Source organism: Aquarana catesbeiana, linkage group LG04 (genome assembly GCF_042186555.1).
Source record: "Aquarana catesbeiana isolate 2022-GZ linkage group LG04, ASM4218655v1, whole genome shotgun sequence".
Taxonomy (NCBI): domain Eukaryota; kingdom Metazoa; phylum Chordata; class Amphibia; order Anura; family Ranidae; genus Aquarana; species Aquarana catesbeiana.
Genome location: NC_133327.1, coordinates 555248266 through 555320354, shown reverse-complemented (window position 1 = coordinate 555320354; position 72089 = coordinate 555248266). Strand labels below are relative to the sequence as shown.

General features: G+C 43.9%; 2 protein-coding genes across 2 annotated transcripts in view; both read right to left on the bottom strand.

The window, feature by feature from the left end:
- The window catches only part of MAP1LC3C (microtubule associated protein 1 light chain 3 gamma), a 12940-nt gene extending 11101 nt beyond the window's left edge, over nucleotides 1–1839 (bottom strand). The window contains exons 1-3 of the mRNA XM_073629161.1: nucleotides 1680–1839; nucleotides 1535–1590; nucleotides 1205–1311 (exon numbers count right to left, since the gene is read on the bottom strand). Of these exons, the coding sequence (XP_073485262.1) occupies nucleotides 1205–1311; nucleotides 1535–1590; nucleotides 1680–1737 (221 nt within the window). The 5' untranslated portion in view covers nucleotides 1738–1839. The remainder of the gene's footprint in view (nucleotides 1–1204; nucleotides 1312–1534; nucleotides 1591–1679) is intronic.
- Nucleotides 1840–37182: 35343 nt separating this feature from the next.
- SPRTN (SprT-like N-terminal domain) lies at nucleotides 37183–66488 on the bottom strand. Its single transcript, XM_073627977.1, has 5 exons — nucleotides 66130–66488; nucleotides 52918–53017; nucleotides 48917–49045; nucleotides 46560–46824; nucleotides 37183–40049 (listed from the first exon to the last, which is right to left on the bottom strand). The coding sequence occupies exons 1-5, from the start codon at nucleotides 66381–66383 to the stop codon at nucleotides 39376–39378; spliced, it is 1422 nt and encodes a 473-aa protein (XP_073484078.1). The 5' UTR covers nucleotides 66384–66488; the 3' UTR covers nucleotides 37183–39375.
- Nucleotides 66489–72089: the final 5601 nt, after the last annotated feature.

The window sequence follows — 72089 nt, the reverse complement described above, 5'->3', positions numbered from 1 at the left end:
ATATGGTGTTTTTTTTTTCTTTTTTTTTTTTTTTTAACAGTGTGTATTATCGACTTTAGTGTGTATAACGACTGCCATTTCATTCCCCAAGGCCTCTGCTAAAATTAATATATATATATATATATATATATATGTGTATGAAGTGTCAGAATTGGTACAGTAAGGAAAAAACATCACAATACAAAGACATTATTCACTACTGATGCAATGTGTGCCTTGTACTGTTGGCACCTATTTTAGTTCTTCCAGTGTGGCAGAAGTAAATAGAGCCAAGGGGCCCGTCCTGTGCACTCCTCAACCGTGCCATCTATGCATTCCTTTTCCACTCCCCTTCGCCTTCCAAAAACAAATCTTTGAATGGAGGAAGCAGTCCTTTCATTCATCTGCCTGTCCTCTAAGAGATCATATTCCATTCATAGACGCTATAGTACAGTTTATATAAACCTAGGAGAGGGGCAGAAAGGGCAGGCATGGTCCCTTGGCAGCAAGCAGCACAACTGGTAAAAGCACAAGGGCCAGTACTTATTTTTTTATTTTTAACTATAAAAAAAAAAAAAAAAAAAAAAAAAAAAAAAAAAAAAAAAAAAAAAAAAACTTAGGCTTTATTGCAGTTTTGTTTTTGTTTTTTTGATGCTGGTGACCTCACCTCTGGTTTTATCAGAATGCACTGGGTATAAGACCACTTGGTGAAGAAGATGGAGTCAACAGGTCTTTTTGCAAGAATTTTAAAGTGAAGGTAAAGTTTAGGTGCATTTAAACCATTCCTTGCTATATCAAAATGCAATGAAATATTTTGCAATAAATATATTTTAAATTGGCACAGAGCTATGGGGGGGAGGGAGAGTAGAAACCCATTAGACATAGAGCCTTATAAAATCTGGTGATTTCTCTGCCACCAACCAGTACCAGACCTACCCCAGGGCTGGAGTTACACTGATGTGCTTGCATCACATTTTTTATTTTTTTTTCCATGAGATACAATTCCTATCAAAAAAAAAAAAAAAAAAAAAAAGACAGCCCGATTTATAATTTATGCGTGCCAATTACATCACCAATTAGCCTAATAAATCTCCCTCCGGATTGTTTCAAACCCACCTGCATGCATAAAACAAAGGAATTCCGCCAGAGATTGGGGATTCTTAATGTACATTCATTGCACACTTTTCTATGATAAAAAACACGTACACAGAATTCAGACACATACCTGAGAATGTTTACAAAGTGAGACATGGGGACGTCCCTTGAAACCAGAAATTTAGTTTTGTCTAGGAAGGGCAGATATTTTTCTTTAGCGTACCTCTCCACAATGACCTGAAAAAGGTTATGATGATTTTAATACTGCATGGAAGGCTTTTTTAGCAACAAAAAAAAAAAAAAAAAAAAAAACCCACACACCCTTTCAAAAATAGACTGGTCAAGAAGAAATATTACCGACTATAGAACAGTTAAGAAAACAAAAGTAATTACACCATACATAAATATAGCATATACAAAACACACACAGCAAGGACACATGAAATTAAATACATTTTACCGGGATTTTAGTTGGAAACTTGGCCCTTATTCCAAGGACTTCTGATTTTCGGATTTCTGTTAAAAAAAAAAAAAAAAAAAGTTAGAAAAATCAAAAAAAGTATGTAAAAAACTATAATTTCTTTACTAAATAATTCACCATTTACCAAAGGACTTTCTCTGTTTAAATGGTTTTGGTGGACGAACATTTCGAGCACACTGCATTTTTTAGTCTGCTAGAAATCCTAGGTATAGTTTAACCTTCTTTTTTTTTTCTTTTTAATTGCTATATATATATTTTTTTTTTTTCAACTTGTCACATCCAAAGAGATCAGTTCTACTGCTCAGTGAATCCTCTTATACCTGAGGAACCACCTGATTCACAATTTATGGGGGAGGGGAAGAGCTTGATGTTGATAAAAAAAAAGATAAATCACTTGTAAATAAGTTACATACGGACAATAAACACGGTAAATAATATACATGTACTACACAGTGACCCCCTAAATCATGCAACTAATTTTATATAATTATTTCTACCCAAATCAATAAGGTGTGGATGTCTACAAAGCAAGACATCCTTGACAGGTTCTTTAACCCATTTATGTCTGGAGTCAGTGAAAACTTTTCCGTTCAGTTCAGTGTTTTAAAAATGTAAAGCTACATGTTTTATTTCAACATACTTTGAACTTTACATAGAAAAAAAAAAAAAAAATATATATATATATATATATATTTTTTACCAGTTTTACATTGCTTTGCTAGTTGTGCAGTTGAGTACATAAGCTGCAAAATATATTCAGTCATTAGCTCTGTGTAAGGATGAGCTCCGGCGTGTTCGCACAACCCACGTGCAGAGCCCACCAGGAAGTCGGCACTCCAGCATATTCACACAGCCCATGTGCAGAGCCCACCAGGAAGTCGGCACTCCGGCGTATTCACACAGCCCACGTGCAGAGCCCGCCAGGAAGTCGGCACTCCGGCGTATTCACACAGACCACGTGCAGAGCCCGCCAGGAAGTCGGCACTCCGGCGTATTCACACAGCCCATGTGCAGAGCCCGCCAGGAAGTCAGCACTCCGGCGTATTCACATAGCCCATGTGCAGAGCCCGCCAAGAAGTCGGCACTCCGGCGTATTCACACAGCCCACATGCAGAGCCCGCCAGGAAGTCGGCACTCCGGCGTGTTCGCACAACCCACGTGCAGAGCCCACCAGGAAGTCGGCACTCCGGCGTATTCACACAGCCCACATGCAGAGCCCGCCAGGAAGTCGGCACTCCGGCGTGTTTGCACAGCCCACGTGCAGAGCCTGCCAGGAAGTCAGCACTCCGGCGTATTCACACAGCCCATGTGCAGAGCCCGCCAAGAAGTCGGCACTCAGGCGTATTCACACAGCCCACATGCAGAGCCCGCCAGGAAGTCGGCACTCCGGCGTGTTCGCACAACCCACGTGCAGAGCCCACCAGGAAGTCGGCACTCCGGCGTATTCACACAGCCCACATGCAGAGCCCGCCAGGAAGTCGGCACTCCGGCGTGTTTGCACAGCCCACGTGCAGAGCCTGCCAGGAAGTCAGCAATGCGCTGCGCTAATCCCAGGACATTTCCTGATCTCTGGGACAATGTCTCACTGCCTGTGATTAGCGAAGCACAGTGCTGACTTCCTGGTGGGCTCTGCACGTGGGCTGTGCGTGCTCATCCTTAGCTCTGTGTAGAAAGACACCTTACTAGAGCTTACTCCTAGCTAGTTGTCTGTGGCCATTGATCCAATGAGGATTGATAATACCACTTTTTAGGTTATGGAACATAATTTCCACCCCCTACGATATATTAGGAAGTAATATAACAAGGGGGTTGGATGGATGCTACATACAAGTTTTGCATTTATCACATCAACGGACCTACAAGTGGTAAAGACAAACTGGATAATTTGGGCTGAGCTGCCATGAAAATGCTTATTTGCTAGCCTAACACCCCCCCCCAGATAAAAAAACGCTCATCTAGGCTTCATACACGCATGGCATACATGCCTGTACACCCATATGAGGGTCGTGTTTGCCCACATGGAGATGCATAGGTGTTCCCGTGCATCCCTGTGCAGGCATTCACATTCACTGTCAATTGGGACACAGCTGCTGCTCCCAATGCGACATTCATGCGGGTGTGGGTCCTGGATGCATTCAGGGCCGTGCTGCACCTGCATGGATGTCACATTGGGAGCTGTGTCCGTGCAGCCGCTGTGTCCATATTGACAGCAACGTGACTGCCTGCACAGGGATGCACAGAACACGGTCAAAACACTGGTCATGTACGCCCTGTGTGACAGAGGCCTTAGGCCTGAATCACACCTATGCAGTTTGTGGTTGATGCGTTTTCCAGTTGCCTTTTTTTACACACGTTTTTGACGCATTTTTAGGCCTGGTTCACGCTTATGCACTTTGCTTTTGATGTGTTTCTGCAGTGCTTTTAGTCTGGGTTCACACTTATGCGAATTGGATGCGGATTTCCCCACATCCAATTCGCATGACAGGAGAGTGTGACTGGCTCTCAATGGAGTCAGTTCACACATCTTCAGGGCGCACAGCAGAAGAGTCCTGCACGTCTTTGGCTCCGTTTGAGGTCCGAATTCAGCCAAAAATTCTGACCTAATTCGGACCTGAAACAATAAACCGGGACGCACTGGACCCCTGCTGCAAGCCGTGCCGCAAACAGTGTGAACCCAGCCTCAGTGGTGCGTTTTGTGTTTTTTCACACACATTTTTAAGACGGTTCACACCTATGTAGTTTGCTTTTGAACTGTTTCTACAGTGCTTTGTGCGGGGTGCTTTGCATTTTTGCACATGCTTTTTTTTATCTGCTTTAAGCTTTTTTTAATGAAATTTGCATTTTTTTATGCTTTTTTTTGGCCAATTTGTTGTTAGGTAGTTCAAAAAACGCAAAACGTGTCAAAAACGCAACAAAAATGTGTCAAAAATGCACTACATGCTTTTCTGCAACATCTCCAATGGAATCTACTGAACCAAAAATACACCGTGTTGCATTTAGAAAAGTCCCTGACCCTTTCCAAAAATGCAGTGGCTGAAAAAAGCATAGATTTGAAAATGTCCCATAGAAAACCATGTTAAATGGACTGTAGTGCGTTTCTGCAAAAAGCTCAATAAAACGCATAGGTGTGAAATAAGACTTAATGCGTTTTTTATACATTTTGTGTTTTTGGGAGGTGTCTATTGTCTTGCAGGAGAAACCAGCAAAAACGCATCTAAACAACAAGCACTGCGTTTTTTATGCGTTTCTGCTGCATTTCCATTGAAGTCTATGGAACCAGAAACTCTACCTGCTCTGGGAAAAAAAGTCCCCAACCCTTTCCAAAAAATGCACTGGCAGAAAACACTGTGAACGTGTAAGAAACCATGTTAGATGGACTGTAGTGCGTTTCTGCAAAACTGAAAACACCTTACTGTGAACCACACCTTACACCAGATGCAGTCAGGTGCATTTTTAAATGCAGTATCATGGCTGTACAAATGCATATGCAAGAAAAATCTATGTATTTCAATGAGCTTAATGTATACCATTGCAGTCCTTTCATGTGCATGTAAAAAAATGTTCAGCATGCTGCATTTTTTCTCACCAGAACGCATTGCAAATGCACCTGAACACACCTCAAAACATGTAATTGCATGGCAATTGTGAATGCAATTTGCTAAAAAAAATTTAAAAAGATGCCAAAAAAAGAAGCGCAAATGCATGTAAAAACACTAAAAATACATTGCAATGCATGTAAACACACTGAATGTAGGAATTGTGGTGTAAATGCCCTAAAACAACCCAAAAAATGCAGAAGTTCATATTTTCCTGGAATTTGAGAGCAACGCCACCCTTACCTACATCAGAAAAGTGATGTTTGAAGTATTTCATTTCCTGACAGACTCCATGGCAGCCTAAGTGTGGGTTAACCCCGCCTCCTTTCCAATGCTATAGGACCCCACTCCCATAAATTTGAGCTTACCGCTAGAAACTGTTTTCCTTTCTTGTCCTCCTCATTTGGACCTACAATCAGTGCACTTACGTTTATGGAAGTCCAATCGATCGAGTTTGATGCCCGGCATACTTTTAACAGTGTCAAGATAGCCCAGGGCCCAGCCGTGGGCAGGTGCGTGGCTTCAGGCCTCTGTGTCCGGTGGTGGAGTCAGCCTCTCTATGCCCAGTCACAGATCGGCTGGCAGATCTGAAGATTTCTTTCTCCATGGCAGCTAGTTTGTGTTTGTACATTTTTTCCTGTGTGCCTTCCCTCCCTTCCCCTCTCTATCCTCTTTGGTGCCTGGAACGAATGAGGCTCACTCCTCCAGGTCGCGGCTCCAGTGTGCTTCTGCGCATGCGCAATCCTTGGATGAAACCGAGGCTTGGTTTCGTGCATGCGCAGTGAGGCCGGGGTCTCGGCGATCACGCAGGTGCGCTAGACATTGCAGTGACATCATTACGGCAGGATATTTAAATCCCTGTGTGTTCCTGTCACACTGGGGATCACTGTGGGCACCTTGTGACAGCTCCTCTATGCACCAGGGTTCCCAGGTTAAGGTAAGCCGGCCTGGGGGTTTATGGTGCAAGGTGAGGGGGGGGGCAAAGATGGCTCTTAAATTGCAAGCTACATGCTATTTGCTCTCCCCCCAAGACGTTTGTGTGTTCCTACAAATTGCAGGAACATCACCTATCGTCCGCCAGGGTGCCATGGACAAGTCACCGCCTCCGTGCGGCCAGCCCTCACGCTCTAGGTACGCGGAGTGTGTGAGGGGAGGGGCCAGGTTCACGTTGGATAGTTGTATCCCTTAACATGATGTGTTTTCTGCCCTTCTCCTTTTTAGCCCTTCCAGGTCAGATCACCTTGTCAGGCTGCAACGTCAACCTTCCTCATCTAGGTCCAGATGTGACTCTCCATCTAGAACTCATCAGCAGAGGAGATGTTCCCATTCCTCCTCCAGACACCACACCCACCGCCATGACAGCCACTCTGATCGCAGAGCCTGCTGGGGATTGAAGAGAATCCAAACGGTATTTCCGTATACCTGACAAGACCAGCTAGATATAATCACAGCAATTACCACACTCACAAGACCCTCTCAGTACTGAGGAGATAGCTTCTTGGTGAACACAAAAAAAGATGATGCAGAGGTTTTGTTCAAAGCTATCTGATTTAATTCTGGGCGGGTATACAACTTATATATGTTATCATTAACCAATCATTATATGGGAGATTAATACAGTTAATACAGAGGTGTACATTTCACAGCATTACATATCATTACATATCATTAATCATGCCATTTGCTTTCATGACTCATAGTCATGGGTCCTGCTTCCCTGTTTCAGCTCCCATTACACAGGAAAGGGGTCCAGACATATTGAGCCACAATCCTTTATTTAGACGGTCCAGAATAAAACTGCTTACGCAAGCTATATTTTCTTATATGTATGCATAGAAAACCTGTTATAAAGCTGAAAAACAGAACTAGTTGACTTTAACTAGAGTCTGAATATACAAGTTAAGATATATGAATCCATATGACTCTATGGCCGCACAAAATAGAGTCACCTCAGTTCAGCCATATTACTACAGGGATGTGGGACACGAGTCCCGGAGGGCAAGTCACTCTGTGATCCGTGTTATGCCCGGGCGGTTGGGAGAGAAGAGATGGAGAACCAACAGATGGAGTCTCTTGTTAAGCATGTGGTGCAGCAATCTCTAAAGGAATGGAGTACAACCCGCACGCAGAGCCAGTCCACCACTCTATCTGGCTCCGTGGCTGACGAGGCCCAGGAGTATCTGGGCCCATTCTAACCTTATAATGCCTCCCCCGGCTCTTCAGACAGCGAACTGGAGGGAGATTAATTTGTCAGTGTCTTCGACTTCACCCTGGTTTCTCCACTAATTAAAGAGGCCCTCAACTGGGAAGATCCTTCCACTCTTCCGGCTATGCAGAGGAAGTTCTTTAATGATCTGGGAAAAGAACGTTCCAAGGATATTATTGTGAACAATATATGCAGCGCTGGCGACTATCCTAATGCCCCGTACACACGGTCGGATTCTCCGACGGAAAATGTGCGATCGGAGCGTGTTGTCAGGAAATCCGACCATGTGTGGGCTCCATCACACATTTTCCATCGGAATTTCCGACACACAAAGTTTGAGAGCCTGCTATAAAATTTTCCGACAACAAAATCCGTTGTCGGAAATTCCGATCGTGTGTACACAAATCCGACGCACAAAGTGCCACGCATGCTCAGAATAAATTAAGAGGTGAATATGAAATCCTGCACCTTGAAGCACTTATCCCATTGACTATGATCCAGAGTTATCTCCTTTGCCTTCATTGAACCACAGCATATCAGCATATCAGGTGACTGATTGTTATCATACGCTGAAGGGTTGATATTATCACTGACCAGTTGGACTGCTTTTGTGAATTTGCACAGTATTTTAGTTCATGTTACACATGTGTGTTTTTTACTTTCATTCATTTCGTATCATTTTTATGTCACTTATATATGCCTAGCACTTATACAATAGGTATTATCTATTTATGATCAAAGTGTCATTTCACAGTGTTTGTTTCACTCATTTATATCAACTCCGGTAGTGTTGGTCACATTGCCAGCGCTGTATTTATTTGTTTTATATATGAAGGATATTATTGATGAGGAGTGAAGCAAGGTAGATAAGAAGACTTCTATGTCAAGCAAAACTTCAAGATTATACCCCTTCAAGGCAGAGGAAGTGAAACATCTGGAAAATGCTCCCCTCGTAGACGCAGCACTGATGCGACTGGCTAAACACGTCACTCTTCCCTTAGAAGATGCTGTATCTTTCAAGGACGGGCTTGAGAGGAGAATAGACCAAGATCTCAAAAGAATTTATGGGTTAGCTGGACTGGCTTGCAAACCCGCCTTGGGCCTCACAGCCATGTCCAAGGCTATGGAAGCCTGGACAGGGAATGCGGACTTTGTACTCAGAGGTGTCTCAGAAGAACTGGCCAGGGGCTCAGCAGTTCAAGAATTAAAGCTGGCTACGGCCTTCCTAGGGGAAGCTTCAATCGACCTTATCCGCCTGTTGGCCCAGACTATGCAACTTCGGTCACGGCTAAGCGGGCCTTATGGTTGTGCCCTTGGCTTTCTGATCCAGCATCTAAGCAGGCCTGGTGTAAGAATCCCTTTAAAGGGCCCTCGTTGATTGGTAACAGGCTGGATAGCACTATAGCTGTGACACGGGTGGAAAGTTGGGCATCCAACCCCAGGATAGGCATCTGTTTGGTCAGAAGAAGCCCCAGCGCAGAAGACGCAGTACTGAGCTTTCAAGGGAAGCACGCTCCAAAGGCCTGGCCAGGATTTTAGAAGGAATTGGAGCAGAGGTCAGACTTCCTTCCAAAAATCTGCTAAGAGCCAGTGGACGAGAGCCAACTAAGTCATTTTGAGGTTGGGCCCGCCCAGGGTGGGGGTACGTCTGCTTCTCTTCCAGCACGTCTGGGTGGCCTCAATCTCAGATTATTGGACCATGAAGACGGTCTCCACAGGCCACACATGGTCCTTTGTCAGTACTCCTCCCCCCAGATTTGTTTCCACCCTGCTACCACGGTCAAAAGAAAATAAGCAGGTGTTACTGTCCTACATGGATTCACTGCTAGTACAGGGAGTCACAGTGCCTGTTTCAAAAGACGAAGAGTTTCAGGAGGTATACTCCCCTCTCTTTCTTGTGCAGAAGAAAATTGGTTCATGGCGCTAGGTAATAGACTTAACTTACCTAAACAAGTTTATAATATACGAAAGATTCAAAATGGAAACTTTGTCTACCATCCAACAAGCAGTGCAGCCAGGCGATTGGCTAATCTCAATCGATTTGAAAGATGTCTATTTTCATGTGCCTGTGGTGAAAGAATTCCACAAATATCTCCGATTCAGAGTCGGGCAAGAACATCTACAGTTCACCTGCCTCCCTTTCGGGCTGACAACCTCACCCGAGTCTTTTCAAAACTTCTTCTGGCCATGGTGGCCCTCATCAGAACAAAAGGGATACGCTTGTACCACTATCTCGACGATCTCCTGTTACTGTCCCAGGACAAGGAGCGTCTGTTGATACACAAGGAGCAAGTTATCTCCACTCTGTCCAAATTTGGGTGGCTCCTTAAAAAAGCCATCTGGAACCAGCTCAACTCCTGGTATACTTAGGGGCCCAGTTCAACACCGGTGGAAAACACCATCTCTCTCCCGCTGGACAAGATCCCAATCATCCGAGGGAGAATCTCACAGGCTCTGATCTCCTCACGCATAAAGGCCTCACAGTGCCTAGGAATCATCGGCACGATGGTCTCTACGACCCCCATGGTCAAATGGTCTCTGTGGAGGTTAAGCCCTTTTCAAACAGGGTTCCTTCAACAATGGAATTCAGGGGACGTCAATCAGTTCACATATCCTCGGTGATGAGGAACAGTCTCTTCTGCTCACCTGTCACTCCATTGCTCCTGTCCCATGGGTCACGCTCATGACTGATGCCAGCGGTGCCAGGTGGGGAGCCCTTTGCAGGTCAGAGCTTGCTCAAGGCAAGTGGGATGCCCGTCTTCACAACACTGGCTCAAACGTCCTGGAACTACAGGCAGCCTGGTGTGCCCTCCAAGCTTTTGCTCATCTCCTCAAAGGGGAGTCGGTTTTACTGAAAATGGACAACACCACAGCGGTCTCCTATGTGAAGAGGCAAGGAGGCACCCGGAGTGCCACCCTGCTCCAGGAAGTTGAGCCCATCATGTCCTGGGCGCCGAAAAACCTGGCCAACATTTCAGCAGTTTTCGTCCCCAGAGTTCAGAACGTCCAAGCGGACTTCCTGTCTCGCATACAGTTGGACAACAATGAGTGGTCTCTTCATGTGCAGACGTTCAAATGGATTCTGTCTTTGGGAATCAAACTATTTGCATCCCCCTGCAACTGCAAGATCAAGAAGTATTACACTGGGGACCGTTGCAGCCAGGTCTTCGGAGTGGATGCTCTGTCGGATCAGTGGAACTTCAACAGGGCATACGCCTTTCCCCACTCCCGATCATCTTCAAGTTTCTTTGGAGACTCCAAACGGAAACGGTCAAAGTGGTGGTGATGGCACCTTACTGGCCGAACAGGCCATGGTTTCCCCTCCTGATCCAGCTCAGCTCCCGTGAACCACTGCCTCTCCCTCTCAGGCCGGACCTTCTCTCTCAGGGGGCAGTCCTGCACCCTTGTCTGGCGATATTAAGACTGATGGTCTGGTTCTTGAGAGGGAGAGGCTGGAATCTCTCAGGTGCGCTTCAAGAGTGATCTCCACCCTCATGAGCTTGAGAAAGGCAAGCACCAATAAGGTTTATGGGAGAATATGGGCCAAGTTCGTAGGATTCTCATCCTCTCTGGGTAGATCATTCAGAGATCCAGGTGTTCAGGATATCCTGAGTTTCCTCCAATCTGACCTACACCCATCAGCTCCCTAAGGGTCCAAATCTCGGCCTTCTCTGGAACATCAACATTCTCTGGGCCATTCATCCTCTAATCCGGCAGTTCTTCTGTGGGGCAGCAAGACTTAGGTCCCAGAGAAGGCCGAGATTCCCCAAATGGGACCTTCCCCTTGTTCTTGACTCACTGTCTGACTCCAGTACCTTAGGATCCGCTCCGCTTTCTGTCAAGGACCTTTCTGCAAGAGTTGCCTTCCTAGTTGCCATCAACTAGTTTGGCCAAAAGGGTTTCTGAGATAGGGTCCTTGGGTCATGAAGAACCATTTCTGACTTTCTTCCCTATGCTTGGCTCAAACCCAAAAGTCACCTCAGTGTTCCCTCTCCCGTGTGACAACAGCCATTCAGACCAATTTGATGCAGTGTGCGGCGTATGGTCTGAGCACTGACAGGCTAAATCCACACCCCTTCAAACTCTGCAGCAATGCTGGCAGCACTCATACATCTATTTCCCAAACACAACCTCTGGAATGACGCTGAGCACGTGCACTCAACTTCTTTGGTCGACCATGGTGAGGCCTGTTCTGATTGAAACTTGTCCTGTTAAACCACTGTATGGTCTTGGCCAACGTGCTGCAGCTCAGTTTCAGGGTCTTGGCAATCTTCTTATAGCATAGGCCATCTTTATGTAGAGCAACAAACTCTTTTTTTAAGATCCTCAGAGAGTTCTTTGTCATGAGGTACCATGTTGAACTTCCAGTGACCAGTATGAGAGAGTGAGAGCGATAACACCAAATTTAACACACCTGCTCCCCATTCACACCTGAGACCTTGTAACACTAATGAGTCACATGACACCAGGGAGGGAAAATGGAAAATTGGGCCCAATTTGGACTTTTTCACTTAGGGGTGTACTCACTTTTGTTGCCAGCGGTTTAGACATTAATGGCTGTGTGTTGAGTTATTTTGAGGGGACAGCTAATTTACACTGTTATACAAGCTGTACACTCACTACTTTACATTGTAGCAAAGTGTCATTTCTTCAGTGTTGTCACAAGAAAAGATAGAATAAAATATTTACAAAAATGTGAGGGGTGTACTTTTGGGAGATACTGTATACCCAGTGAAGGGACTATCCTCAGGTGATATACAGAGATGAAACAAATCCTTCTGCATAAGTTGTACCTGTTTATCTGCAGTCTTGTCTTCTCTACATCCGTTCAAATCGCTTAATTTTTAACCACTTAAGGACCAGGCCTATTTTTTTACACTTGGTGTTTACAAGTTAAAATCATTTTAACATTATATATTTTGCTAGAACCCCCAAACATTATATATATATATATATATATATATATATATATATATATATATATATATAATTTTTTTTTTTTTTTTCAGACGCCCTAGAGCAGGGATATGCAATTAGCGGACCTCCAGCTGTTGCAGAACTACAAGTCCCATGAGGCATAGCAAGACTCTGACAGCCACAAGCATGACACCCAGAGGCAGAGGCATGATGGGATATGTAGTTTTGCAACAGCTGGAGGTCCGCTAATTGCTTATCCCTGCCCTAGAGAATAAAATGGCAGTCAGTGCAATACTTTATGTCACACCATATTTGCGCAGCGGTCTTATCTTTTTTTTTTTTAATTAAAAGATAACAAAGAATGCAGCCGGTGATTCGGCCAGCTGACCATAGAGCTGATCACAGACCAGAATGGCTCCAATCATCTCTATGGCCTAAGAAACCAGAAGCTACGAGCATTTCATTACTTAGATTTCGCCGGATGTAAACAGCGCCATTGGCAGTGGCGTCTCCAGCTTTCATATTAAGGGGGGGCACATGGGGGGACAGGGACAAAAATAGGGGGGCAATATAAAATGCAAAAAAAAATATATATATATAGATAGATATATCTATCCTGGGGCCCTTTACCCCTTTACTACGACCCCACAACGGCTCTTTCACATGTTCTGCAGAGAGGTCCCTTCCTACTGTATTGGGGCCCCCCAGTGTGGCAGAAAACAAGAGATATATGTCACCAGCATACCAAGAAAATATAAGGATCCAAAGCAGTGGGAGAACTATCAGGGTTGCAAAGGTTGTCTTGCCTCCGGGCCCTGGTGTTCTGCCACTGTGGGGTTCCCCAGCCTCCTCTTGCTGTCCTGCCCCTGCTGTTGACTGTGCTGGTCTGGCATCTCTTGGAATTTACAGGATGGTTCTCCTGTCCTAAGGATGGGAGAAATCAGTCTGTTTTTTCAGTAACTGAGAGTCCTGGTGGAGTCCTTCCTGCAACTCGCTCTTCTCCCTGCCAATGAGGATGCAGGGGAAGGAGCAGATCGGGCGGCCGTGGTTGTGTGAGCGCTCGCATTATGCAGTGTCAGCGAGCAGAGGGAGGGGGGAGGAATCACCTGCAGGAGCTGACTGGGGACGTTCTCCCTCTCAATAGAGTGTTACCCCAGCGGTGGCCCGAGTAAGATGCGGCACATCCGATATGAATACAAACAAAAATAAATTGCCTTTTTGTAAAAAAAAAAAAAAAAAATTAAAAAAAAAAAAAAAAAAATTTTTTTTTGGGGGGGCACATGGTGGGGCCCAGCATAATGTTGGGGGGGTCAGGGCCCCCTCTGGCCCCCCCCTAGGGTCGCCATTGGCCATTGGGAAATTGGGAAAACTTTTTATCACACTGATCTTGGTGTGGTCAGATGCTTTGAGGGCAGAGGAGAGATCTAGGGTCTAATAGACCCCAATTTTTTTAAAAAGAGTACCTGTCACTACCTATTGCTATCGTAGGGGATAGTTACATTCCCTGACATAACAATAAAAATTATTAAAAAAAAATGAAAGGAACATTTTAAAAATAAGATAAAAAATATAAAAAATAATAATGAAAAAAAAAAAAGCACCCCTGTCCCTCCCTGCTCTCGCGCAAAGGCGAACGCAAGCGTTGGTCTGGCGTCAAATGTAAACAGCAATTGCACCATGCATGTGAGGTATCACTGCAAAGGTCAGATCGAGGGAAGTCATTTTAGCAGTAGACCTCCTCTGTAAATCAAAAGTGGTAACCTGTAAAGGCTTTTAAAGGCTTTTAAAAATGTATGTAGTTTGTCGCCACTGCACGTTTGTGCGCAATTTTAAAGCATGTCGTGTTTGGTATCCATGTACTCGGCCTAAGATCATCTTTTTTATTTCAGCAAACATTGGGGCAATAAAGTGTGTTTTAGTGCATTAAAATTTGTGTTTTTTCCCCAAAAAATGCATTTGAAAAATCGCTGCGCAAATACTGTGTGAAGAAAAAACTGAAACACCCACCATTTTAATCTGTAGGGCATTTGCTTTAAAAAAAATATATAATGTTTGGGGGTTCAAAGTAATTTTCTTGCAAAAAAAAAATATTTTTTCATGTAAACAAATAGTGCCAGAAAGGGCTTTGTCTTCAAGTGGTTAGAAGAGTGGGTGATGTGTGACTTAAGCTTCTAAATGTTGTGCATAAAATGCCAGGACCCCCCCCCCCCAAATGACCCCATTTTGGAAAGTAGATACCCCAAGCTATTTGCTGAGAGGCCTGTCGAGTCCATGGAATATGTTATATTGTGACACAAGTTGCGGGAAAAAGACAATTTTTTTTTTTTTTGCACAAAGTTGTCGCTAAATGATATATTGCTGAAATATGCCATGGGCATATGTGGAATTACACCCCAAAATAAATTCTGTTACTTCTGCTGAGTATGGGGATACCACACGTGTGAGACTTTTTGGGAGCCTAGCCGCGTACGGGACGCCGAAAACCAAGCACCGCCTTCAGGTTTTCTAAGGGTGTAAATTTTTGATTTAACTCCTCACTGCCATGGAATGCCCAGATGGCACAAACCCCCCCACAAATGACCCCAATTTGGAAAGTAGACACCCCAAGCTATTTGCTGAGAGGTATGGTGAGTATTTTGCAGACCTCGCTTTTTGTCACAAAGTTTTGAAAATTGAAAAAAGTAAAAAAAAATGTTTTCTTTTCTTTCTTCATTTTCAAAAACAAATGAGAGCTGCAAAATACTCACCATGCCTCTCAGCAAATAGCTTGGGGTGTCTACTTTCCAAAATGGGGTCATTTGTGGGGGTTTGTGCATTTTATGGCCTTCGAAACTGTGAAAGGCAGTGAGGAGTGAAATAAAAAATTTACGCCCTTAGAAATCCTGAAGGCGGTGATTGGTTATCGGGGCCCCGTACACGGCTAGGCTCCCAAAAAGTCCCACACTTGTGGTATCCCCATACTCAGGAGAATCAGCAGAACGTATTTTGGGGTGCAATTCCACATATGCCCATGGCCTGTGTGAGCAATATATCATTTAGTGACAACTTTTTGTAATTTTTTTTTTGTCATTATTCAATCACTTGGGACAAAAAAAATAAATATTCAATGGGCTCAACATGCCTCTCAGCAATTTCCTTGGGGTGTCTACTTTCCAAAATGGGGTCATTTGGGGGGGGTTTGTACTGCCCTGCCATTTTAGCACCTCAAGAAATGAGATAGGCAGTCATAAACTAAAAGCTGTGTAAATTACAGAAAATGTACCCTAGTTTGTAGACGCTATAACTTTTGCGCAAACCAGTAAATATATGCTTATTGACATTTTTTTTACCAAAGACATGTATACATTTTGCACTAAATGTATGACTAAAATTGAGTTTATTGGATTTTTTTATAACAAAAAGTAGAAAATATAATTTTTTTTCAAAATTTTCGGTCTTTTTCCGTTTATAGCGCAAAAAATAAAAACCACAGAGGTGAACAAATACCATCAAAAGAAAGCTCTATTTGTGGGGACAAAGGGACGTAAATTTTGTTTGGGTACAGTATTGCATGACCATGCAATTAGCAGTTAAAGCGCGCAGTGCCAAATCGCAAAAAGTGCTCTGGTCAGGAAGGGGGTAAAACCTTCCGGGGCTGAAGTGGTTAATGTAAGATGTGGGGTCAAAAAGACCTCAGATCTCACATTTACACTTAAATGCAAACACAAATGACTTTATTTTTTATAGACCCTTTTAAATTGTCCCTTTAAGGCCGTGGGGTGGACGTTTGACGCCGCTTCCGTCATACAACAGCACTGAGTCAAGTGGGGGCCATCATTCCCTCACTCGACTTCCTGCCTAACAAGGGAAAGAATCAAATCGTCTCCGCTGCTACCGATGGATCCGGAGGGGGGGAACCTCTCCCGCCGCTGATAAAAATGATCTTGCGGCGAATGCGCCGCGGAATACACTTTTATCTTAAAGCGGACCACCCATTGTTGAAGAAAATACCAGGGTTATGGCAGCCATAACCCTAGTATCTAACATCAAAGCACCGACGTATAACGATGGCGGGCGGTCCAGAAGAGGTTAAGCTTATCTCAAAGTTCAGAAAAAAGGGGGTAGAGAGCTGAAAGGAGACTCTGGAGAGCTCAGTGAGGAGAGCTCTGAGAGCTGATTGAAGGAAAGGGACACCCACCTTTACACAGCACACAGGAACAGAGCTGAGGCTGTCACTCAGCTGAAGCTCCCTCCCCTGTCACCTTTTTTTCTCTTGGTGTCAGGAAAAATTGTCAGATTCCTGCTGATAACAGAGGAACTAAGCAGCAGACAGAAATTACACTTATGCCGCGTACACACGATCGGACTTCTCGTTGGAAAAAGATATGACGGCTTTTCCAACGGGATTCCGCTCAAGTTTGCCTTGCATACACACGGTCACGCAAAAGTTTGCTGAACTTACTACTGTCAAGAACGCGGTGACGTACAATACTACGACGAGCCGAGAAAATGAAGTTCAATGCTTCCGAGCAGGCGTTGAATTGTTTCCGAGCATGCGTAGGAATTTTGGGCGTCGGAATTGCCACAGACGATCGCATTTTCATATAGGAACTTTTCCCGACCGAAAAATTGAGAACATGCTCTCAATCTTTTGCTGGCTGTAATTCGGCCAGCAAAATTCCAATGGAGCATACACACGGTCGCATTTTCCGACGAAAAACTCTCATCGGTCTTTTGCGGGCCGAAATTCCAATCGCGTGTACGCAGCATTAGTGCTTTTATTTGAGACAAGTGCACTCTATAGAAAGATATGCTTTGTTCATATTTTATGTCTGAGGTTAACAAACAATTACATTTTTTGACTGAAACAGTGAAAGTGTCTGTTTTTGACCTGGTATTAGCCTCTTGCAGTCCCTGTACATCAGGGCTGGAGTGTGAGAGTAAGAAACAGTACAAGGAGTCAATCAATTCACGTGCTGACAAGAATTGAGTTGATAGAAGGAAAAAGCAGAGTTACATAGTTACATAGTAAGAAAGAAGAGGAGAATGTGGGACTTTATATGAATCATGCAGCCAAGGAGATAACATGGCAGGGTGTGTCTGGTGGATAATACATAATCGATAACAACCGCACGTTACCTAATAGCATGCTGCAAAAGTAAATATATAGAGTAAATAAAGTTTATTGCATACAAATAGATAACATGGTAATAACATAGCATGGTAACATGTAAGTTCATATAGTAAGCAAAGATAAAAACCAAACTCATTGACATGTATCTCCATGGTAAAAATGATTAAAATATTATAAATGGTACAATCCAATAAGCCCAGCATAAGTGGTAATGATGAATCGGTGCACTCCAATAAGCCTTGCATATGTAATATTGGTAAGATGGTACTCTTGGATTGTATTAAGAAAGGCATCTAATAGCTCGACGCATTTTGTGGCTGAATGCCCCTCATCAGGAGCAGGAGAAGGCAGGAGTCTATAACAATGATATTTAGAATTAAAATTTACAGTAATATAGGGGTAGTTATGGTAAATCCATCTAAACAAGGAAGATGGAAAAGATCCAATCATACCTAGAGACCAGCAGTGGATCTGGGTGCAAGCATGGGAGGCCGGAAGCCAGCCGTAAGGATCACCAGCTTCATTTGTTCTAGTTGTTCAAAGCCTCATATGAAGTTCCAATTGTTTCCTTTTCATTAATAGTTACATAGTAGGTGAGGTTGAAAAAAGACACAAGTCTATCAAGTCCAACCTATGTGTGTGATTATAAGTCACTCTTACATTAAAGAACCCTCTACGTAGTTTATGGTTAAACCTCTTTTCTTCTAATTTTAATGAGTGGCCACGTGTCTTGTTAAACTCCCTTCCGTGAAAAAGTTTTATCCCTATTATGGGGTCACCAGTACGGTATTTGTAAATTGAAATCATATCCCCTCTCAAGCGTCTCTTCTCCAGAGAGAACAAGTTCAGTGCTTGCAAATTTTCTTCATAACTAATATCCTCCAGACCCTTTATTAGCTTTGTTGCCCTTCTTTGTACTCGCTCCATTTCCAGTACATCCTTCCTGAGGACTGGTGCCCAGAACTGGACAGCATACTCTAGGTGCGGCCAGACCAGAGTCTTGTAGAGTGGGAGAATTATCATTTTATCTCTGGAGTTAATCCCTTTTTTAATGCACGCCAGTATTCTATTTTCTTTGCTAGCAGCAGCTTGGCATTGCATGCCATTACTGAGGGCCCCCAGGTTCTTTTCCATCCTAGATTCCCCGAGAGGTTCTCCCCCCAGTGTATAGATTGTCTTCATATTTTTGCCACCCAAATGCATTATTTTACATTTTTGTACATTAAGCCTTGTTTGCCATGTAGTTGCCCTAGCCATTAATTTGTTCAGATCTTCTTGCAAGGTTTCCACATCTTGTGCAGAAGTTATTGCCCTGCTTAGCTTAGTATTGTCCGCAAATACAGAGATTGAAATGTTTACCCCATCCTCCAGGTCGTTTATGAATAAATTAAATAGGATTGGTCCCAGCACAGAGCCCGCTACCCACCCCTGACCATTCCGAGTATTCCCCATTTATCACCACCCTCTGAACTCGCCCTTGTAGCCAGTTTTCAATCCATGTACTCACCCTATGGTCCTTGCCAACATTGTACAGTAAATGTTTATGGGGAACTGTGTCAAATGCTTTTACAAAGTCCAGATACACCACGTCTACGGGCCTTCCTTTATCTAGATGCCAACTCACTTCCTCATTGAAGGTTAATAGATTGGTTTGGCAAGAACGATTCTTCATGAATCCATGCTGATTACTGCTAATGATATCGTTTTCATTACTAAAATCTTGTATATAGTTCCTTATCATCCCCTCCAAGAGCTTGCATACTATTGAGGTTAGGTTAACTGGTCTGTAATTCCCAGGGATGTATTTTGGGCCCTTTTTAAATATTGGTGCTTCATCGGCTTTTCTCCAATCCGCTGGTACCATTCCACTCAGTAGACTGGCAGTAAAAATTAGGAACAACGGTCTGGCAATTACTTGAGTTCCCTAAGTACCCTCAGGTGCAAGCCATCCGCTCCCGGTGATTTATTACTGTTAAGTTTCCCAAGTCTAATTCTAGTTCTGTCCTCTGTTAACCATGAGGGTGCTTCCTGTGAAGTGTCAAGAGGATAAGCACTGCAGTTTTGGTTACTAAAGCCCCACGATTCCCTCACGAAGACTGAGGAGAAGAGCAAATTCAATATCTTTGCCATCTCCCTATCCTTTGTAACTAGATGTCCTTCCTCATTCTTTAATTGGCCAATATGGTCTGTCCTCCCTTTTTTACTGTTTACATACTTAATGAATTTCTTGAGATTTTTTTTTTTTGCTGTCCTCCGCTATGTGTCTTTCGTGTTCTATCTTAGCCACCCTAATTGCACCCTTACATTTTTTGTTGCATTCTTTATAAAGTCTAAAAGCTGATGATGATCCCTCAACCTTGTATTTTTTGAAGGCCTTCTCCTTTGCTTCTATATGCATTTTTACATTGAAGTTAAGCCATCCAGGACTTTTGTTTGCTCTTTTAAATTTATTACCCAATGGGATGCACTGGCTAATGCCCTTATTTAACCACTTGCTGACCAGCCACCGTCATTATACTGCGGCAGGTCGGCACGATCCCATGAACCGTCATAGCTGTACGTCAGTCCCTTAAAGCGCAATAGCAGGCGCGCGCGCCCGCTGCACAGCGGGGGTGCCGATGTTCGTGACCGGCGGTCGCGATGACCGCCGGCCACAAGCAATCGCGTGCACGAGAGGCAGAACAGGGACGTGTGTGTGTAAACACACAAATCCCTGTTCTGTGAGCTGAGGAGAGAGAGATCGTGAGTTCCTACGAGCTGGGAACCATGATCTCTCATCTCCTGTAGTCAGTCCCATCCCCCACAGTTAGAACACACGCATAGGGAACACAGTTAACCCCTTGATTGCCCCCTAGTGTTAACCCCTTCCCTGCCAGTGACATTTATACAGTAATCAGTGCATTTTTATAGCACTGATCGCTGTATAATTGTCAATCGACCCAAAAATGTGTCAAAAGTGTCCGATGTATCCGCCATAATGTCGCAGTCCCGATAAAAATTGCAAATCGCCGCCATTACTAGTAAAAAAAAATAAATAAAAATGCCATAAATCTATCTATAATTTATATCTTTGAGCAAGGTTCGTAGTTTAAGAAAGTTGGCTCTTTTGAAACTCAGTGTCTTTGTATTCCCCTTATGTTTCCTATTTGTGTGATTTATACTGAAGCCAATTGACCTATGAATGCTGTTTCCTAAATTACCCCGTATTTCCACATCCGTGATCAGGTCTGTATTGTTGGTAATCAGTAGATCTAGTAACGCTTTATTTCTAGTCGGTGCGTCTACCCATGAAATTGTCCTGCAAGACATTTAGGAACTGGCGAGCCTTAGACAAATGCGCGTTTCCCCTCCGCCCAGTCTATGTCTGGATAATTAAAATCCCCCATTATGATGACACTTCCCATCCTTGCTGCTAATCCAAATTGTGATAGGAGGTCCACCTCCGCCTCCTCCCTCAGGTTAAGGGGCCTATAGCATACTCCCAGTATTATTTTTCCCTTAGCTTCATCCCTTTGGAGCTCTACCCATAAGGATTCCACCTCCTCCCTAGCTCCCTTAGTGATGTCATCTCTCACATTCACTTGTACATTATTCTTGATATATAGACATACCCCTCCCCCTTTCTTACCCTCTCTATCCCTGCGATAAAGGGAATACTCTTGAATGGTTGCCAGCCAATCATGAGAGCTGTTGAACCAGGTCTCTGAAATTCCCACAAAATCTAAATCCTCTTCGTACAACAGTATCTCCAGTTCACTCATTTTGTCCGCCAGGCTCCTGGCATTGGTGAACATGCCACATAGTTTAGACCGGTCGCATACTATCCTCTTATTGGGTGTTCCAAGACTGCAACTAGGACTTGTTACTATACTTACCTTGGGTTTATGTGCGCCCCCAATACTACCCTCTGGAATATGTTCCGCGCTGACTATCTCTACCTTTGGGCCCCCCTACCCCGTCGCCTAGTTTAAAATCCCCTCTAACTTTTTGGCCATCTTTACTCCCAGCAGATCTGCACCCTCCTCATTTAGGTGCAGTCCGTCCCTTCTATAGTACTGGTGACCGACTGGGAAGTCGGCCCAGTCCTTCAGGAACCCAAACCCCTCCTTACTACACCAGTTCCTCAGCCACTTGTTTACTTCCCTAATCTTCCTCTGCCCTTCTGGTGTGGCTCAAGGTACCGGTAGTATTCCTGAGAATACTGCTTTGGAGGTCCTTTTCCTCAATTTAGCTCCCAAGTCCCTAAAATCGTTCTTTAGGACACTCCATCTGTCTCTGACTTTGTCATTGGTGCCAACGTGCACCATGACAGCCAGGTCTTCCCAAGCCCCTCCTAGTAATCTGTCCACCAGATCCGTGATGTGCTGAACCCGAGCGCCCAGTAGACAGCATACAGTTCAGCGCGTCAGGTCTTTGTCACAGATTGCCCTCTCTGTCCTTCTAAGATCTGAGTCCCCTACCACCAGAATCTGTCTATCCTTTCCCATCGCTTCCCCCCACTCTCACTGGAGGAGTTCTTCACCTGGCAGCTAGGAGAATCCCTCAGCTCTAGCAGTGCTGGTCCCTGACTGGTTTCACCAATATCACTCAATGGAGCGTACTTATTGGGATGCTCCAGCCCTGGATCGGCCTCCCTGGCACTTCCCCCTCTATCCTTCCTGACTGTCACCCATCTACTCTTTTCTGGTACCTGCACCTCTTTCTCTCCACCCGCCTCTGTGCTGGCCTCTGCCGACACCTGCCGGGTACTTTCCTTTAGTATGGAGGGTCTTCTCAGTGCTGACAGTTGCTTCCCTAGATTCAGAACCTGGACTTCCAGGGAAACAATGTGCCTACACTTTGCACAGCAGTATTCGCTCTCGATCAGATAATAAAGAAACGCATACATGCTGAAAGATGTACACCAAGTCGCATCTTCACACCTGCCGGGCATCGTACCTACCAATTTAATGAAGATTGGGGATTATACCCTGTCCAAATTACCTAACAACTAGCCTCCTGACACTGATACTCAACAATACATTACACGGGTACTCAACAAGACAATACACAGGTACTTGCAGACACACGTGCACCCGCTGACCCACGTGCACTCGCGGATACACGTACACTCACCGACCCACGTGCACTCGCAGACTCATGTGCACTTGCAGGCCATGTGCACTCACAGACCCACGTGCACTCCCAATACTCGGGCACCCACAATACTCAGGTACCCACACTACTCAGCTACTCCCAATACTCAGCTACTCCTAATACTCAGCTACTCCCAATACTCAGGTACTCCCAATACTCAGGTACACCCAATACTCAGGTACACACAATACTCAGGTACTCACATACACTGTCAGTCAGGTTTTGTAGTTTGTGTCTCTGTGTCACTCTGCACAGCCTCCCCTTGTAATCTGACACTAGCAGTCAGTCACCTTCAGTGCCACCGCTCACTGATTGGTCTCTCACACTGTCCCTCCTCCAGTCTGCAGTTCACTTACCCGCTGCCTCTCCCTGTCAGCCTTCCACCTCCCGGTCCTGCTGAATGTCCTCCCGACTCCTCTGTCTGTGTCTCTGGGGTGATACTGTCCTCAGTACACCCGCTCCCGCACCATGATGTCCTGCTCTGCCGCCGCTGTGGGTCCCCGGGTCACCCGCTGCCTCTCACAGTCGTGGGGGGCTCCGGTCTGGTCAAGGGGGGGTCCGGTCCAGTAATGGGGGGTCCGGTCTGGTTGGGGGGCGGGGGTCAGGAGTGACAAGGATGAGCTGATCATTGTTCTGCTTCTCATTTACATTGTCTAGTCACACTCCAGGGTGGGTCTAGGATGACCTGGGCTCAGACTAAGCAGGTTGAATGATGTTCTTCACAAGAGTGAGGTTATCTAGTGGCAGAAAACTAGTATTGCAGGGTAAATCTCTGGATTAAAAGGTAAACATTTTAGCAAATCTGGTTTTGTTCATTTACCTTTTAATTAACTATTCATTTTTATCAATGTCATTTTTGTCGGGAGTTCTGCTTTACGCAAGTCAGAACTTCTAGCAAATCCAGTCTGCTTCCCAACTAAGTTTTACTGATGATCTGAGGTTCTGTAATTCACACTAATTTTAACTCTTGAATGCGTTTTTTGTCATGTTGGTGAATGTCTACATGACTCTGCCCCATTCCATCTGACACAGGAAAGTGTGTCCTCCACCTCCTACAGCAGCCAGTCAGCAGGGGTGAAGTGCATGGCGCTGCCCCATACAAAAACCCAAGCCTGTAATGTGTTGTGTTTGAAGGAAGAGGGTGGAAGAATGTGCATGCAGGTGATAGCAAGTCAAAAACATATACACACATCGACTACCTTTGTTTAGGTCCCAGGGGCCTGACAATCAAATTTCAAATTATGTGTAACACCTTCCAGTGTGTGCTAGGAGTGAGTGTAGGCAAACCATACTCTGACTCACAGTTAAGCTGGTGCATCTTAATTGGGTCAGAGTTTATTAGCCTTCAGGGCTGGGTGACTCATCTTAAGCGACCTTGGCCAAACCTCAGCAGTGGGCTGGCAGGGGGCTGAGACCACTCCATAAGTAGACATAGGCCATGCCAGCAAGGGGCAATCGGGTAAAAGATAGAGATGCAGTGTTGAGGAGGCTGTCAGTGGCCCTCAGGGGTACCCTCTATTCTGGGGGGGTCTTTCCTCTTGCCTTGGGCCAGGGTTCAAATCCTGGAAGGTTCCTGCCAAAACACAGGAGGGAGCCCTTCCTGGAAGCAGGGGAGCAAGAGAGGACAGAGTGAGTAGTGCAATACTGTGGTGACTAACAAAGGGGGGAGACTGCCACATGTAGCCAGTCTCCATTGAACACAGCGGTGTGCTTAAAGGAGTTGTAAAGGCAGAAGGTTTTTTATCTTAATGCATTCTATGCACTAAGATAAAAAAGCCTTCTGTATGCAGCAGCCACCCCAGCACCCCCTAATACTTACCCAAGCCCCATCCCTATCCAGCGATGTCCATGAGTCCTTCAGTCGTCTGGGACTCCCCTCCTGATTGGCGGAGACACAGCAGTGGCGCCATTGGCTCCCACTGCTGTCAATCAAAGTCAGTTAGCCAATCAGGAGAGAGAGGGGATGGGACCAAACAGCAACTGTGTCTGAATGGACACAAGAAGCTGCAGCTCGGCTTGGGTGCCCCCATAGCAAGCTGCTTGCTGTGGGGGCACTCGACAGGAGGGAGAGGCCGGGAACAGGGAAGAGGGACCCGAGAAGAGGAGACTCTGGGCTTCTCTGTGCAAAATCAACTGCATAGAGCAGGTAGGTATAACATGTTTGTTATTTTTTTTTTAAAAAACTTTTTTAAAAGTCTTCTGGCCTTTCTCTGGGAGATCTCCTCAGAGTCAGCCAGGTGGGCTGGTGAAGAGTCAGTCGGGTGGACTGGTGTAGAGACAGCCAGGAGGGCTGGTGAAAAGGGGCAGCTGCAGTCAGGTGGGTTGGCAGTGCCTGAAGAGGTGGTGCTGGGATCAGTGGCCACAGAGAAGAAGTTACATGCTATTTCACTGTATCTGAGCTACACTTAACGTAGCTGTGAATTCCTTCCTGTAATGAGCCATTGCTAAATCTGACTGGAAGCCTGTCGGATCATTTCAACGGTTATTCAGCTAGAGCCAGCAAGTGTTTGTGCAGGAGGAAAGAGAAGAAGAGACTTTATATAGGTGAATATGGGAAGTTGTAAAACAGAGAGGAGATAAGGGCGCTCTGGTGGAGGTAGATAGCTGGTCAGAGGGATTATAGTGATGAGGTGGCACTTCTGGCAGCACTTTGGTTAGAGGAGAAGCAACTCTGAAGATATAAAAAAGGAAAAGAAAGGCGCCTCTAAGTGCAGTATGCAAAATTTAATAAAGTGCACAAAGGGTTAAAAGCACTTACAAGATTGTTGAGTGTACTCAACAATCTTGTAAGTGCTTTTAACCCTTTGTGCACTTTATTAAATTTTGCATACTGCACTCAGGCTGGGTTCACACTGCTGCGGTGGCAGATATCGCATGTGATTCGCAGCGCACTGCTGTTCACATCACATGCGATGTCTGTGCTGTGCGATATCAGCCATACAGATAGTATGGCTGATATCACACCGCATTCGGTCCAAACTCGCACAGGACCCTTTTTTTTGTTCGGACCAAAATTGGATCGCATGGGTGTTCATACCTATGCGATCCGAAAATGTCCGAATTGTCAGTTCGCATTGCGATATGCGGGCTGAACTGGGGGTGTCATTAACATTGTATGACACTCCCCAGCAGTTCGCATATGGCAATGTGAATTGCTGTGCGAGTTGGTGCGATGCGGGAACCCGCAGTAAATTCGCTGCGTTCCCGCACCGCAGCAGTGTGAACCCAGCCTCAGAGGCGCTTTTCTTTTCCTTTTTTATATAGGAAGTTGTGCCTGAAGTTGTTGAAGTCAAATATAACCATAACCTCCCATCCCTATCCAAGTTACTCTCTAATAAATAAATAAAAAAAGCGCCACGGACTGTTCTCTGGCTCTGGGTGCTTGTGAAAGTTCTGTGTGCCTGGCTGTACAGGAGTGGGGGATCCTTTTCATCTGCAACTCCTACGGGGATAGTGCTACATATGCATATGAAAATCTGCAACACTTGAAGAAAAACACATTGCTTTTTTTATACCCAGGAGCTGACTATCTGTGTTCATGTTCGTGGATCCAGAGGAAAGAACTGGTGGCACATATTAAAACCTAACATAGGTAAAACTTTAATATTCCAGACAAATCAACATGAAACCCCACCTGAGTCCTTCATTTCTTTACTTCAGTTTAACTTAAAACTGGCCTGCAGAGAGAAAAATCTCAGTCACTGCAAACCATACAAGCCCAGCGTGTAATAAAATATATAATATTGAATTTACAGGGTTAACTAAAGTAGCATGAGTGTATATAAACTCTATTACAATAAACAGGTTCACCTACTAATACTGTATACTGGATGGTGACCATTACATGCATACAGTAGCACAGACCTAGCTGTCTGGCACTGAGACAGAGATGCTAAGTCCGTCATAATGATTTAGATACACAAAGCTATGGGTAGCTGCAGTTAAACTATTAGAACATAGGAATACTTGTCTAATTGTTTCTGCTTCTAGTCTGAGTGACATACAAATGCAACAGATGGCTCATGTGTGTGTAAGATCATGAGGCTCAGTTCTGTGTGTATATTTCTTGGAAACTCTCCTTTATATACAGTATTTGAGTACACACCTCACATTTTTGTAAATATTTTATTATATCTTCATGTGACAACACTGAAGAAATGACACTTTGCTACAATATAAAGTAGTGAGTGTACAGCTTGTACAACAGTGTAAATTTGCTGTCCCCTCAAAATAACTCAACACACAGCCATTCATGTCTAAACCGCTGGCAACAAACGTGAGTACACCCCTAAGTGAAAATGTCCAAATTGGGCCCAAAGTGTCAATATTTTGTGTGGCCACCATTATTGTCCAGCACTTCAGCACTTCCTTAACCCTCTTGTGCATGTAGTTCACCAGAGCTTCCCAGGATGCCACTGGAGTTCTCTTCCACTCCACCATGATGACATCATGGAGCTGTGGATGTTAGAGAACTTGTGCTCCTCCACCTTTTGTTTGAGGATACCCCACAGATGCTCAATAGGGTTTAGGTCTGGATACATGCTTGGCCAGTCCATCACCTTTACCCTCAGCTTCTTTAGCAAGGCATTGATCGTCTTGAGGTGTGTTTGGGGTCGTTATCATGTTGGAATACCCTGCGGCCCAGTCTCTAAAGGGGGGGACATGCTCTGCTTCAGTATGTCACAGTACATGTTGGCATTCATGGTTCCCTCAGTGAACTGTAGCTCCCCAGTGCCGGCAGCACTCATAACCCCAGACCATGACGCTCCCACCACCATGCTTGACTGTAGGCAAGACACACTTGTCTTTGTACTCTTCACCTGGTTGCCGCAACACACGCTTGACACCATCTGAACCAAATAAGTTTATCTTGGTCTCATCAGACCACAGGACATGTAATCCATGTCCTTAGTCTGCTTGTCTTCAGCAAACTGTTTGCGGGCTTTCTTGTGCATCATCTTTAGAAGAGGCTTCCTTCTGGGACAACAGCCATGCAGACCAATGTGATGCAGTGTGCAGCGTATGGTTTGAGAACTGACAGCCTGACCCCCCACCCCTTCAACCTCTGCAGCAATGCTGCCAGTACTCATACATCTATTTCCCAAAGAAACCCATTGGATATGACGCTGAGCTTGTGCACTCAACATCTCTGGTCAACCATGGCGAGGCCTGTTCTGAGTGGAACCTGTCCTGTTTAACCACTGTATAGTCTTGGCCACCATGCTGCAACTCAGTTTCAGGGTCCTGGCAATCTTCTTATAGCCTAGGCCATCTTTATGTAGAGCAACAATTCTTTTTTTCAGATCCTCAGAGAGTTCTTTGCCATGAGGTGCCATGTTGATCTTCCAGTGATCAGTATGAGAGAGTGAGAGCGATAACACCAAATTTAACACACCTGCTCCCCATTCATATCTGAGACCTTCTAACAATAATGAGTCACATGACACCAGGGAGGGGAAAATGGCTAATTGGGCCCAATTTGGACATTTTCACTTTGGGGTGTACTCACTTTTGTTGCCAGCGGTTTAGACATTATTGGCTGTGTGTTGAGTTATTTTGAGGGGACAGCAAATTTACACTGTTATACAAGCTGTACACTCACTACTTTACATTGTAGCAAAGTGTCATTTCTTCAGTGTTGTCACATGAAAAGAGATATATATATATATATATATATATATATATATATATATATATATTTACAAAAATGTGAGGGGTGTACTCACTTTCGTGAGATACTGTAACTGCACAAGCCTTCAATCAGGCTGTCTGACCCAATTAGCCATGACAGGAAGTACCTGTCTGTAACCAACTAACTCTGTGGTAATTAATAAGCAAAGGCTATTTACAAATACAGACGGTAGAGGTCAGAAGGCCCTACATTTGTAGATTGTCATTACTAAGTATTTCTATTTCTAAAGGTGGCTTTCCTGTAATTTTTATGATAAGGGTGAAATTCCTCTTTATTAAAACGTTTCTGAAACAACTTGAGTCATTACCCATGGTAACCATTCAGCTTATATCTTTCACTTTTTCCACACTTAGAAAATTAAAATTTAAAAACTGATTGACTGTGCTCCAATTGTGACAACATTTGTCTCAGACACTTTTTATTAATCCCCTCTCTGTGTTTCCACCTTCACAGCAAAGTATGGGAGGGAGTTCAACATCATTCCAGTTCCTTCCATCTGTTAATTTTATTTTGAGGACCATTTAATATACAAATTCTTCTTGGATTTAAAGAATGGGCACTTTGGCACCAAAATTAGCTTAGAATTGTTGTATATGTATATTGAAGCCACTTTAGTATATACTAAAATGACTTTTTGTTAGGTTAGCCATCACTTGTGAGCAACACTATTGCCTGTGTTCTGTTTCACACCAAATTCAACTTAGCTTTGCTGTCATCTTGTGGCACAAATGTATAAGTGCATATAGATTTCTCCATTTGATCTCAAAGCAGACCTTCACCATTCCTGTTCACTTTCAGTCATTTCACCTCTAACCATCTCCTCTCTCACAATTAGGCCTTTATTTATTTATTTTTACATACAGTATCTGACAAAAGTGAGTACACCCCTCACATTTTGGTAAATATTTTGTTATATCTTTTCATGTGACAACACTGAAGAAATTACACTTTGCTACAATGTAAAGTAGTGAGTGTACAGCTTGTATAACAGTGTAAATTTGCTGTCCCCTCAAAATAACTCAACACACAGCCAGTCAGCCATTAATGTCTAAACTGCTGGCAGCAAAAGTGAGTGCACCCCTAAGTGAAAATGTTCAAATTGGGCCCAATTCGCAAATTTTCCTCCCCGGTGTAATGTGACTTATTAGTGTTACAAGGTCTCAGGTGTGAATGGGGAGCAGGTGTGTTAAATTTGGTGTTATCGCTCTCGCTTTCTCATACTGGTCACTGGAAGTTCAACATGGCATCTCATTGCAAAAAACTCTCTGGGGATCTGAAAAAAAGAATTGTTGCTCTACATAAAGATGGCCTAGGCTATAAGAAGATTGCCAAGACCCTGAAACTGAGCTGCAGCATGGTGGCCAAGACGATACAGTGGTTTACCAGGTCAGGTTCCACTCAGAACAGACCTCGCCATGTTCGACCAAAAAAGTTGAGTGCATGTGCTCAGCGTCATATCCAAAGGTTGTCTTTGGGAAATAGACGTATAAGTGCTGCGCATTGCTGCAGAGGTTGCAGGGGTGGGGGGGTCAGCCTGTTAGTTCTCAGACCATACGCCGCACACTTCATCAAATTGGTCTGCATGGCTGTCATCCCAGAGGGAAGCCTCTTCTAAAGATGATGCACAAGAAAGCCCGCAAACAGTTTGCTAAAGACAAGCAGACTAAGGACATGGATTTCTGGAACCATGTCCTGTGGTCTGATGAGACCAAGATAGACTTATTTGGTTCAGATGGTGTCAGGTGTGTGGCAGCAACCAGGTGAGGAGTACAAAGACAAGTGTGTATTGCCTACAGTCAAGCATGGTGGTGGGAGTGTCATGGTCTGGGGCTGCATGAATGCTGCTGGCACTGCAGAGCTACAGTTCATTGAGGGAACCATGAATGCCAACATGTACTGTGTCATACTGAAGCAGAGCATGATCCCCTCCCTTCAGAGACTGGACCGCAGGGCAGTATTCCAACATGAGAACGACCCCAAACACACCTCCAAGATGACCACTGCCTTGCTAAAGAAACTGAGGGTAAAGGTGATGGGCTGGCGAAGCATGTCTCCAGACCTAAACCCTATTGAGCATCTGTGGGGCATCCTCAAAACGGAAGGTGGAGGAGCGCAAGCTCTCTAACATCCACCAGCTCCGTGATGTCGTCATGGAGGAGTGGGAGAGGACTCCAGTGGCAACCTGTAAAGCTCTGGGGAACTCCATGCCCAAGAGGGTTAAGGCAGTGCTGGAAAATAATGGTGGCCACACAAAATAGACATTAATGGCTGTGTGTTGAGTTATTTTGAGGGAACAGCAAATTTACATTGTTATACAAGCTGTATACTTCCCACATTTCCTAGATTCTTGCCTAGGTGTGAATGACTTACTCAGCTGCCTCCTGGGATACTTACATCCTCAAGGTACTCTATGGCATGTGCGCCACAGCACATTACACATCTGAACACCGGTAAGCCAGGACCTGATGTCGAGTGGGTCAAACCGATATCTCTTGATGGCTGATGCGTTGAAGGGAAGGGACACACCCCCTTCACATAGCACACAGGAACAGAGCTGAGGCTGTCAATCAGCTGGAGATCCCTCCCCTGTCACCTTTTTTCTCTTGGTGTCAGGAAAACATTTCAATAGTGATCCATGCTGATAGCATAGGAACGAGGCATCATACAGAAATGACACTTAGCGCTCTTAATTGAGACAAGTATGCACTATAGAGGGATATGTTTGCTCATTTTTCATGTCTGAGGTTTACTACCACTTTAAGTAAAAGAGTAACTTGCTGGGAACATTTAAATAAGGCCAGACAGGTGGCACCATAGTGTGTGATATGGTACCTGTATTTACAAGTCCCCTTTCTCACTGATGTCACTAGAGGCCATTGGGCTGCCTAAGCCTCCTCTTTAGCGGGAATAAGATATATGCCAGCTATAATCTGCCTAATTAGTTTTAAAAATTAAAATATGTTGTTAAAGTGTAACTATTCCCCAAATATGTTTACATAAAACATTCATGTTAATCTTGTTACTAACTCTTTAGGCGTTATGTGAGTGGCTCGGTAGTTAGCACTTCTGCCTTGAAGCACTGGGCTCTCTGGTTTAAATCCCAACCAAGACATTATCAGCATGGAGTTTACCTCCAAAAGTCCCCAAGCCATGTTAAGTTAAGCCTTTACATGTGTTTGAATCAGTATTGGACTGTTCAACTTAATGTATACTTTAACCTTCAATAAAGACTATTGAACAACGAGAAACCTTGTCGCCATTTACAATTCTGACAGTCACGTGACCTGTCAAGTCACTTGAGATTGCAGTTGCACAGGAACACTAGAAGGTTTTCCATTTCTAGGAGAAGACTGCCAGCATCAAATACGGCACCAGCTCCTGAAGAAGAGGAAGACCCCAGACAGAGGAAAATTAAGCTTATATGTCAGCATTTTGCTTGTTGGAAGTTTGATGGAACTTTATTATTAATATGGAAATGCTTCTAAAGCTATATTTGATGGCAAGCCAGTCAAGTTCCTCCACCTCATCCATGTCTTTATGGACCTTGCTTTGTGCACTGGTGCTCAGCCATGTTGAAACAGGAAGGGGCCATCCCAAAACTGTTCCCACAAAGTTGGGAGCATGAAATTGTTCAAAATGTCTTGGTATGCTGAAGCCTTAAGAGTTCTCTTCACTGGAACTAAGGGGCCAAGCCCAACCCCTGAAAAACAACCCCACACCATAATCCCCTCTCTACCAAATGATTTGGACCAATGCACAAAGCAAGGTCCATAAAGACTTGGATGAGCGAGTTCCCCTGACCTCAAACCGATAAAACACCTTTGGGATGAATTAGAGTGGAGACTACGAGCCAGGCCTTCTCATCCAACATCAATGCCTGATCTCACAAATGCGCTTCTGGAAGAATGGTCAAACATTCCCATAGACACACTCCTAAACTGTGTGGACAGTCTTTCCAGAAGAGTTGAATCTGTTATATCTGTAAAGGGTGGGCCAACTCAATATTAAATCCTATGGACTAAGACTGGGATGCCATAAAAGTTAGTGTGTGTGTAAAGGCATGCGTTGGTTAAACACAGATGTGTTTGATCACCTGCATGGCTGCATGTAACAGGACAGCTCTGAAAGCAGAAGTTACTAAATCCTCATTGCTTCTGGCTTCATTTGTCACAGAGGAGATTGGGAAATAGACGTTCCTCCATCTCCTCTGTGATTCCACCGCTTACTGCAGTCCCGAGCTTCTCGTGTTTTTTTTTTTTTTCCTTTGTTTTCTGTTCTGCATGTCTCTGGAGCTCTCCAGTGGAAATGGAGAGCCCTAGAGTGGTGGCAGAAGGAAAGGGGGGGGGGGGGGCCTCCACTCCACAGTGCTGTAAAAGTGATCAGTCGCCCAGATCACTTTTACAGGAAAGCACTAAAAAATGTTACCAGGATCCTGGTATAACTGCTTGCTGCCCAGGATGTTTTATATGTATGCTGGGCAGCAAGCAGTTAAAAGATGAACCCTGGGCACAGAAACATCCAATTAAATATATTCCTCAATAGACACAAAGGGTATAAATCCACATTCTGTGCACCTACTGTAAAAACCAATTTCAGAATTAACTGTCAGATGTGGCAGCTGCAGGGCACTAATGAGGAAATCTGCTGGGCCTGCATCCCTTTAGATGGGTTCCTATTGAAAGCATCTCTCCAAAAATGAAATTTTTGTTACAGGGGATGCCTGACATCTGCCTTGTATCTTAATGCAGATTTCTGGGAAAATTGGTGAGCCAATCACAAGCAGTAAATTATGTTTCTGGGGAGTGGTCAGTACACACTATGTGTACAGAACAACTCCATGTAGCCATATTGCAATGCATTCTCAGAAAATTACAGAGCTGCAGATTGAAAGGGAAAGGTCATTTTTAATAGCATTCAATTACAATAAGAATAGTGCAGCAATTATATGCGCTATATTATTATTTTCTTTATTTGCTATTTTTTTCCCCACAAAAGTGGAGTTACCCTTTAAGCTACTTTGAACGTATAAAGCTCTGGCAAAAAGAATACAATGCTTTGCTTTAAATCAGCTTCTCTTACTTCAGAAAACACCACCAGCTTGCCCTTATTGATCACTGAAGAATTTCTATTATGCACATCATGGCGGTCTGGGGTATTTAGCTCAGAGGTTACGATCCTAATAGGAGTTTTCGGACTAAAGCTGGCTATACACAAATTGATTTTTTTTTTTTTTTTAACCAACGAGCTGAACAAAAGAATTTCTTCAGCCACACAAATGGCATGGGGGGGGGGGTTGTGCCAACCGGCTGTCGGTGACCCAAATAGTGCTATTGGGTAGAAGACAATTTCCAAAGAGACTCTGTTTACAAAAGAATTGTCAAACTGGCTCGGTCACCTGAATTTCTCTGAATTTCCATCGGTTTATGGCAAGCTTTAGATAGAGACACAATAGTAGTCCAATTGTGGTATTTGCTCTTGGGTGGGACTTTTCCTTTTTTTATTTTAAAGTGGATGACAGGTTTGCAAAAGAGTGAGAGTCAGGGCAATTTTTTACTTATGCAGCATGACTTACCCTGAATCAATATGCCTTTTATACAGTTGCCATTCAGCCAGCAATCCTGATATATTAAAGCTGTATTCTAGGAATTCAGCAACTTTGTAAAAAGTGTAAGCACAACGTGAGATAAGTCCAGTTAGGTGCATGTCCCATCTAGGGCTCATCTCTATTACTTACATGAGACAGGTTTATTGCACACTCGGTGGAAGCACTCAGGCTGTGAGAAGAGAAGCACACAGAGCAGCTATGCCCACCCCTCCCCTCTAATGCCCATTCACAGAAGCCTTTGTATTTTTTAAATGAGTTCACATAACAAAGGCTTCTGTGAATGGGCAGATGTAGGGGAGGGACAGGCATAGAAGTTCCAGCGACTCTGCTCTTGAAGGAACTGAGACCACTGTAAGCAGTGCTGGAGTTTCAGCATTTATCTTCCTGGAGCACAATAAAGCTGTCAGATGTGAATAGAGATAAGTCTAGGAGGGGACAGGCACTTCGTTAGACTTAACTCATGGTATGCCTGCAATTTTTACAAAGCAGCTTAATGCCTAGAATACAGCATTGATCTCTAATATATGTAAGATTTCCTAAGGGCTGTCACTGCAAAAAAATGGTGGTGATTTTACAAATCTGTATGCCCTCATGGCTAATAATGTCCCAAATTGTACACCGGAGGCAGAACACTGTACCGTAATTATTATTCAGAATATATTATATATCACACACTGTTTGAGCAGAGCTTTACAAAATAAAGGGGAACAGTACAGTTACAATACAATTCAAGACAAGAGTTAGGGGGCCCTGCTTGTGAGTGCTACAATGTAAAAAGAAGGAGACATCGGGGCCTCTCCACCATTCCTTGTGCATATAATGGCTACTTTCACACTGAGGTGGTTTTCAGGCGCTTTAGCGCTAGAAAGCCTCTGAAAACAGCCTCCCATTCGTTGCAGTGTGTCTCTTCACACTGGGGCACTGCGCTTGTGGGATGTTACGAAAAGTCCTGTAAGCAGCATCTTTGGGGCGGTTTGGGAGCGCTGTAAATAGCGCTCCCAAAACACCCTGCTCATTGCAATGAATTGGCAGCACTTCCAAAGTGCCTGAAAATGCTACAAAACTGTACTTTTTACAATTTTTTGGGGTAAAAAGAGCCCCCCTAGTGGCCGAAAAGTGCAGCTAAAATAGCGATAAAGCATCGCAAAAATGAGCGGCACTTTAGTGCTGATGGCCGGGCGCTGCCAGTGTGAAAGAGGTCTAAGTGTCCAAATCTCTCATACTGTAATCATGTTATAAGATATATTATATATTAACAACTTTTATGGTAATTTTAAAAAGAAGACAATCTTAATAATAAAATAAACTCAGATTGAATAAAAAGACAATCTTATGGTACTTTCACAATATATTATTTATAAGTGAGTTTTTAATGCATGTAATTTTAATTTGAACTATGACTTTATTCCAGTGCCTTGATTTCAGCTTTAAAGTGTTACAAGCATGCTTGTTCTACTCACTGTGGAACCTAAGGGGTTAAACCTGCGCATTGTGTAAAAAGGCTCTTTGACCCTGTCTTCTCTGATCCCCCCACCTCTTTTACTGTCCCCAATCCATCTCCTGATCGAACAGTGCCTTGAGGGCTCTCTGCACATGCTTAGTTTGGTGTGTACTGCTAGAGAGTTTTTTGTTTTTTTTTTTTTTCTTTGGAGGGTTCATAGGATCTACACAGGGCCAATCAAACAGAGGGTCAGGGGCCCTGCATCCTCATAGGGGAGTCAATCGAGAATGAAAACTTCTACTACAAGCTCTAACCAGACAGACAATGATAGAAGTCACAAGACTGCTATATATTGCTGATGAGAAAAGGTATTTAGCAGTTTATATTTACTAAAATAATTGCATTTCCATGTTCTGTGTACTGGGTTTAGTAACACAAAAAACAAAACAAAACAAGCCACAGCAGATATTAACAACACTCTTCCTCTTAAGAAGTTTATAGAGGTTTCCCTACAGCCATAATTTAACAACAACATTTGGGACTATTGGTTGCAAATTGCAGACACGTGTTCTTAAAGAGGAACTGCAATCTGCTCACATAATTTGTAATAAAAACATCTTTGCCATTCTGAAGCTTCCCTCCAACCACTTTGCATATTATTTTATATACACTGTGATTCTGTACTTGCCAAACACGCTGCAGAAATCTCCCTCCACTGAGTCTGGCTGCATCCATTATAACTGTGGACAGCTAAAGTTGCTGCCTGTTCCTTGATTTACACAGACATGCAGAGGCACACATCCAGCACTGCAGCTCTCTTGGCCCTCTTATGACTCACCCCCCCTCCCTGCCTGGCAAACTCTCACAAGAGTGAGAGAGAGAGCTGTGCATGATGTCATATGCCTAGGCTTTTTACCAGACAAGAAACAGGAAGTGGGCTGTATAAGGTATTTACTGGCAGAAAAAAAAATGTTCTACTATCCAAAGTTAAAACAACAAGGGCAAAAGATTTAATAGATGGAAAGTTGAAAAAAATGACTGAAGGTCTGCTTTAAGGACCTGAGGATTTAGCCTTGCCTTCTATACAGTATTTGACTTCTATTGAAGCAAATACTGATACATGTCTACACTTGCATGGTCTACTTTTTATGGGGCCAGGAAGGGGTGTCTTTATTATTTGGGGAGGGGTTGTTTCTTTAGGGCTGCTGGCTAAAGAGTCACCTATGTATGTCTGTGCATTTCTATTATGCTTTATTTCATGTCACCAGGGGGATGTTTTCTTTTATTTTGTTTGGTTGTATGTAACCATCTGCACCATTTTGAAATTCACGGTATGTTGTATTGTACTCTTGCTACTTTTCACTGCGTCGGCAGTGCTTTAACGTTGTTTTTGTAGCGCTCTTCGGCCGCTAGTGGGGCGCTTTTAACCCCCGCTAGTGGCCGAAAAAGGGTTTGGCGGCGCTGCCCATTGATTTCAATGGGCAGGGGTGCTTTAGGAGCGGTGATTTCAACGCTCCTACAGCGCTGCAAAGAAGCTGCTTGCAGGACTTTTTTTTTTTTCACACTGGGATTGCAGCTGAGGCTTTTTTCAGGTGCTATTTTTAGCGCTAAAGCACCTGAAAAACGCCTCCAGTGTGAAAGGGGTCTTAAAATAAACACAGGAAGGTGCAGCGCTCTAAACAGGGGAATACCAACAGGCAGGGCGGAGTCCACAGGTGGGTGCTCAGGCTGCGGTGTCCTCCAGACAACACCCAATTATTTATTGGCAGTGACCAAGGCTCTCCAGCCGAAACACGTCTGCTTTTTTGTTTTCCTACATGTGCCAATAAATTATTTTCTTAGGGATTGGAGTTGCCGGATATTTTTCTATTTTGTCATTAAAATAAACACACCTATAGGCCTCAGTAAAAAAACAAGATCGTAAAGGTCTTATATTACATTTATTGAACATTTAAAAGAAACAAACAGGTATAATAAATATTAAGGTGTAAAAGCAAACCTATACCACCCAAGGCAAAGTAAGTTTAATTTTACAGGAGCACTTAATTCTGTAAGTAGGAAAGAGAAGTATACTATATTGCCCCATACCCAGAAGAACTATCAGTTATTACTGGGGCCGCCCACCACCGATACAGGCAGCAGGGGTGCGCTGTAAAGGCACATAATGACTGCTTATGATTCTACCTGGAAAGCAAACCTCTTATTTTGTGTAGTAGGAGTCCAAAGTATGTCTGCTTTAAAGCTAAACTCATCATCTGTGAAAATTTACAAGTAAGCAGGAAACCACCCCCGCACACATCGCAAGGGTAATGGTTTTTGTCTAGGTAGGGAATAAGCAGCAATAGTTACCTTATTCCTTATTTCCCAAGCACACTACAGTATGTGGGCAGTCCCTTGAGGGCCTCATGTGCAACACAGGACCAACACATAAGGATGTCAGACGGATCACGGATGGTTAAGTGGCAAAGAGTAACAGCTTCATGGGACCAGTGTTGCAGCATAGGAGAAACCTGAAGGAGCAAGGAATAAAGTACATATTTGACCTTTTTCTTGACCCGCTGGACAAAACAAACCATTAACCGCTGCATTGCCAACAGTGAGGAGGGCACTGCCTTGCTAATTTTTACAGCTGGCTGGAGTTTGGCTTTAAGTCTGTAGCTTAAAACAAATTAATTCCAAGTAAAACAGATACATTTGATAAAATACCTATTAACCTAAACATTCCAGGACATGAGTAAACCCACACAGGGGTTGGGGCTTTACCGAAATGGCAAACTGCTGTCCTCGGTGTTGAGCAAGCCTTGAAGAATCCAAGAGCCAGGCTTTGTAGTCTGCTGTTTATTTTTAAATATCAGATGTATGCATGGTGAGCGAATCAAACACCTGCTATGAGGCATGGGAGTGATAACAGATGTCCATGTCAGTCAAGAAATCCACGACCCATGCATGGACAGATCATGCTGCATGTGCTTAAATGCAAACATCAGACATATTCTCTTCACAGGGATTACTTAATTGGCCCTGAATCTGTCAAGTCCTGATTTAACTATTAAAAGAAACAATATAGAACTTTCCCATTCTTGTTCCACTTATGTTAAATGTGATGCTAGTAAGGCACTATGCGTGAGAAAGTTTTCATCAGCACATTGATCTGTATGTTTGTGACATGTTTCGTTTCTACAAAATTAGGCCCTTGGCACATCGACAGGAAAGAAGAGCCTTTACAGATGCATCTTCCTGTCCTGTGTTATTGAAAGTTAAAGTGGAATCTACTTCTATCTCCATTAAAAGACTATTCTGTCTACCCTGTAAAAGAAAAGATGTCTACACTTCCCTATACTGAAGCCACTCTGGTCACATGACCAGCTTCAGTAAGCCTATGGGCTCTGAAGCCATTGTTGCTGCCTCTCCTCTACACTGAAGCTGGAAGCTGGTCATGTGACCAGACTGGAGCAGCTTCAGATTAGACATCTTTCCTTTTACAGGGTAGAAAGAATAGTCTTAGAATAGGGGTGGAAGTAGATTTAGGCTTAGTTAGGGTTTTAGTGGAATGCCACTTTAACGTGAGTTTCCCTGTCCTTACAGCTTGCATATGTATATATTCTTGACAGTAAGATATATTACATATGTACCATAGGTCAAAAGAACCCATTGCATTCAGATCTGTATGTACTTGTGTTCTAGTGCTTGATGTGTTATCTGCTGAACTTTGGTGTATTTTTATTACAGCTGAGGTTAATCAGAACGCACTTTAAGACTGTAGACATGCTATCTGGTACCAAAAAATACCTACAAAATTTGCTTTTGTTCCTCATGTGCAAAGAATAAAAACCAAAAGAACAAGGTGAAAAACGTCATAAAAAAAAGGAACAAGATAATAGTCACAGCCCCTGCCGGTTTTCACATAGTACTGTCATTTTAGGTACATGAAGTGAACGAATCCAGATGCCCTTGATTAAAACGCAATTGCACAAAAATATAAAAGCTTTGTCAAGTTTAACAGAGGATTGTATCTTTTTTCAACACAATGTAGAAACTTATCCTGATGATAAACAGTCGTAAAACAGCACATAAGGATTGAAGTAAAAGCAATGCAAAATACTAGAATATATTTTTATGATAGACAAGTGTCTAAGTGATCATTTATACTCCCTTCAGGAACCTCAGCATTACATACAGGACAGTTAACTTTCTTATTCTGGCTACTGGAGATGGTCTGGTTAGTAGGTCTCTGTTGGTCATAAGGGATATTTATTGTTGGTTTATTGCTAGTAGTGCTTACTCCTGATAGGTTTGGAAAAAAGTGCTTAATCCCCTGACTGCTGTCCATTCTGGGCCTTTTAGGAGCTTGCCCAAAACTTCCTTCTCTCCTGCTTTCCTGTGAGGTAGATGGTATACTCTGCGATGAAGTTAGCATTTCAGACGATATCCTCTTTTGTGTCATAGTAGAAGGTTTTTCACTTTTAGTCACTGATGATGCTACATTCCTGCTATTAAAAGGCAGTTTTACTGGAGATCCACCAACGCTGATAAACATTTTGGTGTTGGCAACTGATATTTTAGGCAACCTGGAACTGGGAACTTTGTTCTCTGTCTTATTTGATGATGATGTAGTAAAGTTGAGGATTCCATTAATGGAAGTTTTTGGCACAGGCTTGGTTAGTGCAGGTGAAGAAGGAAGGACGTTCTGGACTTTCTCACTTCGAATAGATTTACTGGATTCACCAAGTGTATAACCTTTACCGGTAAAAGGCATAAATGTACGAATGTCAATCGCCTCACTTTTTTCTGCAACACATAAAATACGAAGATTAAAATTCAATATGGTTTATCATTGGTCAACATGCTATGTATTTTCTACTGTATTGCACATTAAAGTGGTTTCCTTCACACACCTAGGGGCAATATTTACAAAGTTGTGAATGTGACTTTCACCAAACATTCACTGGTGGTGAATCATTTATTTAAAAACACCTGCAGTGAATGTTAAATTGTCCTGTACTCCATATAAAAACTGATATCACAATACCTTGAAGGGTCTTCACTAAAATAAAATATATTTTTTTTTTTATCTGCACCCCAGTGTCAGGGTTCGGAATCAGTCTGCAGATTTTCCCTGAAGTGCTGCCTCATGCATCTGCACATATACTACACACTTCAATCCATGCTCATCATTTACATTATGAAGCTGTCTTTTGCAAGGAGCTTCTGCAAATTTCCAACCTGTTACTAGTGGATTTACATACCATGTACCTGTGCAATATCTTAAAATACACAGTACACAATGGCATTGTAATCCTAGCTCTAAAAAAAAAAAAAAAAAAAAATGGTTAGGTGTCAACTTTTTATTTTTCTGGTTTTTAATTCTAGAAATGGTTATATAAAATGTTTATATTAAAAATGTATATTAAATACATATGTATACAGCATATACCCATGATGCAATTCATTCACAGAGCATAGATGTTTTTAAACTAAAAGGACACACTCATGTAAACAGAGATCACACCACATATGTGCGGCATCGCCATGAACATTAGAGAAAAAGCAATAATTTTAGTGCAAGACCTTTTGTGTAGCTCTAAACTGGTAACTTGTAAAGAATTTTAAAGTGTTGCCTATGGAGATTTTTAGGTATCGTAATTTGGCATCATTCCACAGGCGTAATTTTAAAGCATGGCCTGTTTAGTATACATTTGCTTGGCCTAGCATCATCTTTTAAATTTTACCAAACAATTGGGTATTATATTGTGTTTTTGTACAAAAAAAATGAAAGTATATATTTTTTCCGATCCGAGTATAAGTCGAGGCCCTAATTTACCACAAAAAAAAAAATGGGAAAAACTTATTGACCCGAGTATAAGACGAGGGTGAGAAATGCAGCAGCTACTGTAAGTGGAAAAAGAGGGTCAACAATGCCCATCTGCAGCTGTATACCTCCCTGTGTCCTGTGCATGTGTCATGTACCTGTGTCCTGTGTATATGTGCATGTGTATATGTACCTGTGTCCTGTGTATATGTGCATGTGTATATGTACCTGTGCCCTGTGTATATGTGCATGTGTATATGTATATGTACCTGTGCCCTGTGTATATGTGTATATGTATATGTACCTGTGCCCTGTGTATATGTGCATGTGTATATGTACCTGTGTCCTGTGTATATGTGCATGTGTATATGTACCTGTGTATATGTGCATGTGTATATGTACCTGTGTATATGTGCATGTGTATATGTACTTGTGTCTTGTACCTGTGTATATGTACTTGTGTCTTGTACCTGTGTATATGTGCATGTGTCATCTACCTGTGTATATGTACCTGAGTCCTGTGCATGTGTGTGTGTCATGTGTGCCCTGTGTCCATGTGTGTCATGTGTGCCCTGTGTCCATGTGTGTCATGTGTGCCCTGTGTCCATGTGTGCCATGTGTGCCCTGTGTCCATGTGTGCCATGTGTGCCCTGTGTCCATGTGTGCCATGTGTGCCCTGTGTCCATGTGTGCCATGTGTGCCCTGTGTCCATGTGTGCCATGTGTGCCCTGTGTCCATGTGTGCCATGTGTGCCCTGTGTCCATGTGTGCCATGTGTGCCCTGTGTCCATGTGTGCATGTGCCCTGTGTCCATGTGTGCATGTGCCCTGTGTCCATGTGTGCATGTGCCCTGTGTCCATGTGTGCATGTGCCCTGTGTCCATGTGTGCATGTGCCCTGTGTCCATGTGTGCATGTGCCCTGTGTCCATGTGTGCATGTGCCCTGTGTCCATGTGTGCATGTGCCCTGTGTCCATGTGTGCATGTGCCCTGTGTCCATGTGTGCATGTGCCCTGTGTCCATGTGTGCATGTGCCCTGTGTCCATGTGTGCATGTGCCCTGTGTCCATGTGTGCATGTGCCCTGTGTCCATGTGCCCTGTGTCCATGTGTGCATGTGCCCTGTGTCCATGTGTGCATGTGTGCATGTGCCCTGTGTCCATGTGTGCATGTGCCCTGTGTCCATGTGTGCATGTGCCCTGTGTCCATGTGCCCTGTGTCCATGTGTGCATGTGCCCTGTGTCCATGTGTGCATGTGTGCATGTGCCCTGTGTCCATGTGTGCATGTGCCCTGTGTCCATGTGTGCATGTGCCCTGTGTCCATGTGCCCTGTGTCCATGTGTGCATGTGCCCTGTGTCCATGTGTGCCCTGTGTCCATGTGTCCATGTGTGCATGTGTCCATGCGTGTCATGCGTGCATGTGCCCATGCGTGTCATGCGTGCATGTGCCCATGCGTGTCATGCGTGCATGTGCCCATGCGTGTCATGCGTGCATGTGCCCATGCGTGTCATGCGTGCATGTGCCCATGCGTGTCATGCGTGCATGTGTCCATGCGTGTCATGCGTGCATGTGCCCATGCGTGTCATGCGTGCATGTGCCCATGCGTGTCATGCGTGCATGTGTCCATGCGTGTCATGCGTGCATGTGTCCATGCGTGTCATGCGTCCATGCGTGTCATGCGTCCATGTGTCCATGTGTGTCATGCGTCCATGTGTCCATGCGTGTCATGCGTCCATGTGTCCATGCGTGTCATGCGTCCATGCGTGTCATGCATCCATGCGTGTCATGCATCCATGTGTCCATGCGTGTCATGCGTGCATGTGTCCATGAGTGTCATGCGTCCATGCGTGTCATGTGTCCATGCGTGTCATGCGTCCACGTGTCATGCGTGCATGTGTCCATGAGTGTCATGCGTCCATGTGTCCATGCGTGTCATGTGTCCATGCGTGTCATGTGTCCATGTGTCCATGCGTGTCATGTGTCCATGCGTGTCATGTGTCCATGCGTGTCATGTGTGCATGTGTCTGTGTGCATGTGTCTGTGTGCATGTGTCTGTGTGCATGTGTCTGTGTGCATGTGTCTGTGTGCATGTGTCTGTGTGCATGTGTCTGTGTCCTGTGCATCCTCCGTGTGCCGCTCTGCACCGATCAGCGTGTGTGGTGGCCATTCACTGTTCAAAAGCCGCGCCTCCTCCTCCTCCATGATAGGCAGAAAACTCCATTTCCCAGCAGTCAGCCTATCACGGACATTCTCTCATCCTCATACCACGGACGAGGATGGGAGAATGTCCGTGATAGGCTGTACACTGACTACCTATCACAGACGAGGAGGCGCGGCTTTTGAACAGTGAGAGGCTGCCGAGTGCTATTTAGCAATGTAGCACACGCTGGCCGCCGTCTGCCTGCATGACACGCTGATCATGTAGGAAGACGGCGGTGACTCGAGTATAAGTCCAGTCCCCAAAAAGTGGCTGAAAATTTTGACTTATACGGTATATATACACACACACAGTATCTCACAAAAGTGAGTACACCCCTCACTTTTGTAAATATTTTATTATGTATGTATGTATGTGTATATATATATATATATATATATATATATATATATATATATATATATATATATATACATACACACACACACACACACACATACACACACACACACAGCTTGTATAGCAGTGTAAATTTGCTGTCCCCTCAAAATAGCTCAACACAGCCATTAATGTCTAAACCGCTGGCAACAAAAGTGAGTACACCCCTAAGTGAAAATGTCCACATAGGGCCTAATTAGCCATTTTCCCTCCCCGGTGTCATGTGACTTGTTAGTGTTACAAGGTCTCAGGTGAGAATGGGGAGAAGGTGTGTTAAATTTGGTGTTATCGCTCTCACTCTCTCATACTAGTCACTGGAAGTTCAACATGGCGCCTCATGGCAAAGCACTCTCTGAAGATCTGAAAAAAAGAATTGTTGCTCTACATAAAGATGGCCTAGGCTATAAGAAGATTGCCAAGACCCTGAAACTGAGCTGCAGCACAGCGGATTAACAAGACAGGTTCCACTCAAAACAGGCCTTGCCATGGTCGACCAAAGAAGTTGAGTGCACATGTTCAGCATCATATCCAGAGGTTGTCTTTGGGAAATAAACATATGAGTGCTGCCAGCATTGCTTCAGAGGTTGAAGGGGTGAGGGCAGCCTGTCAGTGCTCAGACCATACGCCGCACACTGCATTAAATTGCTCTGCATGGCTGTCTTCCCAGAAGGAAGCTTCTTCTAAAGATGATGCACAAGAAAGCCCGCAAACAGTTTGCTGAAGACAAGCAGACTAAGGACATGGATTACTGGAACCATGTCCTGTGGTCTGATGAGACCAAGATAAACTTATTTGGTTCAGATGGTTTCAAGCGTGTGTGGTGTACAAAGACAAGTGTTTCTTGCCTACAGTCAAGCATGATGGGAGTGTCATGATCTGGGGCTGCATGAGTGCTGCCGGCACTGGGGGGCTACAGTTCATTGAGGGAACCATGAATGCCAACATGTACTGTGACACACTGAAGCAGAGCATGATCCCCTCCCTTCGGAGACTGGGCCGCAGGGCAGTATTCCAACATGATAAAGACCCCAAACAATCCTCCAAGATGACCACTGCCTTGCTAAAGAAACTGAGGGTAAAGGTGATCGACTGGCCAAGCATGTCTCCAGACCTAAACCCTATTGAGCATCTGTGGGGCATTCTCAAAAATGGAGGGTGGATGAGCGCAAGGTCTCAAACATCCACCAGCTCTGTGATGTCATCATGGAGGAGTGGAAGAGGACTCCAGTGGCAACCTGTGAAGCTCTGGTGAACTCCATGCCCAAGAGGGTTAAGGCAGTGCTGGAAAATAATGGTGGCCACACAAAATATTGACACTTTGGGCCCAATTTGAACATTTTTACTTAGGGGTGTACTCACTTTTGTTGATAGCGGTTTAGACATTAATGGCTGTGTGTAGAGCTATTTTGAGGGGACAGCAAATTTACACTGTTATACAAGCTGTACACTCACTACTTTACATTGTAGAAAAGTGTAATTTCTTCAGTGTTGTCACATAAAAAGATATGATAAAATATTTACAAAAATGTGAGGGGTGTACTCACTTTTGTGAGATACTGTATATACACTATATTGTCAAAAGTATTGCGACGCCTGTCTTTACACGCACATAAACTTTAAAAGGGGTTGTCCTATGTATTAAGGTGAAAAAACTTCTGACACTGACCAGCCCCCACCCCCTGTTTTACTCACCTGAGCCCTTCGCTCCCTCAGCGGAGACGCGCTCTTTCTCTCTGCCTGGGGTTCTCGGCTCTTGATTGGATAGATTTATAGCAGCGCAGCCATTGGCTCCCGCTGCTGTCAATCGGCAGAGTCCGACATTCTGTGTCTATAGACACAAATGCTGGACACAGGAGCGCGCTCGCAAGGTAACCACCCAGGAGAGCGCTTCTCCCAGGGGGTTTACTGATGAGAAGAGGAGCCGCCGGGGGACCCCAGAAGATGAGGTTCGGGGCCACACTGTGCAAAAAGAACTGCACAGTGGAGGCAAGTATGATATGTTTGTTAATTAAAAAACAAAACAAAAAAAATGAAGGTTTAGTGTCACTTTATCTCAGTCTTATGCCCCGTACACACGGTCGGATTTTCCGACGGAAAATGTGTGATAGGACCTTGTTGTCGGAAATTCCGACCGTGTGTAGGCTCCATCACAAATTTTCCATCGGATTTTCCGAGACACAAAGTTTGAGAGCAGGCTATAAAATTTTCTGACAACAAAATCCGTTGTCGGAATTTCCGATCGTGTGTACACAAATCCGACGCACAAAGTGCCACGCATGCTCAGAATAAATAAAGAGATGAAAGCTATTGGCTACTGCCCCGTTTCCCGACGTACGTGTTTTACGTCACCACGTTCAGAATGATCAGATTTTCCGACAACTTTGTGTGACCGTGTGTATGCAAGACAAGTTTGAGCCAACATCCATCGGAAAAAATCCTAGGATTTTGTTGTCGGAATGTCCGATCAATGTCCGACCGAGTGTACAGGGCATTAGTCTGTAGTCTATTAATTATATAATATGTTTGGGGGTTCCAAGTAGTTTTCTTGCACAAAAAAAAAAATGTTTTTTTTACATGTAGGAGAGGAATGTCAGAATATGCCCATATTGGAAGTGGTTAATGGAGTTGCTCCATAGGTAGTCACACCAGTGAGATATTGCTCCCTTGCTGGCGGGTGAGATTTGGCAGCACTTTGGGCCAGGGAGGGAGTGATTCCATAGGAGGCAAGTAAAAACCTCTCCCAGGTGATTTTGCTGGTGGCGATGTGTGACCAGAGGCCAAATCACCTGTGTGACATCTAAAGTGAGGTCAAGCCCTTAGTATGTGAAACACCTAGACAAACAAATTACAGAAGGTGTGGAATTCATAAAATGTTTTTGTCATAAAATCTTTATTACCTTTTGTCATGTTCTTGGCCTGGCTTTCAGAAACCTTCTCCTTTTTCTTGTCTTTATGAGAAGTGGACTCTGGTTCTTTCACCTTAGTGTAAGTTCCCCCACAAGTTCTCTGATGGTCAGCCCACCAAGGATCATTTGCAGATGGTGCTCGGTTCATTGCGCGTTTCACATATCCAAAATATGGTCTTCTGGACTGACAGGGGCCATTACACCTCCACCAGTGTTTTCTGTATTCATCTACTTCATCATGAAAACTGTGATAAACCTAATCAGGTATTAAAGATAAAGTAATACAGTAAAATTACAATGGTAGTCAAAGCAGAACAAAAAGAAATACAAATACGCTTATTGTCCATTTTTTTTACTTTATGAAGAGCTTGTAAGAATACATTTATGATACCACTGTCTTCATGTTAAAAATAGCCTTCTAGAAAGATTTTGTGGTTCAAGGCTTAAATATTGAGAGTCTGTAGAAAACTTAGTTTACATCATACCCTTTTGCTGTTTAACATAAGTTATTAAGGACACCAGTATTCGGAATACCTTAGATCCCTTTATCAGCCTTTACACAATTCAAAATGCATCAAGCAATACAAAGTGATCTAAAGAATCCTAAAATCTTGCATATTTGATTGAATAAATTAGCCAATAAAAACAAATTTCAAACTCCAAACGTTCTGCCTTAATTGATGGCTAACAGGGTACAATACTCTAGTACTGCTACTGAAATTTTATAACCAAAAAAGGAGTCTACAGAAAGTTGAGATCTTTTTCCTGATTTGGGCATTTCACTGTTTTTAGGTTATGTCTACAGAACCTGCCAACTGTTTTCACAGATATAGTTAACTGCCAGATTGGATTTGTTCCCAGCTAAAGAGTGTTGTTTGAGTGGACACAGCTGTCAAAGTCAGGGGTCAGGTTCAGAGACCAGTAGAGGGACTCCCACGGACCAGCAGGATTGGTATACAAGCAGGTCACCCTGGAAATAAACGCAGGCTCACCTGAGGTGCAGTGTCTAAGTACTAACTGGTGTTCACCAGAGCTACTGATGGTGGAAATGGGTTTAGCTGCAAGTTAGTACCAGGTCGCAGTCCTCAGGATCGCCCCACCAGGAGGTGAGCAAGTTGGGGTCCAGTAGTGGATATAACAGATAAGGACCAAACAGAAGCGTAGCCTGTAAACAAGCCAAAGGTCGGTAACAAGCAGTTGCAAGTTGGGATCAAGCTGAAGCATAGTCGAGAAACAAACAAAGGGTCAGTAACCAGTGGTAGTAAAGATATGGACAGCAGCAGGAAAGACAAAAGCGAGACACTGGCTGGAGAGAGCACAAAAATCTGGCAAACAAGGAGTGCTGAGACATATCAGGAAGTTCATGGGAGGAGCAAAGAGTTCAAGGTTCAGGACAAACATGGTTCAAAGAAGGATTATTCAAGGAGTTGTCCAGGGAAATGTACAGCATTTCAGGTGGCTCAGCAAGAAGCAACATTACCTGACACAGCAGAGGTTCCAGGTTCAAATTTAGTCCCCAACACCAGCACTAGAGATGTCTCCAAATATCACCCAAACCATCCTCTCCGCTCCTAGTCAGACCTCCTGTTCTCTAGCTCTCGTCTCCTCCTCCCATGCTCATCTCCATGACTTCTCCAGAGCCTCTCTCAGACTCTGAAACTCACTACCTCAGCCTGTAAGGCTATCTCCTACTCTAGCTGCCCTTAAGTGATCCCTGAAAACTCATCTCTTCAGGGAAGCCTATCACACCTGCAACTAACTGAACTTTTAACTCTTCCATATGCTCAACCCCCACAGTTATAAACTTTTGTACCACTTGCCCGCCCTATTAGATTGTAAGCTCTCATGAGCAAGGCCCTCTTAACCTTCTTGTATTTTATTGTATTGTAACTGTATGGTCTCCTTTTAGATTGTAAAGTGCTGCACAAACTGTTGGCGCTATAAAAATCCTGTATAATAATAATCACATGATCAATCCCTGTGTTTTAGTAAACAGTGCGCTTTGACGTTTTTTTTAAAAAGCGCAGAGATGCCTTTAATTTGACCATAAGCTCTGCAGGAGAATAAATGTCCCAATTACAGATGCACGGAGTGAGGATTTTGGGTAATATTTACAAAAAAATATTTCTAAGATATAAAAAAGGTAGCGTTGATACCATTACAATTTTTAAAAGCTTTGAGTAAAAATTATGAGCACCCTTTTTAAAAAGAATTTCATAAAAGAACACATTTTTATTTTAATGTAAAGAATTTTCAGATACAAACTTAGAGCTTCTATTTAAATATCTGGGCCTGCACCCCTTCTGTTCAACTAATGAAACCTACACGACAAACAAAGACATACTTACAGATATCTTGGCACCAGTAAGACCATTTATTCGATTCATATGTTTGAGGAACTCTGGGCCATGAGAATCCCGATCTTTGTTGTTGTGTGTGACAAACAGAAGGGCATGGATCATTTCATGGAGTAATGTCTGTAAAGCACAAAATCAATCAACTTCTTTACACCAAGATTTACAGACAATACTACCACCAGTCTTCATCTGTCAACTGCAAATACTTAACTTTCAAAGTAAAGAAAGAAAAGTAGAAACTCTGCATGACTGTTGGCTTTCAATCCCAGTTGTCACTGACTTGGTCTCCGACTAACATTTGGTCACCTTCAAAGGAAAGCAGTGTACCAAATAAAAGTCTTACAAGTCCCTAAAATAATTTAATAAAAATTATTTAGGCAGGTAAATAAGTGGTAATGTTATTGTCAAGTTAAATAATGCTGATAAATTTGGCCTGGGCATTCAGACCTCAATGACCTCAAGTCATGAAAGGGTAAAAGGTTTGCTTCATAATGATCCATACAATTTTGTATAATTTGTGCTAAAGTTAGCTACTCATAACTAATGCCCTGTACACACGGGTGGACTTTTTGGCAACAAAGGTCCGACAGTCTTTCCGACGGACTTACGAACGAACGGACTTGCCTACACACGATCACACCAAAGTCTGACGGATTCGTACGTGATGACGTACGACCGGACTAAAATAAGGAAGTTCATAGCCAGTAGCCAATAGTTGCCCTAGCGTGTGTTTTCGCCTGTCGGACTAGCATACAGAGGAGCGGATTTTTCGATAGGAACTGGGTCTGGCGGAGTTCCGACGTAAAGATTTGAAACACGTTCCAAATCTAAAGTCGACAGAAACAGTCTGCTGAAGGTCCGGTGAAGCCCACACACGGTCGGATTGTCCGCCGGATTCGGTCCATCGGACCAGTCCGGTCGTGTGTACGCGGCATAAAGTGGTTCCAAAGGCAGAACACCTTTAGGCCCTTTTCAGACTGGTGCTCTGATCAATTTTCAGGTGGACCTAATTGGAAGGTCTACTCTTCCCTATAGACAGGCAGGTGTAAATGAACTTGTGTCCGCTTACACCCGCCTACCTCTGGGTCCGATCAAGTCCACTAAAAAAAGGAAGAGGACTCCCTCCTCTTCCGTTTAGACGAAGCAGATAGGAGGTAGCTGTGTGTAAATGGACAACGGAGTCAATTTACTCCCAGCTGCCCATAGAGAAGAGTGGGCTCTGCCCGTGCCTGCTCTGCAGATACTGAGCGGACACGGATGCGTTATCCGCCTGCTCTGCTCCAATCCGCAGGGGATCAGCTCACAAATCCCCTGCTGATCACAACAGAATCCACCCTGTGTAAAAAACACCTAATGCATCTCTTGCACCAAGATAAAAAAAATGTATTGTCCCCTCACCCCCCTTATACTTACCTGAGCCCGATCCAGTAAGGTGCCTGTCTGCAGCGGCACTGGTCTGTCTGTCTCTCTCTCTCTCCTCACAGGACAGATAGGCAGCAGCAAGGCCATTGGCATCTGCTACTGTCAATCAAATTCTGTAAGGAGGGAGCAGGGGACAGGGCTGAGCAGTGCTGTGTGTGTCAATAGGCACACACAGCCTGGCTTGGGAGCGAGCCCGCAGGTGTGCCACCATAGGACGTGACTTTCAATGATGGTACACCTTGAAGAGGAGGAGCCTTGAGTGCCAGCGGGGGACTCCACTGCATAGAGCATGTAAATATAGCATGATTAATAAAAGACAGAAACATAAGATTCCAGCTTACTTAATATCAGTGGATGCTAAGAAAGTATTTGGGCTCAGGTTCACGAGGGATTTCTTACAGAAACACTGACAATTAGGACTAGGCCCCAATATGTTACATAAAATTTTAGCCCTTTACCATAACCCAGCAGCTTCAGTAGGCTCTAATGGAATTCTTTGGGACACCATTTAAATCCATATTGGAACCTGCCATGGGTGATGACTGCTTTCACCATTGTTATATATTTTAACAATGGAACATCTGGCTATAGCCTTTCAAAACAACCAAGATATCAAAAGGGATCTGTGTCAAGGTAAAACAATACAAATTATCTCTTTTATACTGAAGATCTTTTGTTATATATTACATCCCCACACGTATCTCTTTCCTCCATTATTTGTGAATTTGAAAAATTAGGGCATTTGAGCAATTTTAAAGTGAACTTTGACAAAATAGGGGCCTTATATCACTATCCCCTCAGAAATCATCTCGTATCCAGAAGAATCTCTCTTTTAAGTGGCAGTATACAGCTAATAAATATTTGGGGATTCTTATACCATCTACCCTTTCCAGTCTTGCTGATCCAAATTATACTCCCCTTCTATATAAAATCCAACAATGCCTGCAATCTTTTAAAAGACTATACTTCTCTTGGCTTGGATGGATGAAAATTATTAAAATGGACATTTTACCTAAATTGCTTTGTATATTCAAGACAACACCTGTTCCTCCACCCCTGGTCTGATAGCCCAATTCAATAATGCCATACAAATTTATTTGAAACAATAAAAAATACAGAATTAAGAGTACAGTAGTTATCATTACTCGAAAATAAAGGTGGGGGAATAGCTCCCGCATTTGTCCCCGTACCTCCATGCATCTTTATTTAATATTAGTTTGATGGCATCGGAGACCAAACAAACTGTGGCCTACTTCAGAGGAAGATCTTGTTATCTAGACATTACCTCCTTACTTTGGACACCACCCACGTGTAGACCCCCCAAACATTCCTTGCCCCTGTTAGTCACGGCCACGCTACAGACATGGGACTCTTATGTAAAAAGAGAGCTGTATTCTACCAAATGAGATCCCTGACCCCATTGTATGGGAACTATGCACTCCCTCTGTCCTTAAGGTCGGCCATAGATGGAGCAAATTTCTTTCCTGCAACCACAGGCAGACAGTGTTATCGGGAAATCCCTCCAGCCGAGCCATTGTGTTCCCCTGCTAGCGAGGCGCTGGGAGAACACAGCGCTTTATCACTAGCTGCTGGTATAGCCACTAGCATTATCGTATGTAAAATCCAGCAGGCTGGTTGTACCCAAGTTGATCGATTAACTTGGGTACATTTAGCCTACCCATACATGGTTCGAATCTCGGCCGGTTCAGATGGAACTAGCCAAGATTTGAACTATATATGTGCAGGCTGAATGTACCCAAGTTTTTCGATCAATCAACTTGGGTACAACCAGTCTGCCGGATTTTACATGCGGTTATTGCTACCAGCTGGTATATGGCCGGCCTAACCCAATCTTACTTCTTATCATAGACTAGAATAAACAGGACTCTCCTAAAAACACATGCTAACACAGGACAAATTACCTTCTCTTATTATACCTTTCTGCCATGTCCAAATGCTCAAATAACTTGGACTATATGGTCTCATTTCAGATTATCTACAGAATTTACATATAAACTTTAACACATGACCTATAGATACCAAAACCTAGCCATCTTCTGTCAGCTGGGACAAATAATCTAAGGACAGTGTTTGGCTCAAATATTTTTATTATTCCCTTTTTCATTTCTCTACCTCCCTTATATCCCTTTTCCCCTCTCAATTTTCCTCCTTTTACCTAAATAAATCTTTGCTGACGTAATTTTATTGCATGTTCATACATAATTTCATGTATGTACAGATGCATGTGAAAGGAGTAATAAAAAGACATATCAATGCACATTATTGTGAGAAGAAAAAAAAGGAAGAGTTTTTCACGTAAGAAGGGATGCAAGCAGCCTCAAAGAGAATTCTGGGAAACGTTGCCCACAGCATTGCTACAATAGTGCAAAAAAATTGAAATTGTAATATCTTGACAGATTTGTATCATCACAATGAATGCAGACTAAAAAGAAAAGTAATTTTAGTAACACATTAGAAAATGGTTCGTGGAGCAGCTTTTAGTGTGTATTATTTTTAACCAGAAATCTGCATTTTTTTCGGGCCTTTTGTTACCCATATGTTCTTCTTACCTGTACAAGATCTTTTCTTGGCCTTAATGACAACAGAGGTTTACTAAGACGTATAGAACACAAGCCTCCCCTTCCTTCATAGGCACAAACTCCTGCACATCTAAAGAAAACAGAATACAAAAAAAATAAATAAATAAATAAATACATAAAAATATGCCATACATACCTTTGCCATATACACTGATTTATCCTTTAATAAAAGTCAAGCAGAAAACTCCGCGCTTAGGGCCAACAAAAGGTATGCAGCCTCCTCTAATAGACCCCCTGAGCGGCTAGTGCATAATTCAGATCAATAAGATAGGGTAAGTGGCGCTCCCTAGTTGGGAGGTGAGAAAATCTCTAATTAGACACCATCAGTACTCGTATAGTGAAAACAATAAGATGATAAAAAAAATGTTTAACTATAATAAAAAACACAAAAAATGGTGAAAAATCGTAAACTTAGGTAAATAAATAACAATATATCAAAAGTGATAATCTACTAATATTAGCCCCAATAGCCCGCCACTTACCCTATCTTATTGATTTGAATTATGCACCGATTTATCCTTTGCTCTCTGTGACTGCAACCTTAAGACCCTTTTCACATACCTGCACCATTATGAAAAATGCAGAAAATACATATAAACAGCTGATAATTTTACATTTGATTGCACATCCGTCTTCCATTCAGTATCATTCCATTTCCATCTGTTTTGACCATGCCCACATGTTTAAATAGCCATGATTCTACAATAAATATGTATAGGTTACTTGGATCCTGTCTAAATTGGCCCTAGTGCATGAATGCGAGTTACTGAATGGACAACATACTGATGACACCTGTTTACATGAGTAAGGTCTGGTTCACAGAGCTTGTATCAATGTGTATGCCCATGCAAGTTTGTTTTTACCCGCACAGGTGTTCCATGCATTCTCATGGGATTTATTACTTTCAGTTTTCCATCCACAAAAAGGAGAGCTGAAAAATGGACAAATGGAAAGGGGCCTAACTTACTATAGCCAGGGGCACTGTGCTCTCTAAAGGTGATGTCAATTTTGTTTATCCAGATTTTATACCAAGCAAATAAAAAAAAATTAAGTCCTGCTAGATCACTTCAGCCCCCCCCCCCCTTTGCAGGTATAGCTATATAAAACATTAAAAATAAGTGCCTATACTTTTTAAAATCCAGTAATACACTTTCTCTCTCTCTGCACATGCTTTTAAAAAATAATAAATAACATGATGTTTAAAAAATAATTGTATCTCTGAAAATTACACAAAACCCCTAAACATTATATATATTTTCTGAAAGCAAACACCCTAGAGAATAAAATAGTGGTAGTTTCAATTTTTTATGTCACACAATATTACTGCAAAATGTTAGTAAAAGACACACTAAAGTGAATTTCAGGGCAAACAAATGCAATAAACCAGGGTTCCACAAACCCTGGGCGCCAGGTCACATTTGCGACTAGAATTAGCGGCCTGGCGCCTGGGGAGGCACAGCTGGGGGTATCCTGTCTCCGTGTGGACTCCGACCCCCCCCCCCCCTGCGATCGCGTCGGGCTGTGCTGGCCTGTAATTGAGGCCGCGGCTTTGCGGCCTTCTTCGGTCCTTCTGGAATCTGGCGCTATCTTGTGGTGGCCGTTGGTATTACAACCAGCAATGCTAATGCAATGCTAATGGAGGCAGCGCAATAGCTTTTGTTTTTATTTTTATTTTTTTTAAGTGAAAACTGTTTATTTTTTTTTTTTCTTAAAATTAAAATGAATGTATTATTTGTCATCTCCCTGCTTGGCCCCTTTCACACAGGCTGTCTGATCAGGTTCGCCTGTCAGTTTTTCAGGCGGACCTGATTGGACCTTTAGGCCCCATTCACACTAGCGCGTTTTTTGATGCATTTTGCATTTTGCAGAAATGCACGGGAATTTTTTAACATGGGTTCCTATGGAACATGTTCACATCAATGCTTTTTTGTATCTCTGCGTTTTTGGAAAGGGTCGGGGACTTTTTTTCATGCAAAAAGCAGCGTTTTGCATGTAATGGTTTTCAATGGACAAGCATCAAAAACGCAAGTGCACCGTTTTTGCAGCGTTTTTGGTGCGTTTTTGGTGCGTTTTTGCCGTTTTTTTTTTTTTTTTTGTAATTTTTTTTAAGACTGTAAAAAAAATGAAAAAAAAAAAAAAAAAAAAAACGCAAAACGCAAATCGCGGCAAAAACGCGGCAAAAACGCTGCTCAAAAACGTGGCAAGCATGAAAAAAAAACCTCCAAAAACGCTCAAAAGCAACATGCATAGGTGTGAATCGAGCCTTAGACCCCCTTTCACACTGAGGGCGTTTTGCAGGCGCTATAGCGTTAAAAATAGCGCCTGCAATCCGCCCTCAAACAGCTGCAGCATTGTCTCCAGTGTGAAAGCCCGAGGGCTTTCACACTGGAGCGCTGCGCTGGCAGGACATCAGGAAAAGTCCTGTCAGCAGCTTCTTTGGAGCGGTGAAGGAGCGGTGTGTTTACCGCTCCTCCAACGCTACTCCCCATTGAAATAAACGGGGCAGCGTTGGGATACCGCCGGCAGAACGTTGCTATTGCGGCGCATTGCGGGCGGTTTTAACCCTTTCTCGGGCGCAAGCGGGGGGGGGGTTAAAAGCACCCCACTAGCGGCCGAAATGCGCCGCAAATCCGACGGTAAAACGCCGCTATAAATAGCAGCGTTTTACCGCCGACGCTATAGGCGGCACGGTGTGAAAGGGGTCTTAGAACACGCGGGGGTGTCAGCGGTAAAGCGGTGCTATTTTTAGCACCGCTTTACCTTCGTTTTAGCGGTGCTATTCGCTATTTTAACCACTTGCCGACCGCCTAACGTAGATATACGTCGGCAGAATGGCACGGGCAGGCAGAATCACGTACCTGTACGTGATCTGCCTCCCGCGGGCGGGGGGTCCGATCGGACCCCCCCCCGGTGCCACCGGCGGTCGGCATCTGACTGGGAGCGTCGGGAGGCGAGGGGGAGACCATCCGATCGTGGCCCCCCCCTCGCGATCGCTCCCAGCCAATAGGAATCCTCCCCTGCCTGTGTGTAGTTTCACACAGGCAGAGGATGTGATGTCATCTCTCCTCGGTCTGGCAGTTTCCGTCCCAGCGCCGAGGAGAGAAGACATGTGAGTGCACAACACACACACACACACAGTAGAACATGCCAGGCATACCTTACACCCCCGATCCCCCCCCGATCGCCCCCCGATCACCCCCCCCCCGTCACAAACTGACATTAGCAGTATTTTTTTTTTTTTTTTTTTCTGATTACTGCATAGTGTCAGTTTGTGACAGTTACAGTGTTAGGGCAGTGAGTATTACCCCCCTTTAGGTCTAGGATACCCCCCTAACCCCCCCTAATAAAGTTTTAACCCCTTGATCACCCCCTGTCACCAGTGTCACAAAGCGATCATTTTTCTGATCGCTGTATTAGTGTCACTGGTGACGCTAGTTAGGAACGTAAATATTTAGGTTCGCCGTCAGCGTTTTATAGCGTCAGGGACCCCCATATACTATCTAATAAAGGTTTTAAACCCCTTGATTGCACCCTAGTTAACCCTTTCACCACTGATCACCGTATAACTGTTACGAGTGACGCTGGTTAGTTTGTTTATTTTTTATAGTGTCAGGGCACCCGCCGTTTATTACCGAATAAAGGTTTAGCCCCCCCAGTCGCCCGGCGGTGATATGCGTCGCCCCAGGCAGCGTCAGATTAGCGCCAGTACCGCTAACACCCACGCACGCAGCATACGCCTCCCTTAGTGGTATAGTATCTGTACGGATCAATATCTGATCCAATCAGATCTATACTAGCGTCCCCAGCAGTTTAGGGTTCCCAAAAACGCAGTGTTAGCGGGATCAGCCCAGATACCTGCTAGCACCTGCGTTTTGCCCCTCCGCCCGGCCCACCCAAGTGCAGTATCGATCGATCACTGTCACTTACAAAACACTAAACGCATAACTGCAGCGTTCGCAGAGTCAGGCCTGATCCCTGCGATCGCTAACAGTTTTTTTGGTAGCGTTTTGGTGAACTGGCAAGCACCAGCCCCAGGCAGCGTCAGGTTAGCACCAGTACCGCTAACACCCACGCACGCAGCATACGCCTCCCTTAGTGGTATAGTATCTGATCGGATCAATATCTGATCCGATCAGATCTATACTAGCGTCCCCAGCAGTTTAGGGTTCCCACAAACGCAGTGTTAGCGGGATCAGCCCAGATACCTGATAGCACCTGCGTTTTGCCCCTCCGCCCGGCCCAGCCCAGCCCACCCAAGTGCAGTATCGATCGATCACTGACACTTACAAAACACTAAACGCATAACTGCAGCGTTCGCAGAGTCAGGCCTGATCTCTGCGATCGCTAACAGTTTTTTTGGTAGCGTTTTGGTGAACTGGCAAGCACCAGCGGCCTAGTACACCCCGGTCGTAGTCAAACCAGCACTGCAGTAACACTTGGTGACGTGGCGAGTCCCATAAGTGCAGTTCAAGCTGGTGAGGTGACAAGCACAAGTAGTGTCCCGCTGCCACCAAGAAGACAAACACAGGCCCGTCGTGCCCATAGTGCCCTTCCTGCTGCATTCGCCAATCCTAATTGGGAACCCACCACTTCTGCAGCGCCCGTACTTCCCCCATTCACATCCCCAACCAAATGCAGTCGGCTGCATGAGAGGCATTTTCTTTATGTCCTCCCGAGTACCCCTACCCAACGAACCCCCAAAAAAGATGTCGTGTCTGCAGCAAGCGCGGATATAGGCGTGACACCCGCTATTATTGTCCCTCCTGTCCTGACAATCCTGGTCTTTGCATTGGTGAATATTTTGAACGCTACCATACACTAGTTGAGTATTAGCGTAGGGTACAGCATTGCACAGACTAGACACACTTTCACAGGGTCTCCCAAGATGCCATCGCATTTTGAGAGACCCGAACCTGGAACCGGTTACAGTTATAAAAGTTAGTTACAAAAAAAAGTGTAAAAAAAAAAAAAAAAAAAAAAAAAAACACATACAAAAATATAAAATAAAAAAAAAATAGTTGTCGTTTTATTGTTCTTTCTCTCTCTATTCTCTCTCTCTATTGTTCTGTTCTTTTTTACTGTATTCTATTCTGCAATGTTTTATTGTTATTATGTTTTATCATGTTTGCTTTTCAGGTATGCAATTTTTTATACCTTACCGTTTACTGTGCTTTATTGTTAACCATTTTTTTCTCTTCAGGTACGCCATTCACGACTTTGAGTGGTTATACCAGAATGATGCCTGCAGGTTTAGGTATCATCTTGGTATCATTCTTTTCAGCCAGCGGTCGGCTTTCATGTAAAAGCAATCCTAGCGGCTAATTAGCCTCTAGACTGCTTTTACAAGCAGTGGGAGGGAATGCCCCCCCCCCCCCCCACGTCTTCCGTGTTTTTCTCTGGCTCTCCTGTCTCAACAGGGAACCTGAAAATGCAGCCGGTGATTCAGCCAGCTGACCATAGAGCTGATCAGAGACCAGAGTGGCTCCAAACATCTCTATGGCCTAAGAAACCGGAAGCTACGAGCATTTTATGACTTAGATTTCGCCGGATGTAAACAGCGCCATTGGGAAATTGGGAAAGCATTTTATCACACCGATCTTGGTGTGGTCAGATGCTTTGAGGGCAGAGGAGAAATTTAGGGTCTAATAGACCCCAATTTTTGCAAAAAAGAGTACCTGTCACTACCTATTGCTATGATAGGGGATATTTACAGTCCCTGAGATAACAATAAAAATGATTAAAAAAAAAAAAAAAAATGAAAGGAACAGTTTAAAAATAAGATAAAAAAATAATAATAATAAAGAAAAAAAAAAAAAAAAAAAAAAAAAAAAAAAGCACCCCTGTCCTCCCTGCTCTCGCGCTTAGGCGAACGCAAGCGTCGGTCTGGCGTCAAATGTAAACAGCAATTGCACCATGCATGTGAGGTATCGCCGCGAAGGTCAGATCGAGGGCAGTAAGTTTAGCAGTAGACCTCCTCTGTAAATCTAAAGTGGTAACCTGTAAAGGCTTTTAAAGGCTTTTAAAAATGTATTTAGTTTGTCGCCACTGCACGTTTGTGCGCAATTTTAAAGCATGTCATGTTTGGTATCCATGTACTCGGCCTAAGATCATCTTTTTTATTTCATCAAACATTTGGGCAATATAGTGTGTTTTAGTGCATTAAAATGTAAAAAAGTGTGTTTTTTCCCCAAAAAATGCGTTTGAAAAATCGCTGCGCAAATACTGTGTGAAAAAAAAAAATGAAACACCCACCATTTTAATCTGTAGGGCATTTGCTTTAAAAAAAATATATAATGTTTGGGGGTTCAAAGTAATTTTCTTGCAAAAAAAAATTATTTTTTTATGTAAACAATAAGTGTCAGAAAGGGCTTTGTCTTCAAGTGGTTAGAAGAGTGGGTGATGTGTGACATAAGCTTCTAGATGTTGTGCATAAAATGCCAGGACAGTTCAAAACCCCCCCAAATGACCCCATTTTGGAAAGTAGACACCCCAAGCTATTTGCTGAGAGTCATGTTGAGTCCATGGAATAATTTATATTGTGACACAAGTTGCGGGAAAGAGACAATTTTTTATTTTTTTTATTTTTTTTTGCGCAAAGTTGTCACTAAATGATATATTGCTCAAACATGCCATGGGAATATGTGAAATTACACCCCAAAATACATTCTGCTGCTTCTCCTGAGTACGGGGATACCACATGTGTGAGACTTTTTGGGAGCCTAGCCGCGTACGGGACCCTGAAAACCAAGCACCGCCTTCAGGCTTTCTAAGGCCGTAAATTTTTGATTTCACTCTTCACTGCCTATCACAGTTTCGGAGGCCATGGAATGCCCAGGTCGCAAAAAACCCCCCCAAATGACCCCATTTTGGAAAGTAGACACCCCAAGCTATTTGATGAGAGGTATAGTGAGTATTTTGCAGACCTCACTTTTTGTCACAAAGTTTTGAAAATTGAAAAAAGAAAATTTTTTTCTCGTCTTTCTTTATTTTCAAAAACAAATGAGAGCTGCAAAATACTCACCATGCCTCTCAGCAAATAGCTTGGGGTGTCTACTTTCCAAAATGGGGTCATTTGGGGGGGGTTTGTGCCACCTGGGCATTCCATGGCCTCCGAAACTGTGATAGGCAGTGAGGAGTAAAATCAAAAATGTACGCCCTTAGAAATCCTGAAGGCAGTGATTGGTTTTCGGGGTCCCGTACGCGGCTAGGCTCCCAAAAAGTCCCACACATGTGGTATCCCCATACTCAGGAGAAGCAGCTAAATGTATTTTGGGGTGCAATTCCACATATGCCCATGGCCTGTGTGAGCAATATATCATTTAGTGACAACTTTGTGCAAAAAAAAAAAAAAAAAATTGTCACTTTCCCGCAACTTGTGTCAAAATATAAAACATTCCATGGACTCAACATGCCTCAAAGCAAATAGCTTGGGGTGTCTACTTTCCAAAATGGGGTCATTTGGGGGGGTTTTATGTCATCTGGGCATTTTATGGCCTTCAAAACTGTGATAGGTAGTGAGGAGTAAAATCAAAAATGTACGCCCTTAGAAATCCTGAAGGCAGTGATTGGTTTTCGGGGCCCCGTACGCGGCTAGGCTCCCAAAAAGTCCCACACATGTGGTATCCCCATACTCAGGAGAAGCAGCTAAATGTATTTTGGGGTGCAATTCCACATATGCCCATGGCCTGTGTGAGCAATATATCATTTAGTGACAACTTTTTGTAATTTTTTTTTTTTTTTTTTGTCATTATTCAATCACTTGGGACAAAAAAAATGAATATTCAATGGGCTCAACATGCCTCTCAGCAAATTCCTTGGGGTGTCTACTTTCCAAAATGGGGTCATTTGTGGGGGTTTTGTACTGCCCTGCCATTTTAGCACCTCAAGAAACGACATAGGCAGTCATAAATTAAAGGCTGTGTAAATTCCAGAAAATGTACCCTAGTTTGTAGACGCTATAACTTTTGCGCAAACCAATAAATATACACTTATTGACATTTTTTTTACCAAAGACATGTGGCCGAATACATTTTGGCCTAAATGTATGACTAAAATTGAGTTTATTGGATTTTTTTTAGAACAAAAAGTAGAAAATATCATTTTTTTTCAAAATTTTCGGTCTTTTTCCGTGTATAGCGCAAAAAATAAAAACAGCAGAGGTGATCAAATACCATCAAAAGAAAGCTCTATTTGTGGGAAGAAAAGGACGCAAATTTCGTTTGGGTACAGCATTGCATGACCGCGCAATTAGCAGTTAAAGCGACGCAGTGCCGAATTGTAAAAAGTGCTCTGGTCAGGAAGGGGGTAAAACCTTCCGGGGCTGAAGTGGTTAAGAGTGGTTAACTTTTATATTGAAAATAAAGCTTTGTTGGTCGTTAAAAAAACCTGGCTCCTAACTTTTTTACCTGGCTCCTAGATTCCAAACAAATTTGTCAAGCCCTGCAATAAACTACCCACATTTTTGGTAAAATTTAAAAGATAAGGTTTGCACCGAGTAAATAGATTCCCAACATATCAAACCTTAACCACTTGTTTACTGGGCACTTAAACCCCCTTTCCTGCCCAGACCAAATTTTCAGCTTTCAGCGCTGTCCCACTTTGAATCACAATTGCGCGGTCATACAACACTGTACCCAAATGAAATTTTTATCATTTTTTTCCCACAAATAGAGCTTTCTTTTGGAGGTATTAAATCACTGCTGGGTTTGTTATTTTTTGTTAAATAAAACGAAAAAAGACCGAAAATTTTGAAAAAACAAAAAACAAAAAAAAACCCTGCTTTTTATTTCGTTATAAAATTTTGCAAACAGGTAATTTTTCTCCTTCATTGATGTGCGCTGATAAAGCTGCACTGATGGGAACTGATAGGCAGCACTGGTGGACACTGATAGGTGGCAGCGATGGGCGCTGGTAGGTGACACTGATAGGCAGCACTGCTAGGTGGCACTGATTGGCACCACTGGGGGGCATTGATAGGTGGCACTGATATACACTGGTGGGCACAGATGTGGCTGTGCCTCTTCCTCTTCGGGACCAATGTCCCTTTCACAGAAGTTGGAGATCGGCTTTTTTTTCTCCTCACGCTGACAGCGTGAGAAAAAAAAAAAATAGATTAACGATCTTCTGTTTACATCACGTGATCAGCTGTCATTGGCTGACAGCTGATCATGTGGAAAGATGCCGCAGTCGGCCCCTCACTCCGATCCGTGATCAGCCGAGTCTCATTGACTCGGTGAACATAGAGTGCGCCGCGCACGACCGCAAGTGACGCGCGGGGAGCGCGCAAAGGGGCAGACGTCATAACGGCATCCCGGCAAAGTAGGTCCGCGCTGTAGCTGTCATTTGGCTATAGCGGGGACGTGAAGGCGTTAAAGGGGTTGTAAACCCTCATGGTTTTTCACCTTAATGCATTCTATGCATTAAAGTGAAAAACCTTCTATAGTGCAACACCCCCCCCCCCAGTGTCCGGTTATTCCAGCACCGAGAACGAGCACACCAGCCCATGCTGGTGTCTCGGATCCTGATTGGATAGATTGATAGCAGCGCAGCCATTGGCTCCTGCTGTGGTCAATCACATCCAATTGACTTGGGTGCCGGGCCGAGTCCTGCTGTCTGTGTCAATAGATACAGCAGCAGGACACGGGAGCACACCCGCACGAGTGCCACGAGGGAGAGCTCTTCTCCAACGGGGCACTTGGGAAGAGGAGGAGCGCCGCTGAGGGACCCCAGGAGGAGGATCGGGGCCACTCTGTGCAAAACCAACTGCACAGAGGAGGTAATTATGACATGTTTGTTTTTTTTAAATGAAGGTTTAGTTATCCTTTAACCACTTCCCTACCTGCCTATAGACATATGACGTCCACAGATGGGATCTCCCATCCTGGGTGGACGTCATATGACGGCCTCGGGTTCCCGGCCGCCTAGGGGGCGCGCGCGCCTGCCGCGTTGCTCGGGACGCGGTGCGTGTGCCCGGCGGCCGCGATGTCCGCCGGGCACCCGCGATTGCCCGTTAACTGGGCCGGACCATGGATCTGTGTGTGTAAACACACAGATCCATGTCCTGTCAGTTCAGAGGATCGGTCTCCTCCCCTTGTGCGTCCCCTCCCCCTACAGTTAGAAGCATTCCCTAGGAAACACATTTAACCCCTCCCCGCCCCCTAGTGGTTAACCCCTTCACTGCCTGTCACATTTACACAGTAATCAATGCAATTTTATAGTATTGATCGCTGTATAAATGTGAATGGTCCCAAAAATGGGTCAAAAGTGTCCGATGTGTCCACCATAATGTCGCAGTCACGAAAAAAAATCGCGATCGCAGCTATTACTAGTAAAAAAAAAAATAAATAAATAATTTTTTTTTAAAAAATGCCATAAATCTTTCCCGTATTTTATAGACGCTATAACTTTTGCGCAAACCAATATACGCTTATTGCGATTTTTTTTACGAAAAATATGTAGGAGAATACGTATCGGCCGAAACTGAGGAAAAATGTGTTTTTTTTTTTTTTTTTAAATTGGTATATTTATTATAGCAAAAAGTAAAAAATATTGTGTTTTTTTCAAAATTGTCGCTCTTCTTTTGTTTATAGCGCAAAAAATAAAAACCGCAGAGTTGATCAAATACCACCAAAAGAAAGCTCTATTTGTGGGGAAAAAAGGACGTCAATTTTGTTTGGGTACAACATCGCATGACCGCGCAATTGTCGTTTAAAATGCGACAGCGCTGAAAACTAAAAATTGGTCTGGGAAGGAAGGGGGTGAAAATGCCCGGTATTGAACCGGTTAAAGTGGATGTAAACCCACCACTCACCCAGTATAAACTAATGGCACAGTATTAAGGGGGTTATCGGGGGTGTGTGTAAGTGATCGAGCAGCAGCCAATGCTTTCACCTGACAGGCAGGTGTCTCCCTGCCAGTTTTACACACAATCCCAGTGGCTGAAGCCACCAGAATGTGTGTGCGAAACCCTCCGTGATCAAGTCCGTATGACGTTCGAACTTTGTAGAGAAAGGTTTAAAGCAGATTTAAAGTGATTGTAAAAGCTCATCTTGTAAAAAAAAAAAAAAAAAAAAACAGTTTAAAATAGGAATAAAAAGGTAAAACATTTGTGTATAGATATAAAAAAACATTATAAATACCCTTTTCTATAAGTGATCACATTCCCTCTGTTCTCAGCTGCGTAAGAGCTGGAGGGAGGAGAAGCAACAGCACACTGAGCTTCCCAGTGAATGGCTGTGCAGGGAGGAGGAGGGGGGTGTCAGGACAAGTCTGATCTTTGGAGAAGTGAAGGCGGAGTTCCCAGCACAACTAGAGGACTGATCACTTTGTGTCCTGTCTAATGTAGTCAGTTATTAATAGGGAAGCTGAGGGACTGGCAGGATCACCAGGGATTTCATACAAAGGAAGCAATACAAAGTGAAAAGGAGACTTTTTCATACAAGTACTTGGTACAGCAGCCACATATCAGGAATATAAAATGCTGGGGTAACAAACACTTTAAACCCTTCTATCCTTCACAGACAAGGAAGTTGCTTCTGCTTGATCTGCAACTGCCATGATGCTGCATGTGTGATCAGTTATGACACCAGCCATTTGATGGTTTAACAGTTTGGTTGAGGACACAAGAAAATGTGACAGTTAGCAATCCTGGCATTTCAGGAATGTAACTGTTTTTTGAAACCGTTAAATTGATGGGTTTAGTTCCGCTTTATGATTTACTGCTGTTCAGGGGCTCAGGGCTTCAGCAAAATGGCCGCCTCCAACAAGAAGAAACAGGAACACTGCTGGAAGCAATTTACAGCACACACTAATTTGGATGCATAATTATTCATGTATAATCTTTGCTAAAGAACATAATTTTATCAAGTTGTTATGGGTAAAGTTCTGCTTTAATGTGTTTCTACTAGGGTTGCCAACTCATCCCTTTAAAACCGAACAAATATAAATGACACAGGTTCTGTGGCTGATAAAGGTGGTAATTAAACTCACTTTGTGCCTTATCTGCATTAAATTAGCCTCAAAACCTGTGTAATTCATATATGTTCGGGTTTAAAGGGATGAGGTGGCAACCGTAGTTTCTACTGATCTCGGCAGAAGACGCCGCAAGCAAAAACACACACAAGATGTGATGAAAGGAAAGGAAGACGCTGTGATACAGGGGATGGAAGCTGCAATGATATGAAATGACACCTTCTCTTTGTAGGAAGCAGTGGCGGTCGGTGCTTAATATATTGGGGGGGTGGCAAACTAAAACCAAACCCTGCCGTGGGAGACAGACCTAAAGTGGAGTTCCACTCACTTTTACAACTCTTCAGCATCCCTCACTAAACTGTGCACTGTAAACAAATTGGGTATTTTTTTTTCTCAGCACCTACTGTATATCTGCTGTATTCATTTTTCACTTCCTCCTCCATGGCCGCGGCCCATCGCATCATTTCCTGTTTGCAATGCCTTCTGGGAAGGGGCGGCAACTTCCTCTGAAACTGCCATTGCTATAGAAACCTGACCTGAAACCTATTACACTGCTTGTGCTGCACTGAGCATGTGTGAGATCTGCAAGGATGAGATCCAGGAAGAAATACAGTCTGGCTTCAAATGCCCACACTTAAGATGGCCACGGCCTGCTGTAAGTTTATAAAATAACAAACTACTGCTATAAACTAACAAAACAGACCTTAGTTTACAGACTAACTTTACTAGAATACATTAAGCTTGTGTATTATAGGGGTATTTTTATTTAAAAAGTATCATTTCGGCCGGAACACCACTTTAAGAGCTGGGCCTCCTGGGCGAACAGGAAGTGTGTCCTGAGACTCCCTGGCCAATCGGGTCACAGGAACTGCTTACTGATTAGTCGGGAGGAAAATCAGGAAGACAATAGCGAATATTCATTCACTATTGTCACACAACTGGGAGGGCTCTGGGCCCTGAGCCCACCCCTTTTTGAAGCCAATTCTAATCCGTGCTAGTAGATTAGGGGTCGGGCGCATGGATTAGGTGGTGGTGGTGGTGGGGGTAGGAGCCGCCTCCATGGATGGGCCGCCACTGGTAGGAAGTGTGGAGGTAATCAGTGATGACAATGATGATGGAATAGAAGGTATAGAACATTCCAGGTGATCAGATCCTGGCTGTACACACACATTTACCTATTGATGACCCCCCCCCCCCATTGCCCCCACTCACAGAGTCATCTTGGGACTCCACCTGACCTCCACCCCGACCAGCTTCCCCCAGAAGAATATCTGATTGAACTGGAGGAACAAGGCATGGATGTCCGGGTTGGGGTCCAGCAGCTCCCAGGACGGGTCCACTATGGAGAGATCTTTGGGCCGATCTACAGCACCGACAGTCTCTTGAGAGGGGCGCCATGTCTGTCCCTCCGCCTCCCGATCGTACTGCTCCTGTAAGCGGACAGCCAGCAGCAGGTCATCATCCATAGCTCAGCGACTAATACCCCCCCATTCACTAACGGCTACCGGAAGTGAGATCGGCAAAGGACCAGGAAGTGGGCGGAGCACACAGGAAGTAAACAGAAGCATCAGCTGTCTCCCTTACGCGTCCCCGCCGCTTAGTGTGCATACTGCGCATGTGCAGTGCGCAATCCCGATTATCAGGCTGGTCAGCTGACACGCTGTAAAGTTACCACAGAATAGCAGATCTGTTCCAGCTCAACAGCAATCATTGCATATATGAAATAAAATTAAAATACCTTAACCATTTGTCCCCCAGAAGATTTACCCCCCCCCCCATTTATGACCAGGCCAATTTTTTGGGATACAGTACCGCGTTACTTTAACCACTTCAGTCCCAGAAGGATTTACCCCCTTCCTGACCAGAGCACTTTTTTGTGATTCGGCACTGTGTCGCTTTAACTGACAATTGCGCGGTCGTGCAACTTTACACCCAAACAAAACTGACGTCCCTTTTTCCCCACAAATAGAGCTTTCTTTTGGTGGTATTTGATCATCTCTGCGTTTTTTATTTTTTGCTCTATAAATAAAAGAGCGACAATTTTGAAAAAAAGGCAATATTTTTTACTTTTTGCTATAATAAATATCCCCCCAAAATATATATAAAAAAAATGTTTTCCTCAGTTTAGGCCGATATGTATTCTTCTACATATTTGTAGTAAAAAAAAAATCACAATAAGCGTATATTGATTGGTTTACGCAAAAGTTAGAGCGTCCACAAAATAGTGGATAGTTTTATGGCATTTTTATTATCATTTTTTTTTTTAGTAATGGCGGCGATCTGCGATTTTTATTTGGACTGCGCCATTATGGCGGACACATCGGACACTTTTGTCACAATTTTGGGACCATTGTCATTTATACAGCGATCAGAGCTATAAAAATGCATTGATTACTGTATAAATGACACTGGCAGGGAAGGGGTTAACCACTAGGGGCGATCAAGGGGTTAAGTGTGTCCTAGGGAGTGATTCTAACTGTGGGGGGGGGGGATACTATACACATGACAGCAATCATTGCTCCCGATGACAGGGAGCGGTGAACTCTGTCATATCACTAGGCAGAACGGGGGAAATGGCTTGTTTACAAAGGCATCTCCCCGTTCTTCCGCTCCGTGACACGATCGCAGGCACCAAGCGGACATCGAGTCCGTGGGACTATTTTTTTTTTAAATCAAGTATTCTTTATTGAAAACATATTTTTTTCCATTTACACATAAAAACAATCAAATAACCATTTCCCCACCTGCTGCCACATAAAATATTCCTGTTGTTTATTTTCCATAAGCAGTACATCATTTCACTCATATTCCCCTCAGACAACCTTTACCCCAACTCCAAGTCACATATTTTCTCAGTGTACAATTTTCACAGATAGTACATCATTTTCCCATTTACATAGTTGCCAACATTGAAAAAAATTTTTTAGGGACACTTTTTTGGCTGTAGGCGGAGTCTTATTAAAATAATGGGGCGGGCATGCGTTTGTAGGCGTGACACAGGGTGAAAATGGGCATGGTTTATGCAAACTAGTGGGCGTGTCTTAAGTGGGCGTGGCTCAAAGGGGGTGTGGTTAGAGTCTGAGATGAATGAGGGATGGAGAGGGAAAGGGGGGGGGGGGGGAGGGATGGAGGGACAGCAGGCCCAGATCCTACACAACAATGGAAATGTATTCTAGAAAGTTTAACAACCAGCAGATAAAGATACTCCAAACACCTGGTGTTAGCACTTCAATCATCCGGCACCATGGTTGTTATGGTGTCAGGATGATTGAAGTTCATTATTTCTATTATTACATTGTAATATAAAATGAAATCATTCAACTCACCAAAATGCCGAATCAGTGGGATCCCTGAGCGTCTCACCCGCCACGTCGACTGCCACCAGCAGAGTCCTTCCTTGCATCAGGTGCCCCCAGCAGAGTCTGTTCTTGCATCAGGTGTCCCAGCAGAGTCCGTCCTTGCATCAGTTGTCCCCAGCGGAGCCCCCCCCTTACATCAGATGTCCCCAGCGGAGCCCCCCTTTACATCAGATGTCCCCAGTGGAGTCCCCCCTTACATCAGGTGTCCCCAGCGGAGCCCCCCCTTACATCAGGTATCACCAGCGGAGCCCCCCTTACATCAGATGTCCCCAGCGGAGCCCCCCTTACATCAAGTGTCCCCAGCGGAGCCCTCCCTTACATAGGATGTCCCCAGCGGAGCCCTCCTTACATCAGGTGTCCCCAGCGGAGCCACCCCTTACATCAGGTGTCCCCAGCGGAGCCCCCCCCTTACATCAGGTGTCACCAGCGGAGCCCCCCTTACATCAGGTGTCCCCAGCGGAGCCCCCCCTTACATCAGGTGTCCCCAGCGGATCCCCCCTTACATCAGATGTCCCCAGTGGAGCCCCCCTTACATCAAGCGTCAACAGCGGAGCCCCCCCTTACATCAGGTGTCCCCAGCGGAGCCCCCCCTTACATCAGGTGTCACCAGTGGAGCCCCCCCTTACATCAGGTGTCACCAGCGGAGCCCCCCCTTACATCAGATGTCCCCAGCAGAGCCCCCCTTACATCAGATGTCCCCAGTGGAGCGGGGCCCAGGGTGGGCGGCGATGCTGGATCTTCGTCTAGCCACCCAGCCGTTCCTGGTCTCCTTAACCACCTCAATACAGGGCATTTTCACCCCCCTTCCTGCCCAAGCCATTTTTCAACTTTCAGTGCTGTCGCACTTTGAATGACAATTGCGCAGTCATACAACACTGTACCCAGATGAAATTGTTATCATTTTTTTCCCCACAAATAGAGCATTCTTTTGGTGGTATTCGATCACCTCTGCGTTTTTGTTTTTTTTGCGCTATAAACAAAAGAAGAGGGACAAGTTTGAAAAAAACCACAATATTTTTTACTTTTTGCGATAATAAATATCCAATTTTTTTTTCTTTAAAACAAATTTTTTCCTCAGTTTAGGCCGATACGTATTCTTCTACATATTTTTGGTTAAAAAAATCGCAATAAGCGTATATTGATTGGTTTGCGCAAAAGTTATAGCGTCTACAAAATAGGGGATAGATTTATAACATTTTTATTTATTTTTTTTTTACTAGTAATGGCGGCGATCTGCGATTTTTATTGTGACTGCGATATTGCGGCGGACACATCGGACACTTTTGACACATTTTTGGGACCATTCACATTTATACAGCGATCCGTGCTATAAAAATGCACTGATTACTGTATAAATGTGACTGGCAGGGTTAACACTAGGTGGTGATCGAGGGGTTAACTGTGTTGCTAGGGAGTGTTTCTAACTGTAGGGGGAGGGGACTCACTAGGGGAGGAGACCGATCGGTGTTCCTCTGTACTGGGAACATACCATCGGTCTCCTCTCCTCTGACAGGACCGTGGATCTGTGTGTTGCTGTGTTACCGGCAATCGCGGGTGCCCGGCGGACATCGCGGCCGCCAAACACGCGCACCGGGTGCCCAGTGACACAGCGCGCGTGCACGATCGCCGTCGGCAGCGCGCGCGTGCCCCTTGGTGGGCCGGCAAAGCGAGGCCATCATATGACGCCCACCCGCAACGAGAGCTGCGCCACCTGGCCGTCAATTGACAGCCGGTGGTCAGCAAGAAGTTAAAAATGGCGACCGGTGGAGACAATGTCTCCGCCGGCCGCGGACCTCTAGCAGCGGCGCCGAAAATTCGTAAAAAAACGGATTTCTCGTGACATTTCCCAGGAAACAATAAACTCGGGAAAAGAGTCCAAATCCCGGGAATGTCCCGGGAAATCCGGGACAGTTGGTAAGTATGGACATGCACATTCTAACACTAACCTATCTAGCCCTGTAAAGAAAAAAATCAGTATACATCCCTTTTCTGAAGCTGATCCGACCCGATCTCCAGAGGCGGAAGCTCTGCAGAGGATACGGCCGACAGCAGCTGTGAAATGAATGGGGAGTGGCGTCACCCATAGAGTTACTATGGGGCTTCCATTGTCGGATGTTTCCTCTGCACCCACCTCCACAGCGAAGCCGCGGCTCAGTGTGCGATCAGGTCGCATCGCCTGCAGAAAAGGTGTGTATATACTGACTTTTTCTTCACAGGGTTACATCGTCGATCTCTGTAGATGCAGGGATTTTAGTTTTAGGGTGGACTTCTACTTTAACCACTTCAGCGCCGAAAGATTCACCCCCCTTTATGACCAGGCCATCTTTTGTGATACGGCAAGGCGGTTTTTAACAATTACGGGGTTGTGTGACGCTGTTGCCAAATAAAATTTATGTTAGAGCTTTCTTTTGGTGGTATTTGATCACCTTTGCAGTTTTTATTTTTTGCGCTATTAACAATTTTGAAATAAAAAACAATTTTTACTTTCTGCTATCAAACACTTCCAATAAAAAAATTGAAAAAAATGAAATTTCTTCATTAATTTAGGCCAATATGTATTTTGCTACATATTTTCGGTAAAAAAAAATCCCAATAAGCTTATACTGATTAGTTTGCGCAAAAGTTATAACTTCTACAAACTATGGGATATTTTTTTTTGGGTACTAGTAATGGTGGCGATCAGCGACTTATAGCGAGACAGGGACATTTTGGCAGACAAAATCGGACACTAACTTACACTTTTGAGACTTTTTGGGGACCAGTGACACTAATATAGTGATCAGTGCTAAAAATATGCACTATCACTGTACTGACACTGGCTAGGAAGGGGTTAACATGAGGGGCAATCAAAAGGATTAAATGTGTTCCTTAGCCAGTGCTTGTGTACTATGGGGGAGGTGCTTTTACTAAGGGAAGGCATAGATCCGTGTCCTTGCTTTGCAGGAACACAAGATCAATGCCTCCCCTACTGACAGAGCGATGGTGTGCCTTGTTTACATAGACAGACTGTTGTTCTGCCTGATCGACGGGTGTTGGCAGACATCGCGCCCGTTGTACCTGCCACTGAGCTGTGATTACAGCGGGAGCGGGAGGCCCACAAGTACCCCAGACCCAGAAGTGTCAGATCACATACTAGGAACGTTATCTGGTGCACAGCGGCGGCCCTGCCGCAGTAGAGCTATGATGGTGAAGTGCGTAAAGCACCATGACACTTAGAACTGTTCCCTGGACCATTGCTGTAATTACCAAGTAGACTATTAATAAAAGTGTCCTGTGAAGAGTGTTTGAACTATCTTGTGAAAGTAAAAGATTGAATGACTGGTAATCAGTGTCACGAGAATTCGTTATTGAGCAAGGACACAAATCTGGAACTATCACCATACTAGACCAAGTGATTGCTATAGGGCCCACTGACATGGTGTTGGATCTGATTTGTCCAATCCTGTTTGGTCATCTCCTAATTGGTTGCTGCATGATTGTGCTCTTTGAAGTATTGTATTTCTTTAAGGGGTTTCTACTTTATCTATAGATTTATCCCCACATATCGGACTCCTTAATAGCTAACCCGCAAGGGATTCAAATTTTATAAAAGTCTTCCCTTCAGTCTTGCACAGTTGTACAGGCTCCTCTCCTGTACTGAAACCCTTATGCCCTGTACACACGATCGGACATTGATCGGACATTCCGACAACAAAATCCATCAGATTTTTTCCGACGGATTTTGGGCCAAACTTGTCTTGCATACACATGGTCGCACAAAGTTGTCGGAAAATCCGATCGTTCTGAACGCGGTGACGTAAAACACGTACGCTG

What these genes read in the sequence shown, in the direction of transcription:
- SPRTN (XM_073627977.1), bottom strand. Translation starts at nt 66,383, where the DNA reads ATGGATGATGACCTGCTGCTGGCTGTCCGCTTACAGGAGCAGTACGAT. An exon ending in TGGAGTCCCAAGATGACTCT is followed by an intron (nt 53,018 to 66,129) that starts GTGAGTGGGGGC and finishes TGTTTTCTTTAG; the next exon opens with ATGTGCAGGAGTTTGTGCCT. An exon ending in CAAGAAAAGATCTTGTACAG is followed by an intron (nt 49,046 to 52,917) that starts GTAAGAAGAACA and finishes TGTGCTTTACAG; the next exon opens with ACATTACTCCATGAAATGAT.